This window comes from Idiotropiscis lumnitzeri, chromosome 5 (genome assembly GCF_059441095.1).
Source record: "Idiotropiscis lumnitzeri isolate Australia: NSW breed Sydney's pygmy pipehorse chromosome 5, RoL_Ilum_1.0, whole genome shotgun sequence".
Classification (NCBI taxonomy): domain Eukaryota; kingdom Metazoa; phylum Chordata; class Actinopteri; order Syngnathiformes; family Syngnathidae; genus Idiotropiscis; species Idiotropiscis lumnitzeri.
The window spans coordinates 7,393,797-7,464,875 of NC_142395.1; the positions used below are offsets into that span (position 1 = coordinate 7,393,797).

Genomic DNA, 71,079 nt, shown 5'->3' on the forward strand with positions numbered 1-71,079 from the left:
GAGGCCAAGTAGGACAGTTATGTTTCAAATACTGGTGACGTGACTCTGCAGGTTCCTTTTTCATTTCCTTCAACCTTTTCTCAGTCAACCTGATGAGGGCACGTGTTGCTCTGCTTGCCAGCTCTTCAACAGGTGCGTTACACTTGAGAGGCACACATAGGGAAATGATTTCTGTGTTCTCCAGTGTCGACAATATTCTGCTGATTTCGCCTCTCGTTTCCTCCATGGTCTTCCTTCTTTCTTCGAGTCTTTATTGCAACAGGGCCGTGGGCTGATTCCACAATCCTCAGCTACCAAAATATGCAGTGTGGTGCAGAAAGACTATTCTTAATCAATCTGTCGCTACACATTTAATTTAAAAGGGTTTCTGAAAAACTAAATATGACATTTTTATGACGACTTGGCTGTTTCCACCTTTGTGTAGCTCTTCTTCGCTCAAGAATGTGAGACGCCCTTGCTCCCCTCTGGCCATACACTCCCAGCAGCTAACGTTGTTCTCTAGTGGTCTGATTTAGTCATTGCAAGCTTCTGATCGAATATAATAAATTTTCTCATTACTCCCTACAATTAAACATTTACATAAAATGATCACCTCTGAATGTGGGCTGCACTGGAAATCCGAACCAAATACCTGTAGAAACTATATAATTCAAAATTTTTGAATATCAATGTATGCTATATTATCAGTTCAGTAGAGGTTTATGGCATTTAAAGTTCATATGGTGACCAGTTCAAGGTGTAATCTGCCTTTTTTCCTTTTGCCTGAAGTCAGCTGCGATGGGCTCCAGCACACTCCTGCGACCCTGTATAGGATAAGCGGTTTTAAAGCCGGTCGGTCCTTCCGGGGCCGGAACAGGGTCGGAGGTCGACAATTTTTATTATATAAGGCCGGAGGGTTGAGGCCGGATGGGTACCAAGATAGCGGCCAGAGGGCAGGAGACTGACTGGCAAAAAAGGGTCAAGTGCCCAGCTCTGTATATATCTAAATGTAATCATAAATAAATATATGTAAGATTACTGGTGCAATATGAGTACTTTTCCCACCTAAATTACACTATAATTATACATTCTCATAACATTAATCATTATACTTGGATGGCACAGTCAAGAGAAAGAAGCGTGACGAGGAGAGCTGAGCTGTGATTGGAGGGGAGTGTCAAGAATGTGGCTCAGGTGGAGAGAGAGAGAGAGAGAGCGAGAGAGAGCGAGAGAGCGAGAGAGCGAGAAAGAGAGAGAGAGAGAGAGCGAGAGAGAGAGAGAGAGAGACAGAGACACTTCCAAGCGTACTCACAGACCGAGTGTCTCCTCCTGGCGAACTTGTTGCTGTCGGAGTGTGTCCGTGTACTCCTAGCAGCCTGTTTTTGTGAATAGAGCGCATTGGACATGTTTGGACGTATGAATGAAGAAGAGAGACTCAGATAAGTAGTACAGAACATTCTAAGTACATTTAAAGTCCGCTTTGATTAGAGAGAGAGAGAGAGAGAGAGAGAGAGAGAGAGAGGCATTTACCTGGAAGCGAAAGTCCCAAATAAAAGTCCACGCTTATCGTGAGAGCTTTGTTTGTTAGTTAATTACGTATATAATAATAGCGCTTTTTCCATCACTTAAGGCTGTTTTGATGTAGTTTTGACGCCTTAAAGTGTTACTAGTAGTTCCAAGTTTGGAAAGCGTTCTGGATGAAGGCGACTCAGGGAGGAGACTGCCATGGAAGGCTTTGAAATCCGACTGTGGACGCAGTCATCTGGGATGCAAAGTGCACCTGAGCGAAGCCGTTTGACAACATGAGAAGACAACTAAAGAGCACCTCATTGCTTGCCTGAGTGTCCACCATCATGTCCTCCCCCTCTGCAAGGTAAGATACTACACACTGACTTTCAGTAACCTTCCCACGTACTGCACGAGATGATCTTTCAGGTAGTCATCGGCATTTTCACGTGCATGCTAATTGGACGCTAATTGGCCATTTCAAAAGAGGAGAGCACCCTCAAATTCAAATATTTACCGTGAGTCTTTCTTTCTTGCAAGAGGCTGCAAAGCCATCAACGTCTGATGGACGGGAGGTGATACATTCCTGGGGCACTTGAGTGTTCTCCCACTATTATGGAAACTGTTGTTTTGAGCTGACATTCTGACATAGTATCGTAGGAGAAGTCTTGAAGCATCTATCTCTAATGGAGGAAAATTATACTCTGAAAAAGACTATATTTGGTCCCAATGTAAACAGAGTACAATTTACACTTGCAAGAGAGTAAAATATGTCATGTCATGTCATTTTTGACACTGCTTATCCTGTTGAGAGTTGCCGGAGATCGGGTGAGAGGTGTTACACTGAGTAAAGACATTGATTTACTCCTGCTTTAGTGGCCAGGGGGGAGGCTATTGTACTGCAAAATTTTATGTATGTGTGTATATATATATATATATATATATATATATATATATATATATATATATATATATATATATATATATATATATATATATATATATATATATATATATATATATTAGGGGTGGGACTTTAACGCATTAATTAATTAATTTTAAATCTGTTGTTTAGCCCTAATTTCCATTATGCCCCCTCTGTATGGGTAAAAAAATAAATAGAAACAGAAAAAAAACATAATAGTATCTATCTTTTAGTCTTACAATGTTCTAAATAATACCACTTGTATAGAAAATCCATCTTTAACGTAATATTTCTTAATATCTTTTCAACGTAATAAAGTAAATACTAGAACAGTAGTCTCACAAGGATATTAATTTAACAAAAAAAAAAAAGTCACGTCAGTCTTCAGGTTTTTCCATTTCCATCCTTATTCCTGGTTCTAACAATTAAGAAATTGCACATGAACTCTCTACTCATTCAGCTTTTTTGTGTTGTTATGTGTCCACATATAAGGTTTGAGATCTCTGACCTGTACCTTTTTACGTGTATCATCACTGTCGTCAACGCCGAGCTCTAGTCAGGGTCGACTGCAAGTTGCATTTGGCTCTCTCGGTTCAATGATCGACAGCAGTGAAACACAGACACATGAATGGGATGTTGTATTGCTTGCTTATTCAACTTGGAGCTTCATTCAACAACACTTTTCTATGTCACTCATGCTTGTAACTGAGTGCATCTGCTCCACGCACTCTCTGGCATAGATAGACGTTATAATACTGTAAATCCCTTGTGGACCAAGTCAACGACATTAGAATTTCCCGTGGCACTCCTGATTATCCCTAAATGCGCAATATACACTTTTGAGAAACTTGGCAAAGAGATAAGTCTGCAAGCTTCATGGGTATTTCCTCTGAGCGCACAAGTCAGATTCAGTCTGCTGTAAAGCACTTCCTGCCATCAGTGAGGTTATGCTACTGCCACTTTTGGGATATTTCAATTCCACCTATTCTGCCACACTGCATTTCTCTCTTAAATGTCACCAGCTATAAATACTATAAATAATGATCTAAGCCTTGCAACAGTGGACACAAACACAAAGTCAAATCCTCTACCCCAACTGTGTATACAATCTCTATTTATCTTTAATCTTTTTGAATGTCATGACCTTAAATCCACCTTGGCTGTGTTGTGTCCTGTTCTGCTCTGTTAGTGGAAACGAAACAAGAATATCTCTGTACTTTAAGCCTTTAAGGTGCTACATTTGATGTGTTGTGTCAAGAGGAATTATTGGGTCTGTCTGTCCCATGGATGACAGTATGTCAAAGTGATTGGTCTGCAAGTCGATGGGGCGATAAGGTAGGATTTGGCTCAGGGCAAGTTTTCCGTCTGTGATAACTCTATGAAGGAATGTTTGTTTGGGAAACAGCCACCAGGCCCCTGAGCACATTTAATGAACCTAGTGTGGAAAAGAGAGGACTCTAATTTGGTTTACAATCAATGAAAGTCCTCCACTTATCCTAGGGGAAGTAAATTTTTAGTTTTTCAGAGTAACAAATGTAATACGTATATATATATATATATATATATATATAGATATTAACACAGCCTCTTAAATGTGTTCTTGACTGCATAATAATACTGTTACCAAATACTAAACGCCCAGGAACATTGGTGGTGAATATGAACATAATTAAAGTGAAAAACTGTTACGTGAAAAAAACTTATAAATTGGACACAACAAAGAGAATTGCGTTATGAACAAGCCTGCTGAATTTTACGATATTTAAAAAAAACAAAAAACATAATATGAGGTTCCAAAATCATGCAAAATCAAACCCTCCTCCATCTCCGAGTTGTCGGAAGCTCGGGCGTGTCTGTTGAATGTGCTGAAAACACGTTTTGGCTGACCGACTCTTATCTGTCACTCAGATACATTCTTGTACAAACACGTGCTCAGTTGACTATAGTGTGACACAGGCTGAATAAAATGTGCCGCTTTGTTCTACAAACAACGGAAGCATGGAACTGCCAATGTGGAGTAAACATTTTTGGCTTGCAAATTTGTTCGAATGTATTTGCGAGTACGGTGGAACGTATTAGCAAGCACGTTTAAATGTGCTTGTTGGCTTAGTGCTAGAAATTTACCATAATGCCCGAGCGTATTGACTTGCGCAACTAGAAAAAAAATTGCCATTTTGTTTTTTAACATTTGGTCTCCATTATACCAACGTAGTTTGAAATAAGCAAGTATAAATTGTTTATTCATAATTTTTATGATTTATTATGTCTGCACGGCATTATTTCCGTTCAGCATTTTTTCCCATAATGCCACGTGGTCGGCACATGCTCAAGTCAATATCCTGTGGCATGATGGGAAAAATTCTTAACATTTAGCCTATAAGTATGTTTGAATGTATTTGCAAGTATGTTCAAACATCTGCCTGTCAAAAGTGTTAGTTCCACACTTCCGTAATAAACAGTTAACTTTCCCCTGCAAGTTTCTCTGTTATGTGGACACGCAAATGTCACAAAATTGAGTAAGGTGGGGACTTATTGGAAGACAGTGATGCTAGTGGAAGGTATTTGGGCAAGCTAGGCCCGCGAACCTTCCACTCACTAGCTCATTAGCATGCACACTTGAGTCAGCTCTATATTTGTTTACGATGTTAAATGAAGAAAGACTCGAGCTTTTGTTGAAGTGTAAGCCATTAATTATATTTGTCTCCATTTTTGTTAAGTGCATGGCAACGACATAAGAGATTGCTATATTTGTGGATGTTTGCCCCCTGTTTATTTTTGTGTCTTATAAGTCCATGTAAAAAAAAAAAAGCAATGAGAAAGTCGTTTCAGCAACATCACATTGTCTTCGCGTTGCTCGACATGGCTCTGCAAACTCCATCTGGTTCGGTGTGGTCGGATGATAGAGTATGCACGCAGGTCCACTTGTCATTGACCCCTCTTTAACATCCTGGAGAGGTTCCAGTCGTCTGAGGTTCTGAGTCATACATTTTCAAACAAAACATAAAATCCTCCAATTTCGCAGGCCAAAGTTGAAGAAAATGTATTCTGAACTTGTGAACACCTCCCACAGAATCATTCCATTTCGCCTTTCTGCCATGTTTGTATCCTGCTTTCTTTGAAGCAAATAGCGTACTTGGCTCACTCATGTCCACTCATCGTTGTCTGCTGTCAGATAAAATACTTATATTCCTGGCTTGTTACAAGGTTCAGTCAGATTAGTGTTTATTGCTTTGGCCTCGCGTGTTTGTGGGTTTCCTTCTTTGCAAGTTAATGTAATGCTGTTTAAGGATGGGTAGTATGTTTTTTTTTTTGTTTTTTTTTTTAAATATTTTTAAACATGTTGAACTCCAGTCCATTGCATTCGATAGACACATTGGCTTTTACTTTATTCCTTATTCAGATTCAGATGTGTATGAGTCAAGATTATTCTAATCAACGAAACCTAACAAATTAACTAAAACTAAAATTGAAAAAAAAATTAAATAGAGGAAAATACTTTTAGAAAAACATTTAATTCAACTTACATCTTAGATTTTGAAAACTAACTAATCCAAATTATAATTATAGTGAAAATGTCCTGTGGTTTTGTCTTTGTCAATTAATATCATACGTGTGCATTCAGGATTCATTTTAAATGTATTTGTTTAGGCGTTGCTGTACATGCAGTAAAAGGAACATCAAACAGTTGTGTGATAGTTGTAGTTTACTTTATTTTAATTTATTACGCAATGCTTTGTGACCTATCTTTTTTATCTTGCACTTGACAAATACTCCATGTGTTTGGAAAAAAACTCAAACTAATAGTAAAACTAAAATGAACAATTTTCTAAAAATAAAAACCAACGTATTTAAACCAACAAAATAAAAAATAAACATTCTAAAAAATGCCAAATGGTATAGTTTGATCTTTAATCAATTTCAATTTTTTTTATTTTATCTTGCTTATTTTAATCCAAATCAAAAATTATCGATATGCTGATATCAAATACGTACATTATGATTCACACCGCCCTACTAAGTACAATATGTTTAAAAAGACTTCTTGAATCTTTAAATTGACTAGTTCATTTGAGGTAAAAAATATTTGTTATACTATAGTGTATCAATAACGACTGATATGAAATTATTATATTGTGATTCACTTTTCAAGCGTGTTTCTCACTCTTACCCCTTTATAATACTTACATACACTTTGAGTAAGTTGCAAGATCTTTTTAAATGACCTTGCATTTTGATATTAATTTCTACACCTCGCATGTTCTCTCTCCATGCTTGTGTGGGTCGACCGCTTACATTTAAAAAAGCTTATTTTAGGTTATTGTGTGAATTTCTTTGGTCTATTTGTGCGCGTGATTAACTGGCAACCATTCCATGGTGCATCCCCGCTTCGTGCCTTAACTCACCTGCCACTCGAATCACGAACGTGGAAAATGGATGGACAGAAATATCATCAATGCTGATGTATTTTTCCTCCCCTCTTTGTGACTTGAATATCTACTTAAGTTAACCAGTTAACGCTAATAAGAAGTGTCATAAACACGTTTCTTCAAAGAATAATTTAATGCCTTTCTGAGTGTTCATGTTGCATCTTGAGCACTGCAGATGACTCTTGGTGCTCTGTCTCAGTCCAAGTGGCTGTAAAAAGATAATCTTATAATCCCTGAGGTATGACGGTATACCAACTTTGTTCTCTCTGTCGTGGAAGTGAAGTGAAGCAAAACAAAGTGAAGGGAAGCGAATGTCATTAACAAGAGTTTCAGACAAGACAATTAGGCAGCAGCAAAACCGAACTGTGTGATCTAGAGTTTCTTAATTCAGTCATCTATCAGGATTAAACAATTAATTAATGGTTAATCAATAAACTGTCATAAAGTAGCCAGTGTTATTGTATCAAAATGTAGGTATCATTTCATCTCATTTGTGTCTTCCGCCTTCTTCCGTCTAGTGTGCAATGTCGACAGCAAAAAAAAAAAAAGTACAATCAAGAAGAAGAGAATGCGACACACAAATAGGCAGTATATGACGATGCTACGAAACATGGCGGAAGGCAGTACAGGTGACACAATCTTTTTTCACCTGCAAAGAGGACTTGGGCTGAAATTTTGGTTTGTGGGCGTTACGATCAGGTTGTTACTTTGTTTTTTTTGCTGCTGATTACAATATGATCAATAATGATACCAATCACATGCATTACCTGAACAGATCTTAAATTTTACAGCTGCTCACTAATACTTATTTTAATGATCGATGAACTTGTCATTTTTATTTTCAATTAACTGATAAATCAGGTTTAAAATAAAACATTCTTTGCAAATTTCCATCCCTTTATTATACAAAAACAGGACATTATTTCAAAGTACCGGTGCAGAAAATACACAAATATTGGTTTGATTTGTAACACATGCAGTGTTAATGAAAGGGGGGAGGGGTCACCACACTGCACAGAATCTGGTCTCAAGTTGGCTGCAGGCTGCAAAGTAGGAGTTGCGGTTGGTTACTTTTGGTGATTGGCAATGAAAGGTACTGATCGACAAATGCCAATCGCATACTTTTCCACAGAAAGCCGATCGCGATGTGTGGCTGGTGAATCGGAGCAGCACTATTTTGTTTCCTTCACTGATAATGACACTTAGTTTGCCCGCTTTAAAATGTCCTCTGAGAGGAGCAGCTGCTGAAGCACAAAGAGCTCCCATTAGCTCTCAAAGAAGCTCGTTTCGTGAATACATGCAGAGTTGGGCCACAGAGTGTTCGATTGTTATTGCTTCATTCATAGTCGCCGCACATTCAGGGGTCAGAGTTGAGCAAGGGCCCTCAGACTGAACATCTGTTAAAGGTTGTGTCACTCCATTCAGTGGCATGCTCCTTAAAATGATCAGACCCTCCACCCGGCGATCCCAAACACTGCTTGTGTCTTTGGACCATTTCAAGTGGGGGGGATCAAAGGTTAAGATGAGCCCTCAAGTTGGAAGACATCACTTGGTGGGTGCCTCGTTTAAAGCTGCTGCCGATAGTTGGAATAACCACAGCAACTTCAGTCAGGTGTCTTCCATCTTGATGATATTCACTTCTCATAGATCGGAGGACACATTCTGACTTTCCCTTTCCCCATAATCACATCTATTGCCTGCAAACAGCATGAAACTGGTGTTTAGCGGTCCTGACGGCAATGTGAGCCGCCAGTTAAGTTTTATGTGACCCTCCACTATTGCTTAATCCTGAGGTTTTCTCGCATTTCTTAAACTTTCCTGGCAAATCTCTGTTTTAAGATAGGTGCAGTTGTTTATAACACAAAGTAGAATTGGTAAAATGGTTGGAATGCTTTTGTAAGTGAACGGAATGCTTTATGTTAGACAAAACCATAAAGCTCCAATCAATAGATCATCATCTAGTATAATGAAAATAATTGTTTCATTTTTTTTCTTAATTAATGGAAAGTACCATTGAGGAATTTGCTCTGCACTATCTAAATGTTAGGCTATTCATTCATTGCATAAGTAAAGCTGAGGATGAAAGTGATTTTCAGTGCAAGAGCAAATATTTGATGACCTACCTCATCAGTGAGCAATCATCTATTGATATAATGGACGTTAAATGAACACATTTAAGGCCTAATTTACTAAATGTTTGCACGTGCTAGACTGGGGCACACATTGATTACTGATGCAAACAGATGTGCAAGCTGTTCTACTATAAGCGTCATGATCTGACATTTCACATTGAAGGGCGTAGCCGTGACATTATTTTCATTGAGTTTCACAGATAATCTTAGTGTATATGTCGTTTGAGATCAGTGACAGATCAGTTCTTTCGTCAATTTTGATTCTTTTTTTTAAGTTTTCCCATCAATCGGACCTTAAAACTTAATTTTAACCAGAATACTTTTTGGTAAATTACAAAAACAGACTGATTGAACAATTCCGTCATTATGGCAGCCTCAAACAAATGATTGTATTACTTGAATTGCTAACTCAAGATTAGGAAAGTAACTGTTCTTAACAAGCAGTAATTCTAGTGTTTCCCGTTGCCGATGTTTAAGTATAATCGACTGTCATTTGGGTCGGGTGTTTCCCTCTCGCACTCTTGTCATGTGTGCAAGCAATGTCAGTTAAAATAAACAAGTCGTCTCGCATTGATTAAAGCCACTTCCCTCTCCCTGGCCTGAAGCTATGCACTAATGTGCTGCTATAGGCTTAATGAGAGCAGGAGGAGGCAGGCTGACCCCTCTCACCTCTTGAAGGGCCCCTGCAGTTCGGGGGGGCAATCAGTCAGTGTCTGCGACTGCTATCTTTTCATGTTCAAATCCGAGCCAGGAGAAAGTCAAACCCAGAAAAAAGAGCAGCGTCACTATTAATTCATGTCAATATATTATTGTGACCAAATCATTTTATTTTCATAATGTTTGAATTTTTGAAGGTAAGTGTGTGAACCACTTTGTGCAAAACACAATTAACGATCCTGTTGATTGTTTACCCCGTGAGGGCTTTTTTTTGGTGTCACCATAATTCTTCTAATTCCTTTGTTTTGTCACATTTTCCCAGCGACTTGATGCTCGGTTCCATTATAAACGGCCACTTTGGGAATGAGCTTCAATGACTCTCTACTATGACATTTTAATGTGGCAGCTGCAATTAGAGCATTATTTGTTTTTACTGCTGTTTCTGAACACCGAGTCAATGCAAGACCACAACTGAGCCCACGTCACAGACATCTGGCTCATGAGTTGATAAATACTCACGCATGGCCCTAGCTCCCCGAATTTGTTGAACACACATCATTGCTACCTTGCAAACAACACACAGTACTGCAAAGTAATTATATGTTTATTATTGGCTTTTATTAATAATACTGTGGAACATTTGGAATATTGTTCAAACAGACACTTAAGATAGAAGGCGTAAAGGTTTGTATTGACTTGTCAGTTGACAGATTTGTTGTTCTATATGATGGTTAAATTACACCAGCCAGTTTTGAAATTGCAGGAAATAATTAATCAAATTACGTGGCGGAAAAATACACAGCACAGTTTCCAAACCATCCAGTCTGCACTTGCTGCAACGGGACAGTCACTATATAGTGATGTGAAACAAAAAAGGTAATTTCTTCCGCCACGATGATTAGTCCCTTGCTGTTGTTTTGGTTAACGTGACCTTCTTCCTCTGATATGAATACCCATGCTAATCTAAGAGAGGAGCTGAGGGGTGGACCTGCTCAGCCAAGTGTGAGCGAGATGTGTATCGTTTAATTGGACGAACCAACTACTGACCTGGGTTGGAGCCAAAAGGCATCTCCAAACGCTTTGGGTTCCAGACAAAAGAGTCTGAGTGATGGACGACAGACTGACTTGAAAAAAAAAAAAGTTGTGTGGTAAAAAGAGAAGATCAAGTGGGCAGCTTTCCAAGCGTCTTACATCGACACTTTGTCCAGAGAGTGTGATCATGACATTGCAAAGAGGCGACAGTGTGTCTGACAGCAGAGCATTGCCAGGAAGTGTTTAAAAGGAGACAGGGGGGCTGTTCTTTCCAGGATGGCTGTATCACTTCTCAGAAAATACACTTGTCTTTTGATTAGTCACAGGGAGGCGTGTTTGCCCGCTGGTAAAGTGCATCTTAACTGCGTACACCGCTGAACAGAGCTAAAGCTTTGAGTGAAGGTCTTATCTAGAAGCTGCTCAAGTGTGTCGCTGTGCTAGTACACCAAAAACTGCATTTGCAGACAGACTGTACGTAGAGTAGATGAGCAAAAGAGATGTTAAATGCTTAGCATGGATATCTAGCTTCTTTGGAGCATCTTGGCGTAAACATTTGTATGTTCTCACCATACTCCGGCTTCCTCCCACATTCCAAAGACATTCTTCTCTGTTAAATTGAAGACTCTAATTTGTCTCTAATTGTGAATGGGAGTGTAAATGATTTTTTGTATGTATGTGCCCTGCAACTGACTGGCTACATGCCCAGGTTGTACCTCACCTCAAATCCAAATAAAAAAATGAATGTAAAAATGACTAAGACCAAAACACTGGACTATTTGGACTATTCCAAAGAGCCGTGATCAAAATCTTATTGAACAGCTGTGGAAAACATGCGGGCTGGAAAAGGCAGCCATCAAACTGGCGACAGGTGCACATGTCTCATTGAGAGAAAACATTTGGTTGGAAGGATTGCCTCCAAAAATTGTGCCTTAAAATAATTGAAAAAAATTGTTTGAGATGATGGTGTTTTCTGACCAAGTTGCTTTACTACACAAACTCACAGTAGCGCAACAGCTAATATGTGCATCAAGGTACTGATCTGAATTCTGAAGACCTCTGTGGCCAAAAGCTATTTGATTCAAGTTCCTGGCAGTACAGATCTCCGATGACCTCGCCAGGACAAACAACATGACAACAGTAATAAAGAAGGTCCACCAGCATCTGCACTTACTGAGGGTCGTCAGGAAATTCAACCTGGACAAGAAGCTGCTGCTTGCCGTCTACCACTCGTCCATCGAGAGCCTGCTGACTTTCTGTGTCTCTACCTGGTACGGCGGCTGCACTGAAGCAGACAGATTGAGGCTCCAGAGGAAAGTCAAAAGAGCGCAGAGGATTATTGGCTCCCCCCTCCCCTTCCTGTCGGACATCTACACCACCCGGTGCCTCAGCAGAGCTCACAAGATAATCAAAGATAATACTCTGCTACAGGTGCATCAAGACAAAGACTAACGGACTGAAAAACTGTTTCTTCCCACGAGCCATCTCCATGCTGAACGATCGCACGCAACTACCTTTCCCTTGTAGAACTGCAACACAATGTGGCACCCAGTGCACTTTTCCTGTTTGATTTTATTTTTATTTATTTTATTTTTAATATCTATATTTGCACTGGAGAGGAGAGCGCTCCAATATTTTTGTACACTGAGTATAATGACAATAAAAGGCATTCTGATTCTGATCCTAATCCTGATTCTGATTCTGATCCTAATCCTGATTCTGATTCTGATTCTGATTCTGATCCTAATCCTGATTCTGATTCTGATCCTGATTCTGATTCTGAACATCAATTTTCAGTTTGCCTGCCTCGCCTGCTGATGCACCTTCACCTCTGTATTTATCTAACATGAGTCCACATCCATTGTTTGTGTCTCTATGTGTCTGCAGGAAGCTGACTGTGTGCGAGGCCCTGACCTTTGTCCTGCTGCTAGTCGCTCCCGCCTGCCTGTCCTCCCTGCAGAGTGTAAGTCATCAAGACAAGTCACTGCACGGCAACATCTGAAAAGCCTCTGCTCATTTCCAGTGCCTCTCAGGGGCTGATTATATAATGACGTAAGCCTGCAAAGAGCACTGTAGCAACACAGAGCAGATTATAATTTTTTCCAAAACCCACCTTTTTTCATACTACAATGCATAAGCTTATATGGCAAAAGAGGCATTTTAGTCAGTTTGTCAAGCGTCCATCAATTGTCTAACACATTAGCTTGGATTCTGAATATATCGGAATGCCCAAACGGAATAAAAACACTCAATATAAACACCTCAGATGGAATAAAAAGGCAGAATCCCAATGAAATTTTATTCTGATTTACAGGGGTGGTATAATCCTTTTGCCAATCGAAACGAGTGTCACGTAAACATTTCAATCGCAGTAGCTAGGCTGTGTCGTAAATGTGTAGTGACATTTTTGATTTGTTTAAAATGACTTGCAACTTGTTTTTTGTTTATCAAGCTGTTGCCTTAAAAAGTGTTTGAACAATTGCAACTACTGTGCTAAATTGAAAAATGAATAGATCACAAATTAATGTGTGCCTGTTTGTTGGTGAATCATCAGCAGGTTGCAACGTGCAACAAAGAATACAGAGAGGGACTGCAAGAGTCACAGAAAGGCATTGAAGTGATGTCATAGAAATGTAGGTGTTGCCAAATGTGCTTAGGTTTTATGAGTGGCGAGTAGGATATGCTGTATCACCCACACAGAAACCACCACAATCTCTGCTACTTCTTTTTTCTTGCCTTACATCTTCTTTTCCAATGTTTGACAAACTTAAATACTACCATTTTTGCAATATGTGCTCTCGGGTTCTTTGCGGGAAATCCAGCGCATTTTGACTAATCACAGCACTTCCACCAGATCATGCTTTCGATACGCACTGCACAGCGCTGTTCCCCATTGCCCGTGGTATCTCTTTTTCATTGTTTGCCTTGCCGTCAGGAAAGCGTCAACACCATCCTCCCACTGGGTGTGGCTGCCACAAACAGACACTGAGCGAGACTATACCCTCAGCACGAAACTCTTGCAGCGACACTCGTTTTTTTTTATCATTTGATTTGTAAATTGTCTTTTACTGTATACTTTTTACATTTTTTTCTTTTTCTTTTAATGCAACCCACCCAGATTCATAATGAGACCAATAGCAACGTGCTTAACAACAAAAACGCACGTTTGACAATCTCTGGCGAGTGACGTCATTTGAAGAAAGCAGAGTGACTAGTCAGCCATTGTTTATTGTCCCGTTAACTGGTCTTTGACATTTTCTGGAATTACATTACATTAGATCTTTAAAGACCTGAAGAGTTTTCCCCTCTGTCGATCAGGAAATAGCACTCAATCTTGTTGCAGGTTGGCAAGACCGTGTAACGGTTCAGGGAACCGTGAGAAAGGAAAACTGGACCCAAGAGCAAGCGAGGATGGTTGAGGAGGATTTATTGAAGGGTTCGGGGGGAGAGGAACGGGTGCCGGTAGCAGGGCAGGAGGACAGGTGGAGGAGCGGCGAGTCAGCGCCGGGGTGCTCGCCGGGGTGGCGAGATGTGCGCTCGCGGAGGTGCAGCGGAGACGGCGCGCTGAGTGTGCACTGGCGCTGTGGCGGGAGGAACGCGGGCGCGGAGAGCGGCGTGGAGGCGAAGGCGGCGGCGAGCCGGCGGAGGCTGAGAAGGGCAGGCAGGCGGCGTACGGGCGTACGAGGTGCGATCGACGCTCCGGGGCTCGGCGGCTGGCGGCGGAGGATCGGGCTCGGGCTGGCGCTGGGCGGCTGGAGGGAGAGCGAGGAAAGACAATGGTTAACTCGGGTTGCATAACACAAAGCGCGGACGTGCACGAGGCGAACGTCGACGTGGACCGGGTACCGAGGTAGGTCACGGAATAATCCGGCGTCTGGCTCCTGGCAGCGCTGAGCTTTAAACCCCCGCGGTGATTGCTGATGATGGGCAGCAGGTGCGCAGGAGCCGACGCCCTCTCCGGTCGGAGGCGTGCCTGGCGGAAAACAGCCGGAACCTAGGGAAAAGGGGAAAAAGCTTGGCAGGCCCCCTAACCCGAACCCCCACAGTACCCCCCCCTCAACGGACGCCTCCTGGCGTCCTTCCTGGTTTGTCCGGGTGTGTGGCGTAAAACTCCCGGATCGGGGAGTCGTCAATGAAGAGCTTGCGGGAGATCCAAGAACGTTCCTCCGGACCGTACCCCTCCCAGTCCACGAGGAACTGAAACCCCCTCCCCTGACGTCTAACGTCCAACACTTTGGAGACCGTGAAGGCTGGGTGGTCATCGATCATCAGGGGGGGTGGAGGGGAGATGGTCGGAGGGCTTAGGACGCTGGAAGAGACCGGCTTGAGGAGAGAAACGTGGAAGGTGGGGTGGATCTTGAGGGAATCGGGGAGCTTTAGTCTGACAGAACAGGGGTTAATGATCTTGGTGATGGGGAAGGGACCAATGTATCGCGGGGACAGCTTACGTGACTCGGTCTGGAGGGGAAGGTCGCGGGTCGAGAGCCAGACTTGTTGACCGGGCTGGTAGTCTGGGGCCGGGGTTCGACGACGGTCCGCCAGCTGCTTGTTGCGTTGCGCCGAGCGGGTGAGGGAAGCCTTCACCTCCGCCCAGACTCCCTTGGCCCGATGGATGTGTTCCTCCACCGAGGGAACTGCCACTGCGCGCTCCTGCTCAGCAAAAAGGGGGGGCTGGTAGCCAAGACATGCCATGAACGGGGACATACCTGTCGAGGCGCAGGAGAGGGAATTGTGGGCGTACTCGATCCACGAGAGAGCCTCGCTCCACGTCTCGGGGTTCCGGGCTACCACGCACCGCAGCGCTGCCTCCAGATCCTGATTGGCCCGCTCGGTCTGCCCGTTGGTCTGAGGGTGGTAACCTGACGAGAGGCTGGCTGTGGCGCCCACTGCCTTACAGAATTCCTTCCATACCTGGGATGAAAACTGTGGACCCCGGTCTGAGACGATGTCTTGCGGGAGGCCGTGGAGCCGGAAGACGTGTTGTGTCAGGAGCGTGGCCGTCTCCAAGGCGGTGGGTAGCTTGGGAAGGGGAACGAAGTGAACGCTCTTGGAGAAGCGGTCGATGATAGTGAGGATGACTGTGTGTCCGTTGGATGGAGGAAGGCCCGTGACGAAGTCCACAGCGATGTGGGACCAGGGGCGGCTCGGGATAGGCAGGGGGTGGAGAAGACCTGCCGGGGCCGAGTGTGAGGCCTTACCGCGGGCGCAGACCGAGCAGGCCAGCACGAATTCCCGTGTGTCTTTTGCCATACTGGGCCACCAGAAGTGCGCTTGAAGAAAACGAAGGGTACGCGTGACGCCTGGGTGGCAGGTGAGCGAGGAAGAGTGCCCCCACTGGAGTACCTGGGAGCGTACGGCATCGGGGACGAAAAGGAGATCCGAGGGGTCAGGTCGGGGATCGGGTTGGGTCTTCTGCGCCTCGCGAACCGTGCGCTCGATCTCCCAGGAGGCCGCCCCCAGGAGACAGGAGGAAGGGAGAATGGTCTGTGTGATCTCCGGACTGGCAGGTGGAGCGAACATCCGGGATAGGGCGTCCGCCTTGCCGTTGTTCGACCCGGGACGGAAGGAAAGGGTGAAATTGAATCTGCTTAAGAAAAGGTGCCAACGGGCTTGACGGGGGTTCATCCGCTTGGCCGCCTGCAGGTAGGCCAGATTTTTATGGTCGGTCCAGACGAGGAAGGGGACGGCGGTACCCTCCAGCCAGTGACGCCACTCCTGGAGGGCCCAGACGACTGCCAGCAGTTCCCGATTTCCGACGTCATAATTCTTCTCCGCGGGGGACAGGCGTCGGGAGAAGAAGGCGCACGGATGAGTTTTGTGGGTGTCGGGATCCCGCTGGGAGAGAACAGCTCCCGCCCCCGTGTCGGAGGCATCCACCTCCACAATGAACTGGAGTGCGGGATCGGGGTGTCTGAGGACCGGGGCGCTGGTGAAGGCTTCCTTGAGGTGCCCAAAAGCTTGTGTCGCTGCTGGAGTCCACTGAAAGGGGGTAAGGGTGGAGGTGAGTGCCGTGAGGGGGCTGGCAACCTTGCTGTAATTACGGATGAAGCGTCGATAGAAATTGGCGAACCCCAGGAAGCGTTGTAGTTCCTTGCGAGTGGTGGGAGTAGGCCACTCCACCACCGCCTGGATCTTGGCGGGGTCCGGCTGGAGTTGACCCCGGGCGATGACGTAGCCCAAAAAGTGGATCGATGGTACGTGGAACTCACACTTTTCAGGCTTGACGAATAGACGGTTCTCCAGGAGGCGCTGGAGTACTGAACGGACGTGGCGGCGATGGTCCTCGAGGGATCGGGAGAAGATGAGGATGTCATCCAGGTAAATGAAAACGAAACGGTTGAGCATGTCCCGGAGAATGTCAGTCATGAGGGCTTGGAAGACGGCGGGAGCATTGGTGAGGCCGAAGGGCATAACAAGATATTCAAAATGTCCGAGGGGGGTGTTGAAAGCCGTCTTCCATTCGTCCCCCTCCCGGATGCGAACCAGATGGTAAGCGTTTCGTAGATCTAGTTTGGAGAAGACCTGGGCGTCGCAGAGGGGCTCGAACGAGGGGTCTATGAGGGGCAGCGAGGTCTTGTTCTTGACAGTGATGCCGTTTAGGGCCTTGAAGTCAATACAGGGGCGAAGGGAGGAGTCCTTTTTTTTAACGAAAAAGAACCCCGCTCCCAGGGGCGAGGAGGAGGGCCGAATAAGACCGGCCGCCAGGGAGTCGCGGATGTAGGTCTCGAGGGCCTCCTTCTCCGGACGGGAGATGTTGTACAGCCGGGAGCTGGGAAGCGGGGCCCCGGGAAGGAGGTCTATGGCGCAGTCATAGGGCCGATGGGGAGGAAGGGTGCGGGCGAGGTCCTTACAGAAGACCTGGGCCAGGTCATGGTAGTCCGAGGGCACGGATGCCAGGTCGGGTGGAACCGGGGAGCGAGGGGCCGATCGGGGAGCCGGGTCGGCGGATAGCAGGCACTGTGAGTGGCAAAGCTCGCTCCACCCGGTGATGGAGCATCTCCTCCAATCTATCGTGGGGTTGTGTAACTGCAGCCACGGGAAACCCAGGACCAGGGGGACTTGTGGCGAGTGAATGAGGAGGAGCTGGATAGTCTCCCGGTGGTTACCGGAGACAATAAGGGTTAGGGGTCCCGTCTGCTGAAAGACCTGGGAGATGAGGCGCCCATCAAGGGCCACCACGCGCCGAGGGGAAGGGAGAGGCTCCAGGGGAACCCCCAGCCGGCGAGCCAGAGCCAGGTCTAGGAAGTTTCCGTCCGCTCCGGAGTCCACCAGGACGGTGATCGAAAGGGACTGGGTTTGCCATAGGAGGCGGGCTGGGATGGACATGCGTGAAGAGGAGCCCGTAGCTGACACGTTATGGCTCGCCGCGGGACTCCTGATCAGCGGCGCCCCCTCTTTTGGCTTCACGTGGCAATCGGCGATGTAGTGACCGGGGTTGCCACAATAGAGGCATAGCTGGCTCGAGAGGCGCCTCTGGCGTTCCTGGGGATCCAGGCGGGTCCTCCCCAGCTGCATGGGCTCCTCCTGACCGACGGGAGGCGAGACCGGAAGCCGAGGACGGGAGTCGGCGGGAGGCGTGGCGGGGCGTGCCGTTGGTCGGGGCGACCTTCGCGTCCGATCAGACTGCCGCTCCCGCAGCCGGTTGTCCACCTTTATGGCCAGGGCGATGAGGTCTTCGAGGGAGGTGGTCTCGTCACGGACGGCCAGCTCGTCCTTGAGCTGGTCCGTCAGACCATCGAGGAACACTCCCCGGAGCGCGGGCTCATTCCACCCGCACTCGTGGGCGAGGATGCGGAATTCCACCGAGAAGTCGGCGGCGGACCGGGAACCCTGCCGGAGTGCGAGCAATCGGCGGGTGGCCTCGCGTCCCTTGACGGGATGGTCGAACACCCGCCGCAGCTCTAGACAGAAATCGGGGTAGGAGGCCATCGCCGGCGCCGATGCCTCCCACAAGGCGGTAGCCCATTTCGCTGCGCGGCCGCGGAGCAGGTTCACCATGTAGGCGATTCGAGCTCGATCGGTCGGGTAACTTTGGGGTTGGAGATCGAACACCAACGAGGTACTCAAAATGAAGTGGCTACAAGAGCCCAGATCACCGGAAAATGGCTCCGGCGTGGGAACATGGGGTTCCCTACCGCTCGGAGGGAACACGGCGGGCGGAGGAGGGGGAGAAGGGACCGGGGAGGTGCCCTCCGGGAGGCCGGAAGCAGAGGGAAGAGAGCTGACCTGCTTCGAAAGGAGCGCGAGTTGGTGGTGGAGAGCCTGGACGGAGTCCATGAACTCCTGCATCATCCTCTCGTGTCTTCCCAGCTGTCTGCCTTGGTGGGAGAGGGCCTCTTGGAGGGAATCCGAGCTCGCTGGGTCCATTGAGGCCGGATTATTCTGTAACGGTTCAGGGAACCGTGAGAAAGGAAAACTGGACCCAAGAGCAAGCGAGGATGGTTGAGGAGGATTTATTGAAGGGTTCGGGGGGAGAGGAACGGGTGCCGGTAGCAGGGCAGGAGGACAGGTGGAGGAGCGGCGAGTCAGCGCCGGGGTGCTCGCCGGGGTGGCGAGATGTGCGCTCGCGGAGGTGCAGCGGAGACGGCGCGCTGAGTGTGCACTGGCGCTGTGGCGGGAGGAACGCGGGCGCGGAGAGCGGCGTGGAGGCGAAGGCGGCGGCGAGCCGGCGGAGGCTGAGAAGGGCAGGCAGGCGGCGTACGGGCGTACGAGGTGCGATCGACGCTCCGGGGCTCGGCGGCTGGCGGCGGAGGATCGGGCTCGGGCTGGCGCTGGGCGGCTGGAGGGAGAGCGAGGAAAGACAATGGTTAACTCGGGTTGCATAACACAAAGCGCGGACGTGCACGAGGCGAACGTCGACGTGGACCGGGTACCGAGGTAGGTCACGGAATAATCCGGCGTCTGGCTCCTGGCAGCGCTGAGCTTTAAACCCCCGCGGTGATTGCTGATGATGGGCAGCAGGTGCGCAGGAGCCGACGCCCTCTCCGGTCGGAGGCGTGCCTGGCGGAAAACAGCCGGAACCTAGGGAAAAGGGGAAAAAGCTTGGCAGGCCCCCTAACCCGAACCCCCACAGACCGCAAACCATGAATGACACGATTGGGGGATTTTTGCATCATTTACACCTTAAACAACTCTATATCTTCAAATGAAGTCAACATTTGAATTAAGATTGTTTTTCCTGTGTCACTGTGGATGTATCGTTATAGGTGGCATGACTGAGTATTTACACAGTGGGGCCTTCAAGGTCAACTACACAGTAATTGATCCTGGGAATACTGCTTAACCTCCAAGAGAGGCATGCTTGCTTTATATTGCCTTCCGTGACTACTGGAACAAATAATGGCAGGCCTGATGGGGTTGCCTAAAAGATGTGTTTTTATATATATATATATATATATATATATATATATATATATATATATATATATATATATATATATATATATATATATATATATATATTTGATTATATTATTGTATTTATTGACTTATTGAATTCATACATATTAAAATGTGTACATGGTGGTGTAAACGGTTGAATGTTTCAGTATTTCTTTTTATGTGGAGCTTGCATGAGCTCCACATGCTTTTCCATGGAGATTAATACAAGACTTTATATTGTCCATGGGCATGAATGTGATTGTGATTGGTTGTTTGTTTACACATGCCCTGTAATCGGTTGGCAATCAATCTCAACTGTACCAGGGGCGGCGCTAGTCATTTTGACCCAAAGGAAACTCAGTCATAGAACGCTCCACATCTGTGGAGTGCACTGACAAATTAGCTTAAGTAATAGTTACATAAGCATTTTTATACGCCCCTTCAACTGTCCATTTGACAATATTCATCATCAAAGAATATTAATGTCTGTGGTCATGTAGAAATGTAAATTTGAGAAAATTCTTGCATTTTCTGAGCTCGGTAAAATCCTTAAAATGCTTCTTGACATTTATCAAACAAGTGAATCACCTTAACGCACGAAAAAAATCCAGCATTTAATCTAGTTTCCCATTTTGACCGCTTTAATACTCACGTCTTCAAGAAGACAAGCGTCACTCTTCACTTGTTCCCCATTTCATTCTCCTTGGCTGAAACGGCCACTGAGAGCAGTGGTAGCGTCTGATTCTTGCTTTTGTTGCTGTTGGCTATGCAGATTTCTCTCTGAGACCTTTTGGAGTTCTGTGAAAAATGTTGTTTCGCTCCACTAAGTTAACTCCAATATTTGTGAGCCGCACCAACAAGTTTAGATTTGTGCCATCTTCCCATATCAAGTCTTTAAAATTGAGGAAAACCAGGAATCAGTTTTCAACAGACGTTTGGGCTCCCTGAAAATGTCGAGTCACTCGCAACCCTTATGCCCGTATCTCATTGAGTGGTGAAGGTTTGTAAGTGTGTGCGTGTTTTTTTGTCACGGTTTGCTCAATGTTGCAAACAGTTGCAAAGATGTTTGCCAGACATTCTTAAAGGGTTTTAATGGTTGCAAACAGTTTTTTCTCGTCTCCATGAAATTTTGAACACGTTCAGACCCTAAAACCATTACAACTGTTGGCGAACATCGTTGTGACCTTCCTGATCAAACAATAATCGCTTAGTGCAACTCTTGATTTTGTGTCAGATTGTACCTGACTCATGTTTTTGTTTCACTCGTCCCACATCTTTCGTGTGCGAGGATGGGGATTGCTATACAATGTCTTTAACGACTGTTGTCCACACTAATTTGACCAGCTGTGCCACTAATAAGGGCAACCTCAGGTGACACTGGCATGGAGAATGATGAAGAGTCATTGCCCATGTCGCTCTCTTATGTTTTTTGCCCAATGTGTTGTCCCTTTGAGGAGAGTTTTTAAAGTGTGGCGGTTGGACTATAAACGTATCTTGAAATACTCTGCTCGGACTCAGGAGCAAATCGGTACGGTCCATCAGATTAATTGTGGTTTAAAAGATGTTGAAGTATGGTATGAAATGTGAAAGCATCTCTAGGAAATGAGCTCATGTCACTGCAATGTTGGGATGGAAACATGATTGTGTGTGTGTACGAGACTGTCAGAATCTATTTTGTGAGGCACAGTCAAAGAACTTCAGTGAGCTGTAGTTGACCTTTTTTCTTTTCACTGGAACTTCACAACATACATTGGCAATTCAGGTCAAACACTGTTCATATGAAACTAACAAAACTTTGAGAGTATATTAATAGATATTAATCTTAATGTAACATCAGGTATCTCATGCTTCCTCTTTTTCACAGTGGTAAACACATGTGACACACTCCTACTTGACACGTATTTTTCACACATTTTCAGCTCGCACATCATTCTGGGCCCATACACGGCAGCTGACGCTGATAGACACACAGCTGTTGAGTGTGTGTGCTAAGGAAGAGTTAAGTGGGTGTGAGTCAGCTCCTGAATGAGAAACTGGTGGGAATGTTGCCAGTTTCACTCTAGCTCAAGGGCACACATTCTGGAATGTGTTTGAGGAGCACCTCTGAGATTTCTTTAATCACTTTTGTTGTTGGGTTGTGATGATCCTTATCCTACAGGCTAATGAGGTGGTGCATTTTCTGGGTGGTTTCCTGGCAATGCCATACTTTCCGAAAGGAATCATAAGCAATTCTCTGTCCACACCTTTTGCCCTCTGTCTTGTTTTCTTCTCACACACACACACACACACACCTACACATACATGCACGCACAAAAATACTGTATCAGTAAAGGTATGATGAAAATGCCAAATGAAAGTATTTTCTACGCAGTTAATGCGAATGTATTCATTAATGTCTCGTAGAATTCTTTCCATCCATCTGGAGATAGGCAAGGGAGGCAGCGCTGTGCCCTTGTGTTGTTTCATTTGCCGTACGTATGAAGATGCTGACGTTCAACCGCCTGTCTCCCATATTCAATGAACGTGTGTGTCATATTGAGTCACTCTTACTGTCAGAAAAGCGAGTCAAAGTGAATGTACTGAGCCTCTGTCAGCATATGGCGGTGTTGGCGCAAAGTGTGGAAGAAGCCAATAGACGTGTCATGTTGGTAGAAAAAAAAAACATTTTTTCATCATTCATTCGTTCTCTTCTCCCACAGTCTCTTTGTGTCACTTTCTTGCCTAATTTCCAGTGAAAGTATGCAATGAATCAAAATTCAACACAGCACGATGGCCTCACAGTCCAACAGTGAAGGGTTCAATTGTGGCTCCGGCCTTCCTGTGTGCGGTTTGCATGTTCTCCCCGTGTCTGCGTGGGTTTTCTCTGGGTAGTCTGGTTTCCTCCCGCATTCCAAAAACATGCATCTTAGGTTGATTGAACAATCTAAATTGCCCGGATTGGCTGGCAACCTGTTCAGGGTGTCCCCCGTCTACTGCCCGAAGATGGCTGGGATAGGCTCCAGCAGGCCCCGCAGCGCTCGTGAGGAGAAGCGGCTCAGATAATGGATGGATGGTGGCAACAGTAAGTGTATTTGTTGAGGAAACTTTCTCAACGCCTCCCTCTCTCCATTTACGTCATATGGTTCAGTCCACCCGCTCCAGCCTGCAGAGACCGACAGCTTTTCACATTATAAGACAGTGAGTGAAGGCGGAGACGGCAAGATCCCTTTGAAGTCCGGTGGCCAAAAACGGAAAGCAAAGTAGCTTATATTGTTACACTAAGTCGTTACTTTAACATCTGCTGCTGATTTTATTTATTTATATTATTATTATTATTTTATTGTTTGCTTGTTTGATTTTTATAGATGTGATAATGTTCAAATGACAATAAATCATGAAAGGCAATTGGCCATTTAGTTTTTGGTGGTGTTTGTAGAGATTTTATTTGTTTCGTCACAGATTATAAATGAATTTCATTTTAATGAAAGAGCTTATTTAGTATTGAAATTTTGAATTTCTGGTAATTACTCTAGAGGATTTTATGTTCGATTATTTAAAGAAATAGTTGGTTTTGGGCTGTAGGGTTTCAGCCTTTCATCAAATAATAAAAAAAAACATGAATTTCATTGTTTTGTCAGTGCTTACGCTACCAATTGTGTTCACAAATATGGGATTTATCAAAAATATCAACAAAATGCATAGTTTATGTAAAACGGTATCAACATTTTCCACCGGCTGTGGGGGGGCCCCAGTAAGATTTCTTTTCATGGGGACCAAAATCCATGGCAGCGCCCTTGGCTACTGCTACTTTCTGTCTCTCCGCACTGACGCAGCTGAAGTTTTTTGCCCTTGATCCAGGATCCCTCAGGAAGGTCCAACGTGACTACAGCTTCCCATATTGCATGTTACTTTCCATGTTGCTATTCAAGAGTCCACCTTTATTTTCTCTCTCAGGCTCAAGCTTCCTGGCCTTCTGCATGGGATCCTTATGGTGAAAGCTCTTTGGGCCGCCTTGCACGCACCCGACGCCAGCTGCACTTTCGGAACGAATGGGCAAGCTGGAGCGGCTGGTCCGTGTGCTCACGAAGTTGTGGGGCCGGTGCTTCTGTGCGCACACGAACCTGCATCACCAGGTTAGGAACATCTTACAATATATTGGGCTGGCACCAAAAAGTGGGACAAATACATTGATTGCTTAAAGAGAATGTCAAATTGTTGTCATTTCACTCCCTATACATACAGTTGAAGTTCTTTTGTGTCCTTTCGCATCGTGTACGGAGTAACTTACTTGTCATCCAGTAGCAATTGCTTTCAACACAACAGGTGGGAGAAGTGAAAACCACATTAGGTGTTATCCTTCACACCCTGGTTATTTTGGAGTTGGTGTCCCGCCACTGTTTTCGCCCATAGTCACTGAGGAACAATATCGGTTAAGATGTGCCCCATATTAACTGTCAAGCCCTCGTAGAATGTATACGACAAAAAAAAAAAAAAAGAAAAAGATCGGAAAATCCTGCTTTTCACAAGGGTTATTCTGCTAGGGCGGGATGATATCATTTCTTTCCACATTTGAATCACATAAAAAATGAACCATTCTTACCAAAAAATATAAACTATTAGATCAAACATTTAGAATTAATTTCTGGTAAAAATAAATATTTTGGTGGTCAGCAGTTATTTCCGACTGAAGACAATCTTTATTTTGTGGCATTTTTGTCTTTGTCAGAAACCCCGTGGGTGGACCCTGTGGAGGTGATCCGAGGCAATACAAGATCTGCAATACTAAGGTCATTCAGCATACCACACACTGTACAAAATTGCCACGCAATTTTCAATGCAAATATTTTTAGACAAAGGCTGATGTTTGCTCCTGAAGTAGAGCACGTGGGCGTGTTCGGGGATAATGTTGCGGCTGAGACCTTTCAGGGTGTGAACTGGAATTTCACGGACATATTAACCTTTGTCTTCACTGCGCCACTTTGAGTTTCATGCTATCGCGTTGCAGTCGGGCGTCGGGGCTGCCACCGCGTTCGATACAGTACATGAGGAGTTGTGAGTGGGTGTGTTTGGACAAGCAATCGCCGCACAGCCCATACTTGCGTGTAGACGATCTCACAGATGAGTTCAAGCTTGTTTCAGGATGAATGTGAGTGCATATTGCACTTTGTACTTGTACACGGCAAGCCTCCGGTACAGTAAATAGCCACAATTCCCAGGCATGTTTTCTGCACTCTGATGGGAACTCACATCAGTGCAGCTACATATGAGCTGCCATTTGATTCTCGCAGGCTTCATTTGCATGTTAGTTTACTTCTAGGGTTGGGATTGCAATTTCTCTGGGTTGGAAATAAATATCATACCCAGCATTACAAATGCCTTCATGCCAATGCATTCTGTGTAGGAGTGTCCTCCTGGCTCACAAGATTTCCGAGAGATGCAGTGTGCCGCTTTCAATGACAAACAGTTGGTCACAGGAAGCTCCTTCAGATGGACTACTTTTCATGGAGGTCAGTGAGACTATGCATGACGCTTTACATCACTTTCATTAGATGTGAAATTAATGCAGATAGCAGACGACACAAATGTAGCCTGATTTTGGGTCGACAGATGTGTAGTGTCTCATAGCCGAATTTGAATTGTTTTGCTGTATCGCAGCCCGTGTAGTGTAACATACTCAACGATTGGTCGTTTGGCGTCTGGGATGAGAGAGAGAGAGAGATTTTTTTAAGTCGGAATCGAAAAACATTTGCTGTTCCACAGTAGGTGCAACCACGAAAGCCCTTATTGTCACATTCTATGGTGCAGAGGCAACAAAATTGAGCTTTTGAATCATAAAAGACAACTAATGATAAAACAGGGTAAATGTTTTCGCGAAGCTTCATGACTGAGCGATCCGACTTCATCCCCTCACTATAGAATATAAACTTTATAGTACAGGCTCACCGGTGAAAGTGTTCAAATAAAAATCTTACCACACCACAGAGCTTTTCCTGGGTCTATAAAAAGCTATTGAACATACCTATTACAAAAACCCACATTAAACCAATTTTAGACAATGAGGTTATTTTTCCTCCAGATGGCGTCCCAGTAGCTTGGAACAAATGAAAAAACCGGAAGCTCGTTCAGCTTTGCAGAGGAGCTAATGCTCCCTACCTACACACTGACAGTGACAGCATTACTGCCACCTACTGCAGTGGATATGTAATTACACTTTTTTGTAGTATGGGAAAAACTTGTTCCCTGAGGTCACATGTGCCCCATCCCTGGCATTGCATTGTGCCTCCCCAGGGGGGCCCGGCCCCTATTTGAGAAGGACTGGCCTAATGGGATATGAAAATACATTTCATTATCTTGTGAGATTTCTAAACAAACAACAGCCATTGAGAGACTTTTGCGTGATCACATGAAGATGTTTCCTATCTTTTTAAGTCATTTCAGTTAACATGTCTTTGATTTCATTCAGCTTGTTAAAAGAATTGTTAAATGTAATATTTAGATATCATATCTAAATAAAAGTAATCCCGCGACCCTTGGGGAGGAGAAGCGATACAGATAATGGATGGATGGATATAATAGTAATAATGATTTACCTTGCCAGCATTGGTACGTTTTGCTTTATTGGGCTGTTGGTGATCAGTAAAACAGCTAGCAGCATTTTACTGTGACATTGTCCAACCCCATTAAAAGAAACAAGCCAATGACTGAACATCTCCTGTAACAGGCTCCAACCCTTGTGAGCTGAGCTGTCTGGCCTTGGGTCATAACTTCTACTACAACTTTGGACGTGTGCTTGATGGCACCGCCTGCGACAAAGTACCTGGAGCTGTGTGTGTCAACGGACGCTGTCTGGTGAGAGGAAATTAAAATGATCTCTGTCTTGTGGTCTGCTTACCAAGGGCGACTTATTCAATTTTGTACAACACTTACACGGATAAAGCTGTGGAAACTGTAATTCTTGGTAATACAAATCCACGCATCCATGATTGGAACACTATACGGCAAACTAAGGACACTGACAAACGGCCCCATCCGTGTTTTGTGCAACCCCTCTGACCTGATTTAAAAAATGAGCCTGTTCTGTTACTTCACACTTTACCTGTCTTCACCTTGTTCTCCCTCTGCTGGTATACATTAAATGATGATGACCATTCTGACCAGTACTATCTTCAGGCATCCGGATTTGTGTCACGGCCAGAGTGCACGGTCGTCATTTATCTTTACAACTCTGTTTCGTGAAAAGTCTGTAGCTGCACCTACCTTCAGCCTCACCCTTGGTCACAGATAAAGATCCACTGGAAATAAACTTGTCTCCCTCCTGAAGTAGACATGCACTATACAGTAGTAGTCATGCAACTGTATCCAAGTTATATAAACTGATTATTGCATGTCTTACTAAGGGAATGTATTGTGTACACGCAAGTGCAGCAACCTGAGACACGCAGTGCAAATAATGGATTCATGCGTCGTAGACCATCGAGTACACAACATAGCATCGCCAAAACAGGAAGCAGCATGCATCTGCGGGAGGATGCTACAGTTCTTTAATAAGCTCTATGCAAACCACATGGCTGTGTGCATGTTTGTGCTGAAGATAAATGTTTTGGAAAACACTATTGAGTAAACAGTTATTCAAATGTCCAGCACAAAGCCAAATTCAAATACCATATCTGTTGTACATCTGGCATATCATTCAACAGTTTCAGTATTTTACAGGAAAAGAATTGGATTCAAAGATCAAAGAAAGTTATTAGAACAGTTTGTGACTCAAAATACACTTTGCATGTTTTCATTTCGCACAAATTTCAAGCTTTCGCTCAAATATCTCTACAAGGTTGGTGAGAATTTGTAGTTGAAAAATGCAATTAATCAGGATTGACTGAATATTTTTGCAATTACGGTGCCAATGTATTATAATAATAATAATAAGTATATATATATATATATATATATATATATATATATATGGAAGTGAAGTTCTCTTATATTCTGAAATAATAGAGAAAATGGTCAATGTAGTAAATAGATCAATTTGATGAATAAAGATATTTCTTGATTTTGTTATTTTGCATGGCCATGTTAACCCCCCCCCCCCTCCCCCCCTTTGTGTTGTGTGCACTGTACCTTCACACCAGGGATTGATTTCCTGTAATGCACATGCATGCCTGGAGTGTTTTTGTGTTTTAAAGGCGTTTCGGAGGCTAATTATAGGTCTCCTGGAAGATTACCCTCCATCACTGGAGATGAAGCCTCAAGTAAAAAGCATTCACTGTAATCTAAATGGAGCAACAAGGTTTTCAATGCAACTATTATCACCGTGTGTTTTGGAAGTTTATAGAGACATCTCGAGACGCACTATCTTCCCTCATTAAGTCCCTTGCTGCAAGTAAATGTTACAATGACAAGAAAATGACAGGGAGAAGAAGCAGAATGTGTGTGCGTGTGGGGGGGTGCGTGTGCGTGTGTGTGTGTCATCTTAAAATTAAATTTGGTTGTGCATATGCTACACGAATTTAAAAAAAAAGGTTGCCTCTCGCAAATAGTGTGCATTTAAAAAGCATTCAAGATCAGACAGACATCCCATCAGATCCTAATCTCTGTTGTATGGTAAACATTTCATTTGTATGCTTCAATATAGAAGCCTGGCTGTGATTCCATCTTGGGTTCAAAGGCGCAAGAGGACGCCTGCATGGTCTGTGGAGGGAAAAACACTACTTGCCTTCACCACAGGAGTGTTTATCAGAGCAACGGCCTGGAGGCAGGTAGGATACACACACACACACGCATATACGGATGTGCAATAATCAACATGAGGAATCACTTTCAGACTTACTTGATGTCCGGATAATACCAGGCTAGGCTTGATTTCCCGTCACTGATGTTTAGTCGTGAGGCTTTTTTGAAACTTTTATGCCAAACAAAAGTAGTTGGCTATCCTCCACATCAAAATTAAAACTAACAACCGGTGGTCCAAAATTGCAGTTGTCAACTTCTTTGAAAACACAAAAACATGTACCTGTGATGGTACATCATGTGATTCCCTCGGAATGTGGACCCACATTAAAGTCCATGTGACTTTACTATCTCCTTTCCGTGTTGTAATTAAGCACAAAGTAAATACATTGGAGCGACGACAATTTGGATTTTTAAACAGTTCTTCCATCGGATGCAATGGAAAAATAGATAAAGTATGAATAATTGTTTCATGCGTGGTCCGACTAGAACCAACATACAATCCGTATTCATTTTTATTGTGTCGATAATTTTTGGAGTACCGTTTTAACATTGTTAAGAGTCATGCAACTTTAAAAAGCAAATGTTCGCATTGGCAATCCATCGCTAAGTTTCGGCCGATATTTTAGTTCGACTCAGTTGGGCCCGGTCCATCCCTCAACGGTGACAGCCAATCAGCACCGAGAACATAATTTCGAGAACACGCAGGCGCCGCACAAGCACATTGTAATGAAAAAAAAAAATCATAGGGGACACATGTCATTGAGGTCTGTGGAACTGAAAGGTATACAAAATTTATTTATTTATTTATTTTTTTTATTTGGCTGCGTCTCATGTGTGCGGCACATGCGTGTGATGTATGACCGGCAAGTCCGTTCTTGACGCCATTTGGCTGACTGCGCAGGGCTGAAATACTGCCGAGAACTGGACTAAAGCATGGCCACCTCTGAAAAACAATCCAACACTTGACGCTTTAAGTCTAATGAGACAAAAGTGTCATGCTAAAATGCGCGGAAACGTAATAAAAAGTTCACCACTATACAAACGCAAACACTCTCAACAATTAGGTAGATGCAAAAGGGAGCTGATTAATGGACACAAAGCAGTACAGTGCTAAACACATTGACAGACAAATTCAGAATAACACAAGCAAGTGATAATTATATGCCGCATGTGTGACATCTTTGCCGAGTCTAAAAATAATTGTTCCTTGTTCCAAAACAAAGCTTGGAATGAATGTAGATATTCTTGCTTCTGAATACATCAATTGATTAATTAAGAGTCAAAGCTTTATTTTAAACTTGATTTGATGGTCTTGAACAAATAAAGATACGCCCAAATATGTAGTCTACAATAAATTGTCATTACTGTCAAATCCATCTCAATGAGATCATACTTGTTTTGACATTTCAGTTTCTGTTACCGCATAGACAGTTTCTCGATCGGATAGGATTACCTTCGCTTCACAGCCTCAGTCTAAAGGTCTCATTTGTATAAGACATACTATATATTGAACTCCAAGCAGCCACAACACCATGTCCACTTTCAATTGAGATGTATCGTAAATGCTCAAATCTTTTGCCCACAAGCTGAAGTTAAATAATATCAACTAGCAAATAGTTCATGGGGCGGTCTTATTTGTCACCAATGATGGGCATGTCAGATATCCTCTAATACAGGGTGACCCAAAAAAAAAAAACGGGCCCCAACTCTAATTAGGCCCCGTTTCAAAAAATCAGGGGGGCTTAGGTCCGGGCTATGGCGTGCCCACTCAAAATCAGTCTTGAGACTGATCACTCGGCCTCTGAAGTTTTCTTTCAGCCAATCTCGTGGCAGGTTTGAGGTGAGAGATTTTTTTCTTTGGGTCTATCTTAAGGACAGAGTCTACGCAGGGAAACCCAGAACCAGCAACTCAAGAAAACCATCAGGGAGGAGATGAGAGCCATTACCAATTCAGTCTGTAAGAACGTCATGGATAACTTCATGCTGCGCCTCAAGAAATGCACGGAGCTAAATGGAGGCCATCTAGAACATATGCTGTAGAACAAAAAAAAAAGGCCAAAGTCCCTAGTGTATTGATGTGATATTTTGAATATAATAAACTAGTTATGACCAAAGTTTCATTTCATTCGGAAAAAACACTAAGAAACGGGGCCTAATTAGAGTTGGGGCCCGTTTTTTTTTTTGGATCACCCTGTATTAAGAACAATGCTAAAATTTCATGAGCGTTGACGGAGCAAGATTCCTGGAAAGATTGAATAATAGCAAATGCAAATTGTTGCTGGTTCGCACCGTCAACGCACAGGACCACAACAGCTCTGATGTGAAACGGTTGCCTCCGCACGGTTGTGTGCGAGCACGGCCGGGATGCAGCCCATATAACGGGTCAACGTGAGCACGGCAGAAAACAAGCTGATAATGTCTCCTTTGTTTGGGTGACTCTGAGTCCTGGGAGGTTTTTGCCCTACTCGCAGCTGCGCTTCCAAACGGAGAGCAAATTGACGGAGGGTGGTGACACAAAACGCTCCCGCAAGGTCAGATGCTTTCGAGTTCATCAGGGCCTGTCTGAAAGTCTGACATTAGAGGCTTACTGAACTTTGTGCATAGTTCTCCCCCTGAAATTGGTAAGCAGGAGCAACCAAAGCAAAAGTCTCTTCTCAGTGCGCCATGAATGGGCCTCATAAGGCAATGGCTTTTCACTGCGGGACAGCGGGGGAGCCATGGAGATGGCTCAGCTTTTAAGTTGAGACTCTGGATGTAAAATATTAGCATGGAATGAATGGTTGTGATTTCAACTCATTCATAAACTGTGTGCGGAGGGATTTTGAAGCAGTCCCTTAAAAGGAAACTCATTGATACATACTGCCATTTCCATCAAATCTGATTGAGGGTGTGTATGATTATAGAGAAAGCACCAATATGAAATATTTTATATATATATTTGAGAACACCAGATAAGCAGAAGAAAATGTATGAATGGATGCAATACAGAGGAGGGCAGTTGGAAATTGTAATTTGATTATATTTCAAAATGTTCAACATCAGCCTCAAGTCACTGCTTGACTTCCATGCACGTAGCATAGGTGCGATTCCCACTCAGGGGACATTGTGTGTGTGTGTGTGATTGTCTGTACACCAATCTGGGGTGTAGTCAGCCTTTCGCCCAAAGACAGTTGCAATACTCCAGTCAATAAAATAGAAATGAAAATAATTCTATTGAACTCTATTACTTGAGTAGATTGAAGTCTGTAATGGAGTGTGCTGCCTGTTCTGTTGGCTAGGAGGTCCTTTTGGATACAACGAAGTCACCAAGATACCAGCTGGAGCCACTCACATCCGAGTCACGGATAACAGCAGGAATTATCTCGGTAAGTTCACGAACACACACACAGGCCACCTGGTCTTGTGTTTTGTATCTATTTCAGGTTAATGCTGTGTCACTAGCTCCATGGCTACACTTGTAAATCCAACATGTCAAATAAAATTCCTGGCCTTGCTATTACTTCCTCATCCCCTCAGAGACAGCCGGTGCTCAGCAGCCCAGTCTGCTCACTGGATGTGTTGTGGCTTTTCCAGGCAACATAACAACCCCGACTTCTATTCTCATCTTGTTTATGAGACCAAAATAAAAGTGGCCTATTAGTGGCACACACTGTGGTTTGAGATCGACACATATGAAAGCTCTATCTGGCTACCGAGGCAAAGCAGGTGAAGGTGCTTGTTTCCATTATATGTCATGGAAATCCAAATCCCTTTCAGCACTTAGTCGAGACTTCTGCCTTATATGGTCATCTGTCTTATTTCTTTTCGTGAATGAATCCCCTAAATTCACCCACTTCCTTACTTCATTGGAATCCGCTGAAAACAGAAAGCTCAATTATGTCATATTGAACAAGAAAGCTTTGACTGCAAAATGGCCTTCTTCCTTCTTTAAGCTCTCCAGAATGGTCGCTCCCAGTTTGTCATCAATGGTAACTGGAAGATCAGTGTCCCGGGCGAGTATACTATAGCTGGAACCAAAGTTGTATACCGCCGGTCAGCTGACACCTGGGAGAGCTTTGAAGTCCCGGGGCCAACCCAGGAAGACTTGCGTCTGATGGTGAGATAGCCAAAAGCGTTTGGACAGTTGCACCTTCTAATCACACAATATCTATGTAAAAGCTCAATTTATCTCGTCTTTATGTTTTTTATGTGTGTACAGGTTCTTGCCACAGACAGAAACCCAGGCATTGAGTATGAGTACTGGTTACCACCAGACCAGTATGACCTCCACCATGGGAGGAGAAGTTCACTGCGTCAGGCTCACCACAGTGCCAACTTCCTCCCGTGGGAACAACCCACCATTAAAACCACAACCACCACTCTGCGGCCTTCCCCAGTGAGCACCCGCCCCCACTGGGGTAAGCTTCATTTATTCTTTACCCATCACTGACTATGTTCAACCATTTGGGATTAGCAATCAACAGTTGAGTCTTACATCAATTTCTATTTTTTGTTTTCAAGCTACTAATGTGTGATAGAAGTTTTCAGAGTTGTTGAGGTCACAGGTCACCGACCTGCCTGGCCCACATATGTGAGTCTTGAGGTTCACAAGAGTCAAGAGAGTTTTGTGCTTCACAAGAGAAACAATTTGTCTGCTTCTTTCATCACTCTTACTTTTGTACCTGGTGTCTTTTCAGTCCCGGCCGTTATCTTTGCCTTTAGACCCTTTCCACATTACAGATCAATCTCTTTGTCTGCACCTGGAGTTACCTTACTTTCATAAGCATGTTTTCCAATAGAATGATGTCCTCAAAAGCGCTCGACTTTTGATAGCATTGAGGAGTAGCTGCACCAGTAATTAATTGCACCCGGAGCCTCATGGCTTACAGTCTGTACGTGCATGGCCACACATTCGTGACAATGAAAACATATGCTTGGCTGATGATGAGTGCAAATGCTCAGAGCCAGGGGGGAAAAAACTATTAAAATGCAAACTCCAAATCTTCAGGCTGTTTGCTACCGCTAAAGAATGCATCTGTTTTCTGTTTCCCAATAAGCCTGCTGTACACATGCTTGTTAAATATGAAACCCCAAAGCCTGAGGCATTGTGCCTTCTGTCACAATTTTTCCAACCGTGCAAAACAAGGTGTCAGCAGACACGATGGCAGCGTTAGGCTTATTTTAGGGGGCTGAAGCCCCCTAAATGATTTGACTGTACGCAGACAACACTTCCGCGTTCGATGTCATAAACTTTAATGGGGTTCCTTGAACACTTGACCCACCAGAATTCTAAAACTTCTAACAAGACATCCTAGAATATAATTTTGACTGCTTACACTCTAGCAATGACTTTGTCACCTAAAAAGATTATTACTCACCGTTTGAGTAACTGTTGATGATATTTTATTGTAAATTTTTCAATGTAGCTCCACCCAGTCCTTGCCGCTTTGACATTAGGTGGTAGAAACTTCAATCTGTTGAACGCCACCTCACTCGCTGGCCTGTACAACCCAAAATGTCATGCTTCTATCATATCTAATCGATGTAAACAGAGTAGCAACACAAAGCTTGACAACCGTCAAAATGACGGCTCTGGGAGTTATTGTGTTTACAGCTTGTGAGGTTGCTCACATCAGCAGAAAGAAAATCCAGAGACCAGGCTCTGTAACTACAAATTGATCCGCTTCAAACCGATTCAAAACTCCAGAGCTTGCCTTTACAGAAAAGGGAGATGCCTTATGAGATTTTACCGGAACTACGTCATAGCACTCCGTGCGTATAGTTCAATTCTTTCCTTAGCACAGACAATTAAACGCAGGAAAGAAAGATAAAAAGAATGTGATGGATGGACAAAAGAAAATTTCTCAAGAAAGCAAGTCTTGGTCACTGCTGGTAGTCAAAACTCGTTAGCTCCTGCCTAACAGCATCATATAAGACTCAAGACATCAAATTTTGTTTAAGAAAGTAATAATTATTAACTGCCGAGAGCCAAGAGATAAATTGAAGCCAATTTAGCCTATCCCAGATATTTTCAAGACTAGGATGTTAGTGTGATTATTTAATTTAAAAATCATTGAGTAATATTTTTCTTGATCCATTACTTGGCAAAATGTAATCATTGTGTCATCAAAAGTATTTTGGAGCAAACAGTGTGTTGTGAGCCACTCACACCATCAGCCTCGGCATTCTTTGATCCCTTCCACCGCCGAGCAGCTCTTAATTTGCCTTTAATGGCATTAGGGTTAACTCCTCTAAGGGGAACTTTTCCCCGGAATTTACTGTTCACTGAAAATGATAGGCTTGACTTATTTTATCATAACACAGTGACTTTTGTTTGCATGGAGTTTTGCGTGCACTGTTGCTCTACACTTCACTTCCCATGTTTGTGTAACGTATTAAAAAAAAAAACGTTGTGAAATGACACTACTCTCCCCCCCCACTCCATAAGACCTCGTGACGCCCTAGGACAGACAGGCATTGGAATTATAAGCCAATGAGATCAATGTGCCAAACAAATGAAATCTTCAAATTCATTTTTCCTCTTCAGATGATACTCACTCTTTCTGATCTACATAGATATTGAAGCCAAGCCAGTGAAGGCATGCAAGACTGAGATTGTTTATTCTTGTATGATCACTTTTGTGAATTGGTTTTCGGAATGTTTATGTGGATTTGTTTATTTATTTTGATTAACGAGAAATCACTTACATATACCGTAGCATTCCGGTTAAGACACAGCTGCTGTAATTTGGCAGCATAAGTAAATATTATTGTTTTTTTTGGTATTTTTTTGTTTAATACATGCTATGTAATATTATTCATCCATCCATTATCTGAGCCGCTTTTCCTCACAAGGCGTACTGAGCCCATCCCAGCTATCTTGGGGCAGTAGGCGGGGTACACCCTGAACTGGTTGCCAATTGCAGGGCACACAAAGATGAACGACCATCTGCGCTCACACTCATACTTCGGGATAAATTAGAGTGTTCAATCAGCCTACCATGTATGTCTCAGTCAGCCACCGTCCCGCCATGTAATATTATCGTTTTTATTATTATCATTATTTCCTGATGAGTAATATACTGTAGCTATTGTGGCCCAGATAAGAAAAGTCAATTGAGCTGGCTCAAATTTGAGTATAAATAGGTGAATTCAGTTTGAGATTCCTAAAAGAGTCTACATTAAAGCACTTGATGTTGCTGCGTAGGCGGTCTCTTCTTGTTTCTATCACTAAATGTGTTGTGCACTGCATGAACATGAAATGAAAAAAATCATTTTTAGTTTTTGAGACATTTCTACCAACTGGCTTGGACAACTGTGTGCCTTTTGTGCCAAGCAGTTGTAAGGCCGCCCAAGCCACCACGGCAACCTTCCCGCCATCCCATTTTGCCTCGCCTGGAACGAGAGGAGAACCATCGAAACCTGCTGCCTCAACCCTCGCCTGGAAGTAAGTTGATCGTGCCAACATCAAAGCCAATTTCACCTCAGACTTTTCCAACTCACGCAATGCGAGTTGTCTCAACAAGCTTTCATACTCAATAGGTGCAAAAGAATTTGGACACCCTACCTTGACATTTCCATTTAACCGTTGAGTGTGTCTGTGGGAATTTTAGTCCATTCGGGTGGAGATCGTTGCTGTGGGCCTAACTCTTGATCTCTGTTGTAATTGATTGAGTTAGTGGCAAGGATAGCAAGTTCTTCAACACCAAGATCATCATCTCAATTTATAACTTGATTAAATGTCTTTTGTTTGTATTCTGAGGGACAAAATTATTCTCCTGCTAATTTCTAGGTGTGAAGTGTTTTTTTTAACACTTTGTCCTAAAAAGTATTGCGTACAATACTATACATGTGAGTTGATTTCTGTTCTTTGTAACCTGCAGGTCATTGTGGGAAATGCCGCAGGGTTAAAGGCAGAAGAGAGCGCCAGAAGCAGTATTGCCAAAAGGATTTTAGTAAGTCAGAGCGTTTTATCTTCTTTAATTATTTTTAGAACAATGTCAATTTGAAATATTAAAAAGTACTTTTCAAACCAATCAGTTTTTCGGGCCAGAGTCTTGGGGAAGCTGTACAGAGGAGAGGAAACACGTTACGACGTCCAGATTCTCCATACTTACCGAAACAGCTTCCGCCTGGAGCACCGTGAGTTCCTTTGGGTCCCGAATGTGTGTGACTGCCCCAACTTGGAGCAGGGAAAGCAATATATACTGATGGTGCGCCGGCATATTAACTATGAGCATACACTAAACCGCATCCTGCTGGAGGAGGACAGTTACGTGGTGCCATACAGACCCAGAGAGGACGAGCTGGTGCGACAACTGGAGAGGCTGTGCAACAAAAGAGGACCTAAAAATCCTGCCATCTGAACTGGCACGGCTGCGGCTCAACTTTTGCTTTTCTGGATGTTGAAAACAATCAGCAATCCAAGGCGGCCTGATGAATTCCAGAGCGTTGTCACTGGAGAGAAATGACGACTCTCCGTCACAAGAAACCAAAGAGACGTTTATTTAAAAGCCTGCATGGTTTACTATTATACAGAGCACTTTAGGTGGACCCGTGCTTCCACCTGTAAACACATACCAAAGAGCATTGACTCAAAATAGGCCCATGTCATTGCTGAGTTTTGGATCTAGTTAACTTTGAACTCAATATTATTTTTGCCAACCAAGGAAAAATCCACCTCGTCCCATTTTACAATGGTGATATCCAATCAAAAGGTTTTCAAAGACCCCTTTGTCAGCATTTGATAAGAACGTCCAAACTATCTATGACAAACTAACTTCATCAGCTTCTTTTGGAAAGTTCAAACTACAACCATACTTTATTGTTATACACAATAGAGATGCAGGATTAATTGGGAACTAATCGATTATCATATTAATCGATTATTATAAATCACTCAGATACATTTTTTGATTAAAAATTCTCCAAATCCAAAGAATTTCAGCTTCTTAACAGTATTCTCAGATTTTTGTTGTCCTCCTTGATAGCAGATTGATTATATTTGTGTTGAAAAAAACAAACAAAAAAAAAAAACATCTGCTCTTACTTCGAAAACAATGATTAACGTTTGTCCCCATTTTCTGACATTACGGACCAAACCAGTCAGTGAAACGTAATTAATTTATTTTCTGCACCTTTACTTTTAAATACTGTTGAACTTTTTTAATAAAATGGTGGAAATTTAACCATGTTTATTCACATCATATTTATCGATTTAGCAACATATTGATAGATTATTTTTTAAAAAATCTTTAATTACAACCCTATTATAGAATATTTTATGCCCCTGTGGTTATTCTGAACATCCCCCAATATTTTAAACTGAAATAAATTTTCATTTATAATCATTAACTCACTACTCTATGATGACTTGGACAGTTTATTTTTTTTATTTTTAAACTGTCAAGGATTATTTATACACAGTGTATGCCAACCCTTAATATGGGGGCACCAATATATTTGGTGTTGGCGTCTCAAGAGCGGTGCCGCAAATATTCCATCCAGTAAAACTTAATTCCTCAGTGTTACACGTGACGTTTATATGACAACAAATGTGTGTGTGTGTGTTTCAAGGACAGCTCTTTTATTTATACGGCAACAAGTTGAAAGTTGTACCAATTCGATGCAAACGTGAATTGAAAAATTGCAGCTATGATTGGAACTTCATCAAGAAGAATAGTGTTTGTGAGGTGCATCTTTCTTCTCACCATTGCTCAAAATACTTTCTTATATTTATGTATGTAAATGAGGTTTCCTTTTTTTTTTTTTCTCTTCATTTGATGGTTCGGCACTGATTTACTTCAGAAATCCAACATATGTATCTCTTATTTTTTAAAGTCATTATCTGATGTGTTCCAAATGCCATATTGCTTCATAAACCTCATCTGTGTGCCAAAATAATATATCACATTTATTTCAAATAACCGATAATATTAATTACATAACTGTGCTATGTAAGCTTATGAGTTGAATCTTTAAAACTGCATTTATTTAGGCCACACAACGTCCATGTGACCTGTTTTATTTAATGCTGTAATTGATTCAACTTTCTGCTCTCATGTGCAGTTTAAAGGAACATACAAAAATGAAACACTGTAGTCAATCTTTTTCTTTTTGTCTGACCTGAATTTATGAAGTCCTCCGTAGGATTATTCCTCATCAGAACTCCTCTGTGCGACATGATTGCACATTTTGATCTTCTCCATCGAGCGAACGGGTGAGTTGGGACTATTATACGACAAAATGCAGAATTTTAACATCTATAGGCGTATCCCTATACAAATTATGATTTAAACAACAGCAAGCGTGAGTGAGGCCAGGAGCGATTCTTGCTTGCAGTTTCAACGTTGCAAAGTCCCCCTTTGAAGTAATCTGGAAATAAAATGGAAACGATTGACAATGAAAATGTGACTTTACGCTATGATTCACAACTTTGGCTGTAGTGTCCCGTGTGTGTGTGTGAGTGTACACGTCTCAGCATTCAGATTGTTGATTTTATAGACCAACAACTTATGACAATGCTATTTATTGCAGACTCAAAGAAGACAGCACACAAGCATGATTTTCAAGAAAACATTGTATTGAAAAAAAAGAAAAGTAGCATCAAATCTACAACAGTGGATAAACTGAACCACTGCCGTTCATCAACAGTAAGCAAGTCATCACAGGCAGGCCGGGGCACCCTTCAGTAGCAGCGTGACGACGTTCGTCACACCAATCAACCTCAACAGGAAATGTCCGTTCAGGGTAGGAAATACTTCACAACACACTTTTTTTCTTATTACTTAACAGAAATTTTGCTCTCATAATGATTCACTAGGAAAATGAAGCACACGGTTGCATTCAAATGTTTAAACAAGGGCATATAATAGGACTGGAATTGAGCATATTTCTTCCACCCAAAAAAAACCCGAGTAGAATAAGATCGTTTGATTGCTTTGATAATAAACAGACTACTTCTTTGTGAAGGCAAGAGGCAGAAAGCGTCTATCCTTTCTGGATGTATTTTCATCGAGCACTCCTGGCTTGCAATGTGTATAATCAGAGGGTAGCAAATGCACAAATAGGATGTAAACAAGAACACATTTGAATCTAGATGACGAAGATCCATCCTTTATCTGAACCGCTTCTCCTCACAAGGGTCGCGGGGGTGCTGGAGCCGATCCCAGCTATCTTCTAGACAAACAACCATCCACGCTCACACTCATACCGAGGGGCAATTTAGAGTGTCCAATCAACCTGCCATGTATGTATTTGTAATGTGGGAGGAAACCGGAGTACCCGGAGAAAACCCACGCAGGCATGGGGGAAATATGTAAACTCCACACAGGAAGGCCGGATTTGATCCCACAACCTCTGCAATGTGAGAACATTGTGATAACCAGTCTGAGGAAGATACATTTTCTAATTCCAGTTCTGAGTCACAGGGAAGTCAAAAAGGGTGAACTAATAAGCAATCATCACAGGATATGAGAACTATCTTACATCATTCACGCACGAGAACCAGTCTTCTTTATTGCATATTTAGCCATATTTTCCCACACGTATTCCCTTTTAGCTGCCTTGAATGGATGCATCGAAGTTTAGAATGCTGTTTGTAACACAAAACAAATTGTTCTTTGGCTTTTGGCCAGAACAGGTTTTTAGCTCTGATGTTACTTTGAACACTTTAATTCAAATAATACTCATAGTTGTTTTGGACTCATTTGTTATAAAAATGTGGATTATAAATAGTACTTTGGACTATAATTGCAAATATAGTCCAAAGCAGTATTTTGTTTTGTGGTAAAAAAAGACAGTTTAGTGAATGGTTAACATTTACAGCAGAGCAACAAAGAGTTAGAAAATGGGCAAGTTCTGTTTGTGTTTAGTATTTATATTAATTGACTGGGCTTCTTAAGATTCTGACCAAAGCAGAGAAATTTTGTTGATTCACAAATTCCTCCTGCTATCAATCAATTCTTAAACACAACTGTAGGGGGCGCCATACGGCATACAAGTCTCCTACTTTTGCTTGAAAGAGGAAGTCAAGTAAACAAAAACATCTTTACAACAATATATTCTAGGCGCCTTTTCTAGTCTAAACACGGCATTCTGATTAATATTGTGTTGATGGAATATGAGTTAAGCAGCAGCATCCATCTCACCAGGCGGCCATTTTGCCACTTTCTTTTCTACACAAAGTGACATCACACTTGCTCAGGGCTCAGGTATCGACCAATCACGGCTCACATGAGTTTCTGAGTTTCCGCCCCCCGAGATGGATAACAAAACGGTTGGATGTGGCTGCTTAATTTATATTCCATAAACGCAGTATTAATCAGAATACAGTGTTTAGACTAAAACATAATGTAAAGACAATTCTTGACTTGACTTGACTTTCTTTAGGTATTTTCCCAGTTAGAATGTGGCATTTGTGCCATTGTGCGAGGGAACGCAGCCATCTGATTTGCCATCCAATAGAAGCGGCTCCCCTCTTTCTCTTTAAAGTCGGCGCAGAGGGGGGTTATGGTTTACGAGCATGTACAGTAGATGCACGTGCAAAGTACATTTAAAAGGAACTGCAAGACTTCCACTTGTGGGGAATGTAAAGTTTACCGCTGTGGAGTGGACACATGGAGACCGCCTAACTGGAAAGTGTAATCCATGTGCGACAACATTCCCGCACCAGGTCCCATCGTTGTGCTCCAGTCAGGGTCGTGTTTTCAAAAGATGCTAATCGTTATAATTTGTTCAATGAATTTCTTTCTACAAAGGATTCAGAGGGTGATGCATGCTGTTGTCATATTTATAATAAAATATAACATCCAGCACATATGTGCCCAGATGTCGGCCTGCGCCTCAAGCAAATCCAGCAAAATCGCATTACACCACCTGCGCCACAACTTAGACCGGCTTTTCGCTACTCGGAATGCTTTTTTTTTTTACTTTTTTGTTTTTTTTGAGGGGGGGTCACCATATTATCAGGTGCGGCAGGGGCGTGTAAAACTCCCTGGCGCAACGAGGTCGGCCTACTTCCAAAACACGGTAAACAGACAAAAATCAAGATGCGGCAGTTTACACGCCGTGCGCACATGCCCTGTCTACAAAAATTGGGGTCCATCATGTCAAAGCACTGACCGTTTGTCATAACTGTTTTATATAAGTGTATAACTTGTTTTATGTAAAATATTATGTCCAGTTGTCTCAAAAAACAAAGAGAAAAGTTAACAGTTGAACATAGCTGATATCATGAGTGTGATACCATCTTATCATCAGCCCGGACCAAACCTAAAATGGCTAACTTCTGGCTCAAAGAAAAAATGCAATACATTTTTCTTTGTAAAAAGGACAAAAGAAATACAGGTAATATCACAGTGGCCAAGTCGTATGTCGTCATTTCACGATGTTGTAGAAATTCTGTTTAGGTCACAAAACATGTGCACCTATTCACTGTATTTTCCACCACCATACAGCGTGACAGTTGACCTCTTCAGTTCACTTTGGCAATTCATCCAGTCAAGTCTCTATTAACTTTGCGACCTCAAGCGTTACCGCTAAGTCATAATGGGCCACTGATTAGATCGTCTCACGACAATGTGAGTCTTTGACCTGTGAACCGCATGACCTCCATCCGAGACACCTCGACGGGGAATCCCTGAAGAGGAATGGACTCACGTGACCGCCCATCCTCCGTGCTGCACGTCAGACGCTGACGGTGACGTGTCGGGAGGACGGCGAGCGTCGTTTGATGCGGGATCGGCGAGGTCTGGAATCATTTTGGCAGCTGCACAAGGGAGCCAACAGCAGCCAGAGGTAGAGTATCACACAGGCCCAGCACGACGACATCTTCACCCAGAATGTCGACCAGCTCCCGTGGGTGAAGGTGGTCTCCAGCACGGCCGACTCATAGCTAGAGGAGGAGGAGGCAACACACTTGAAAGCTTAGCGACAAAACAAATAACTCAGTAATCACTTTCTGCCTTTAATATGACAAAACAGTGGGGCGCAATACGGCATCGTTTGAGGGGAAAAAACTAAATAATACAGATAATATCCCATTTAATTATGTGGAGACATGCGGCGAGTCCGAATGTGAATGAATGTTCAAATCTGTTTTTATGGCTACATTCACCTTTTGTGACCTTTAATCAGGTGTGTTTTATAGTCCGTAAAATACGGTAAGTGAATGTGAATCGTAAATAAGACAGCTATCGAGCTTCTAATAATGTTTATTAACTATGAAACTTCTGCCGTTAGCCTCTCGTCATGACAGACTGGTGAACGGCAAGGATGGAAGCGCTTTAAAAGGACGAGGACGGATGCAGTACAATAATTCTATAAATAAGGATGGAGGGGTGCCCAGGTCGCGGACTGGCAAAATAGGGTCACGTGCCCATCACTGCAAACGACGATAAACAGTGAACATTGTTATGTTTCAATGTGCACATTGTCATTGAAAATCAACAGCGTTTTAAACTCCCACAATTTTCCCAGCAATGTCTAGATGATTTTCACAACATGTAACGCGTCTTTGGTATTTGCTACAACCGACATGCCGGAGTTCGTCTTGGTGTTGTTTGAGTGTTGGATGGAGACATTTGATCAAATTGAGAATTAATGGGCAGTTGGCTACAAAAATACAACAGCGGGAACAAAGATGAATTTTAACAGCACCAATTTGGAATCAGGGCGAGAGGGCAGAACATCTGTCAAGAAAGAGACAGAGATCGTGGCTTTCATGAGTCAATAGAGCTGTTCCGATACCCAGTCCATATATATCTGAGTTTGTTGGAGCACTTGGTTGAAGGTAAGCTTCAGCACTTAGCAACGTTAATTGTATGTTACATCCCGTACGTATGCTACATATTGTCAATTGTTAGATACTTTCTGCTTAAATAACTGGAAAAGTTCTTTAGAACAATATATTAACACGGGCATATTACATTGAAGTAATATCATACATATTGATAACCTCGAACTTATCAGGCCTAAAATCTAACATAACCATCATTAGGAAAAATATTGACTTATACCTTCTGTGGATGTAAGAAATGGCAAACATTTAAAGCCCTTCTCTAATAAGCTGCTTTTTGCTTTTGAGGAGAATTTAAAATGGACTGTGATGGCTAGTTTGGACAAGTCGTTTAAATATGCAGATTTTGTGCTAAGAGCCCATTCAAGGCACAGCGAGGTGGACTAAATGCGAAGAGTCGCCACTGTAGAGTCTGGGAATGTTGACCGGCAAAGCTGTCATTGACTAACCTGAACCAGTTGGTGAGGGTCATCATGACATAAAGTGAAGCCAAGAAGAAGACAAAATGGAAGAAGAAGTAACTGTAGGCCACTCTCTGCGTCTCGTTATGGATCACCTTCTGACAGCCCTTGTTGTCATCGTCAATTGCAAAGTCTTCCTCGACTGAAAAAGGATGAAAAGAAGCCAAAGGGACGTGACAAATCCAGTCACAAACTCACAAACAACAAAATAGATACGTTGATGGATATTTTGTAAACAGACAATTTCAACAATCCATTTGCCATCAAATGCGCAATCGCCATCATCACTTTACCACAAAGCCACTTGACATGATTCTGTCGTAATAATGAGGAATGCCAGACTTAACCAGAGCAAAGCATGATTACTGCCCCACTACTAACCTTCCTCCTCCTCAGGGCAGCAGAAACAGCAGGTGGCTTTCTGGAACTCATAACGGTAAACTTTGATCATCCAGAATGGACCAAATACCTCTGCAAGGTAGGATGCTTCGTTGCTAAGGAAACATAGAAAAAACATTCATTGTAATCCACTGTACTATTTATTTTGCCATTTTGGATGATATGGTGCGTAGGATTGGCGTCTTTACCATGCAAAAAGAACGCAGCAGTACATGATTGCAGCTCCGATGATGGCCACAGCATTGCCCTCATTCTGGATCCCATCTTGCCCCACGCTGGGGTAACACACCGTCATGTTCATGCCCTGGTACACAACTAACACAGACCGTATACACTTAGTGTGGCTTCTCAGCAAGGCGGACTTGACACTTTTTAGAGTCTCTAGCATGGGAAATATCTCGTTAAAATGTACCATTATGAAATAGAGCTAAAAGAAACAAATAATAGTTTTTGAAAACTCTCAAATGGCATATGATATACCACTTGACGTGCATGGGAAAGACTCTTCTGCTGTCAATCCAATATTTTTCCATGCATTACTTACATTTCCCCCCCATCACATACTTTGACACTGGGTTGTCAGAACTGGGAGAGAATGTCTTAACTTTCTGAGTTGTCATTTCCATTGCACCTCAGATGCATTCTGCTTAGAAATGTACGTGTGTTTGTGTGGCGGTTGGTCTGCGTGAGTCCACGTGTGACTCTATATGTGTGTGTCTTTGTAGTGTGCGCATGCCTGTCAGGTAACCACATGACAATGTAAATATGTTTGCACGTTGTGGTGACTTCTTTCTTCTGGGGGATCTTTAAAAAAAAAAATCTATCTATCTAAGGGTGCGTGTGTGTGCGTGCGTGCGTGAATGTGTGTAGTAACGCACAATAAGCCTTCCGGGGACAGACAGGCAAACAAAGACCTGAGTCAGTAGCACTAATGGACCCCTTTGGTTTACGCATATATATCCACACATGGATACACACAAACACACAACTAATTGCAGATTTTATACAACATGTAATGAGTTTTGTGGCTCTGTTATTATGTTGTCAATGGATTCAAGTGGAATGCGAAACAAATATCCGTCAGTCTAGTCTCGCCACAGGCCACCAGCCCAGCATGCATGTCAGAGCACATCTCATCTCAGATTATCTTTATATGTGTGTGCGGGTGCGGGTGTGTGTGTGCGTGTGTGTGAACACCTATGTGCGTGCCACCCAGGAAAAAGCGCCTCTGACAAGAAGTCTCATGAAAGCCTAAAATTGACGGACAGACCGAGAGCCACCAGCCAAGCAAATCCATCGAAATGATTGTGTCAGCACACAATGGAAGTATGTAGAACATATTGGGAGAGAATCAATGTGGAAGAATTGCCAAGTATCATGTTAAATGTTGTTACTTTATAAACAAAAGTATCTGAATAGCCCCCCTCAATCTTAGTTGTCCCATCCGTCATACGTTTAGGCAACTCATATATGACAGCCATGACACCAATTGCTCTTTTATATACAGTATATCTTTTATATTCTTTGAATACTGCAATAAACCACTTCACCCATCCATAGCTCAGGTGTTCTTGAGCAAGGCCTTGAGAAATTGCTCCCCTTTGTGTCTGAGTGCGAGTGCGGTTGTTGTTCATAAGTGAATGCGATGGACTGAAAGCAAGACACATTTTGTGACTCTGCATGTAGTGTGAATTTTTGATGAATGGAAATGTTTGTTCTTCTCTACTTCACTTCAGTAAAACTCACCTTTTTCTGGAGGGCGGCTCGACAATGCAGAAAAAGTGAGATACATGACATAACAGCTGATGATGGAAGCCTGAAGGAGCCCCGACCGAGGTTGCTCTGTAAAAACATAGAGCATCCAGTCAGAATTATGTGCATTTCAATCACCAAGTAAAAAGAAAAACAATTTACAGTCAAATATAAAAGAAATATATAATGCGTGTCTTGACCTTACAAAAGTGATACAATAAAAATACCAATACTACTGAATAAATGAATAAAGTGAAATGTATTTAATATTTTGATTACACTGATTACAAATGTATATTTATGATTATTATTAACATATATATCTATATATATATATATGTGTTGGCAGCTATATATGTATGTATATATGTTTCTTGGCAGCGGATGTTTAAATTCAACATGTTCAGGCACAACAGGCCTGCTGTGTTTTTCAAGGGCGAAACCGATAATATTACCCAACTTCTAATTATTATTATCCGCAGCGGCAGTAGTTTCAGTGGGGGGGGGGGGGGGCATGTTTGCATAGCTGGAGATGGCCAAAGTGTTATTTAGTAACGGTGAGCCGATGACAGACGTACAAGTGTGTTTTGTGGACTCACTCTGTTTTACGCATGGTGTGACAGCAATGAAGGACATGAGGCAGCAGAGTCCCAAGTTGATCCACAGCAGGGCCTTGTTGAATTGGCAGGCGATGGGGTGTGTGTAGTATTTGTACATGAAGGTGAAGGCCATCGTGGCGATGGTGTAAAAGAAAAGTGTGGCGCACATCACCGCCAAATACCAACGTTTATTTTCTGCTGCTCCAGTAAGCCTAAAAACAGGACAGAGTACAGTTGTGGCAAAAGACGGCTTCAATTTTTTTTGTCACAAATGTAGCTAGGTGTATTTAATAAAATAGAAAAATCTAAAATCTTGTTCTCAGAACACACATTTCAAAGAAAAATATCATCTTTGACGTTGCTATGGTCATCCCAAGGTTCCCAGGATTCTTTAGAGCAGACATCATCACTCACATTACTGTCCAGATATGTGTCAGTGCCTTTTACATGGCTTAGTTTGAATGGGAAAATTGTGGGCATTTGAGGATTTGCCATGGGAAAAGTCGTCAATGAACAAATCCTCTTAGCTGTTGTAACGACAACGCCACGTCTCTGCAGATGTGACTCAGTGTGAAGGACAGAACAATAAATGGCATCTGGGACAAAGGGTGCCAACTGAATGAAGAAAAGGCACATGCCCTCCTAAAATTAGCATTGCAAGACGATTTCTTTGTGGTCAGTAAAATGGTGCCACATTTGTGAGCAACGTGCATTTGTGGGATGAGCAACAGCTGACTATCTGGGTTGCACTAATATAAAAATTGCCAGGGTGAAAAAGATACTTTTACTCTTGGCATTGATTCTGGTTTGTTGTTTTGACATATTGAATAATTGAAGTATGAATAATAAACAAGACATATTGGCCATTTAAAGCTATATTCATTTATTTTACGATCAGGTACTTTGAAGAGTCCAAACTGTTCATGTGCGTGAATGTGAATGTAACGACCTTTACACACCAATCCGACGTTGGCCTAGATATCGGCACGTCGGATTAGAAAATGACTGAAGAACACACCGCAAAAGCCGATGGAGACGCCAACTACTCTGACCTTCTGCGCATGTGTGAGAAGTAGGACACCTCCATGCCATCAACGGTGATGTCGCATAATGGCGGTCTTTTGTGAATGACAGTGATTAATTTATCTTGGTGCTCTTTTGTCCAGCCAGCCATTATATCCACAGAGGAGATGTGAAAATGATCATTTAGTTCTTGAAAAATAGCTTAAATTGTCATTTTTTTCGCTTTCGTCACTTCTGGTTCTTGTCCATTCGCTAGCTAACGACCAATCACAGTGCTCATTTAACCCGATTGATGTTGAAACGGACACGCTGCTCCAACTTTACGACGGTGCGGGCTTCTACAAACAGACAACATGTACCGACTTTCCGCCGGCCGACGTCTGATTGGTGTGTGGAGGAAGGCCTCAATTCTGTTTAGTGTAGCTTAAAACGTCATAAAATCCAAAACGTTGTTGCAGCATCAGGGGAGCGTGTTCAATAATTTGAATCGGGTCGGGCTTTCGGGACCAATGATCACGGTGATTGGCTGTCAGCTAGCAAATCAGTGCACTGGACAAGTACGGGAAGCTACAAAACTGTGAAATCTTTCGATATTCCTTAAGAACTAAATCAATTTTGGTAATTTTTCACACATCACTTCTATGGACATAATGGCTGGCTGGACAGAAGAGCGTGAAGACAAATTAATTACTCTCATTCAGAAAAGACCCCCGTTATTCGACATCACTACGCATTACGCAGTGATTATCACCGCTGATGGCATGGAGTGGTACAACTTCTCACGCAAAGGTTAGGAGTAGTTGGCGTCTCCATCAGCTTTTGCGGTGTGTCGGACAGTTGGCCACAACGGCCGGCGTCAGATTGGTGTGGAGAGGCCTTAATGCTTATTCGTCGTTGGCAAAAGTAGAACACAACAAACTGCAATCCCAGATGAATAATCTGATTTGAACTCCACTATACAGGATGCATATAATATTTGCAATGTTAATGAAGATTTCCTTTTATTCTAGAGTAGTACGTTTGTTCATTCCCGGCCCATACATTCACATTGAACACCACACTCACCAGTTTTTGTTCCAGGTGTGTGCAAAAGCTGTGATGAGGATAAGTTGGATGAGGATGAAGGCAAATCCTCCCACCACACCAACGTAATGCCAAGCTGAGTATGAGGGAAAAAAGAGAACATTCCAAATCATCCATGTGCCTTTTTTTTTTTCTTTTTCAAGATCATGGAGGCTGATGCTACAGTACACATCCACAGGCGTCAATTGACGACTGAGGCTATCCTTTGCTGCCCACTAGCTGATTTCCAACAGAGGTACACTCACCATGGAGGAATGATTCTGTTGGGATGAAGAAGGCAGCAGCACACATCCCAAGCAAGGTGATAAGTTTCAGGAACCAGAAACTGGGTGATCGAATAAGGAAAATTGTTGAGTTGCACAGTAAAATTTATAACAAAAACGTTTAATCTAGTGTGACTTACACAAGGGTGGAAATTGATTATTTTTATTTTTTTTTTTTGCTTTTCAATTACGCCATTATCCCACTGAGCCGCGAACATTTCTGTTGGTGAAAGTAGTGTTCGCGACTGAATCAACTGCTTACTGTTAAACATAAAACATTTATTAGATATCAAAGGTATATGTACAGTTGCTAAGCAACCAATGAATTGATTAATATATCATTTCTGGTACCACATTTTAAGGAGTCATATTTGAAGAACAAAAGATGAAATGATTGAATGTTCATTCGAATTATGAAAGATTTGCATATGATAACGCTTGCAGCCTTTACCTATAACCTCCACGTGACACTTTATTTTCTTCCCTGTTGAAAAGTCAACATCAGGACACTTGGTCATTACCTCCAGTCGACCACTGTGCTCGTAACCTTTGCCAAAGAACCTGAAATCTTTCATCATGGCCCAGATAAGACTACTCTGAGCAGATTAACGGCAGAGACGGCCGGCAACCCAGCATGTCAAAACCTAATCCCAAGCACGTCACAGCTCTAATCGACCAGGCGGGTGCAGAAAGTGTGACAACAAAGAGTTTAAAATAGACCAGCTGGAAGTCAGGTAAGCAGTAGGGACAAACACTTTCCCCTTATAGACTGTAGTAAAGCATCCCTTTCACGGCTAACAAGGCTACGTCGTGAGAGTGAAAGCAGAGGAAAAGGCACAGAAAACAAGACCAAATCCTGACATGAAGTGTTTTTAACATTTTAAATAAAAGGTTTGACAGCAGCAAGAATGCAAACTTTCTCAATGCTAAATTTGATAGATTAGCCAAACGATCAATGAGTTTAACTTTATTTTCTCTTTGATTGTAAAGCATAACCTGGAATATTGGTAATATTACAAAAGGTGTATTGAAAGTGTTTGGTTTTGTTGAGTGAATAAAGATTGGCACACGTTAAGACCCCTGCAAGGGTGACAAAAATAAAGCCCCGGGTGTTTAAGCCATGAAACAACCAGTGCATTTCTAGGGATTTTCACTTCAACACTTTACTGAGAATGTTCGAGTCTCTTGTATCACTCTCACAACCTGCTGATGACTTTTCTCTGCGTAAAGCCTCACAATGGCGAATCTGTGTTGATCAATTAAGTATCGTGAGGTCAAAATGTGACTGGCCTGATGAAATGGAATGCTCGCCAATTCTAATTGAACCAGGAAATGGTTTGGTTGATTCAAAGTTGTGAATTTCATTGATAGAGAAAGCAAGTTGTGCAAAGAAGATCCAATTAGGTTAACAACTTGTCTATTTCCACAACTTGTATTTCTTGTGACATTATTTAAGGTGTCAAATCGTAAGAACAAAAGATGAAATGAACAGCAGCACTGACCCATTGTGTATTAGAGCTCTGAAGTCCTGACTAGACTTGACGTCAACAAGGAAGATGGCCATCATTAGGTAGAAACAGGCCGTGCCAAAGCAGACTCTGTAGACGGCCGAGTAGCCAACAAGCATCTCACAATGACCTCCACCATGTGCCTGATCACACACCATGTTGAAGAAAGGCACCTGAAACAAACACAAACAGCACATGCCTCTCCTCGTGAGCACATTGCCTCAGTCTTGCATGTGGTGGATGCAAACACAAAAACCTTGCATAGTTGTTGGTCAAAGGCTTAAGCGCAATTAGCATTCTGCTCCATCTTCTGTTTCTTGCCCTCTTTTCTATTGAGGCTGACGTCAGTGTGAAAACAACTTGCAAATAGCGATTCCACAAAATGCTTTCTTTCCTGACCCAGTCCAATGACACGTCATTTAAAATGGACTTGTACCTCATTTGCAGGACTTGAAACGTGATTATTTAACGTGTCTGGCTTTATATGGTGATACTGTTGAATAATATGCACTGTTACTCCGTCTCTCTTGCAGCTTTATGTGGTCTTTGTTACAGATGCAGCTGTTGTGAAATGTGCTATATAAATAAATTGTATATTGTATTGTATCTCAGGCCACCATTGAAGTTCATGGAATAATGACAGTATTTTGGTACCACTGCCCAATTTTGTAAAAACAAGAACAATGCATTAGAGAGCTCGTCTTTGGCTGACAGAGGAAATCAATTTATGTGCTGTAGCAAAAATATTACAAATTGAGCAATTCTATGCAATTGCAAATGACAACAATTTAAATAAAACACTATTTATAATAATAATAATAATAATAATAATAATAATAACCCAATTACTGCATCCAGACAGTTTGAACATTATTGTTTTGAAAGAAGCATCAGAATTTTTATTGCACTTCTTGTATTAGAGTTCTATCAATTATGCTTCCCAAATACGTTGAGACTATCAAAAGTGCAAAGCTGCACTTCCTGCAGCCTGCAAATAATTTTCTGTTGATATGAAATGTGAATCATTTGCAAACCTGTCCAACAGTGGACATCATCCTAGTTGACTGAGAATGACTTGAGTGAAACAAAGGAACACATTGATGAACAACACAACAAGCGGTAGCACTCACATTTTCCCTGACGAGTTCAGAGACGGTGCGCGACAACATGAGGCAGGAGACAGCACAGCTCATGATGTGGAAGATGGTGTACATGACTCGAGTGCTGGTGGACGATTTGACTGGAGGACAGAAGGCACAGCAGAGCGAGCAGGGAGCAGGTCCACAGCAGCAGCAAATCTGGGGAGGAGAGAACACGCGAGAACACACTAAATCAATGTTCACAAACCTGAAAGGCCTTCATCTAGAGCAAGGGTGGGCAAACTTTTTGATTGGCGGGCCACAATGGGTTCTAAAATTTGACAGACGGGCCAGACCAGGAACAGATGGATGGAGTGTTTTGGTACCCTCACCTCATCGGAGAAAAAAAAAATACATTTAATTTGAAATGAAAGTGAACCAAAGCATTACAACAATATATATGTCTTTGAAAAACCACATTATTTAGAAAATAAAACATGAACAATGTTTATTCACTCCCTGAAACAAATTCTTACCGCAAGATTCTTCCCAGAAGTTGTACTCATAAACATTTCTCCATGAGATCACTGAGGAATATGGTGGCTTTGTGTATTTTTTTCCAACAAACAATTGATCACAGCAGTTTGTGTGAACCGTCTACATACATTTAACTAAATGAATGAAAACTAAGAATCAGGATGTAAAAAACACTGTTATTTAGAATATCTGCTCGATTGCAAATTTTTCTAGGTGCTGGGTGTGGAAAATGTGGCCAATGCGGATGCCACATGGATAGGCGTGGTTGCTGAAATTGTGGAGCCTGGCGCACCTCATGGACATGTGGAGCATAACTCAAGATTTTTGGTCATCTTCACAGGCGGTTCTGCGCCATGCTTGGCCTGGCCCCAAACAAAGGACCTATTTGCTGTGAGTTGCCCTGCCAGGGGAAATAAAGTCCCAGACAACTCAGATCCTTGGATTATTAGGACACACACACACACATTTTGCCAACGTGATATTGTGAAATCTCAGCGAGGGGACAAGTTCATCTTTGTTGAAATCCAATCCTACTAATTTGTCCACGTTACCAAGACACTTGCTGCTCTGCATTCTTTTTCTTCATCTGTGTGGGATTGTCTTGGTAATTCAATCGTTTAGCCTTGTCTTTGCATTGGATTATATCATACCGCTAACCATAATTGTTCTACTACAAGTTTATAATGTATATTAGTTTGTAGTAAGAAAGGTTAAAATGAAAGTATATTGCAAAAACCTGGGACTAGCGTGTAGCCCAAACTAGAGTGTATGCTCAATAAAGGCATGTTAGTGCAACGATGCGCACGTCACGTGTCGGTCATAATCTAATGGATAAGGCAGAGAAGATTATGTATTACCTTATCATGAAAAGGGGGGATGAATGAAAATAGAGTTCTGATTGAGTACTGGTATTGGATCATGGTTGATATGTGGGTAGGTAGGTCATCATTCCATGGTTTTAGATGAAAAATATTTTTGGGAATATCTTGCATATTTTATCTGTGAAAATGGACTAGAGCCTTCTCTCCCCATGTGGGCTGTTATTTTCATACATTATTAACTATTTTAAATTCAAGTTGAAAACAGCAAGAGAAGAACTCTTTTAACATTCTTTATCGCCCCACTGTCTAAGAAATGTTGTCTAACTCTGCTTCTTCGTTCACTCTGCTGGTTGTCAACTTGTCACTTCAAAAATGAGTGCCTGGCCGTCCTCTCCACCACCAGCAAAGAAGCACTGAGTGAGTGTGAGTGTCCTCACAGTCTGTGCATCTGCTCACTTCCGCATTTCCTCATTCTCATAGAAATCAACAGCGGCGAGGTGAATCCTTTTGATATGTTCAAGTGGTCATAAGTAGTTAAGTCCGCATGAATTTTTGTTGCCAATTGATCACCCTTTTTTGTCGTTTTAAGCAATGAAAGTATAATGAGTTCCAATTGAGAGGTTGTGATCGTTCCCTTTCGGGACTCCCACCGACACATGGAGAGAGTAGAGGGAGGCATGGCCATTAAAAGTAGGCATTTTTCAAGTTGTCACTATTTTCCTAATTTCTCCAAAATGAATGGACAAAAAAAAGAAAATGACTAATTTCAGTTTCCTGATTAAAAAAAATATAAACTGAGCTAGTTAGTAAAAACGGGCCTTTACGGCTGAATAAGTCCTGCAATGTTTACAAACATTGTGTAGATTTCATGGTAAGTAAAGCTGCATAAAGCCAGTGAATGCACACGATATTTTTTGCATATTCACACTCTCATAAGAGTGAAAAAAAAGCTAAAGAAAAAGTGTGCATTCAAAGACAAATGCTTTAAACACATTTTTTCTAATAAGTTCCTTGGATGTTTAAGCAGCTGATGAAGAAGATATGTACATTTAAAATATAAAGTTTTGACAACTTTAGTTCAGTGCTATATTATACACTGTTTCGTTATGATAACTCGATCTTAGCTCACTCAACAATCAACGAGGTCATTTGTTGTGTTTGCAGGACTGACTTCTGGCCTAGTTAAATGATTCATTCAGCGAGGACTACTGCATTCAAAACCAGTCATATTTGACAGACTGTACAAGTGCCAATCAACCATCGTTTTTCCTATTCAAGGTCACAGCTAAGCGGCTAGCTCTCCCAGTAGAATGGAAATGTAAAGTTCCAATCCTAGACTGTTCGTCAGAAAATCGTATAAAGGCCCAAATGTTGCTGTGAGGTTATCGGGCCATTATACTATACGGAATCAATCTTTTCAAAGTGTGGCATTGTGTAACATGGCAAAACATGTCTGTAAGAAATGTACGGATTTGTAAATAGCGCGAGCCGAAGACACTGAGGTAGATTCGCACTTGGGACGACAATTTAAAAAAACAAAAAGCTTATGTTGGTTAATATGTCAGAAAACTGAAATTACCCATGCCCAAACTGTATGTGGACATTTCTATTCCACCACTAAAAGTATTGTTCCAATATTTTGTATTTCATGGACGACACAATTCTCTCATAGTGACATAAGCTTTGCAGCGAGCGCTCCAATGAAGGAGGAACGATCTTAAATCCATAATACTTGGACAGTCATTCTAATATTTTCAGAAGTTAGTGTGACCATAACTATAGATGTCATCATATATTTTGGTAACTATTGATCATAGGGTTTGCATTTTAGGCGCCATTTAGTTTCCTACATTAACTTTCATGGTGCATCACTGTACGAGAAGTGAGGAGACATCACTGTCACCACTCAACAGCCATTTGAATGGTTTCATAAATGATTCCAAGGGGGGCACAAACTCTTTGGGCATCTAAAAAGAATATATATATTCTTTTCTGGTTTTTCTTTTTTTAATTGTGCAGGAGACACCCAGGTTGAACCGTTTGGTCCTGTCCAAGCGATATGTCAACACATTCTCCATATTGGATGTGGCGATTTTATTAGCCTTAAAATCCGCAAACAATAGTCCTATAATTAAGTTACAAGTACATCATGCAATCAAAAGCAACGCTTCAGGATTAATTCAATAAGTTCTGGTTTGATGATACATCTTCAGCCCACCATGAATTTCATGTGCACCCTTTAAGGCTAGGCTCTGGTGATGGGTCTGCAGTTAACCCCGTTAAAAAAATGGACGGATAGATGGCTGCTCAGAAATGTCTTTCAGCCTGCTTTCTGGAAAACAAATTTCTCTCTCGCACTTGAAATTCATATTCACCGTTAATTAGAACCTCATTTAATCTTTTGCTGTATTGCGTGACTAGAAAGTAGACATTGTTACTCTCTCTCTCTGATATTGTATTGTCACTTTCCGTGAGACAAAACAAAGATGTCTCTGGCTGGCTGCGTGCCAGTAGCATGAAGTATAGATGACATGACTACGCATGTGTTTTTATATGACCTCGTGACCTCGCTTAAGGGAAAATAGGCTGATGATTTTTATAAGCAGCCATCAGGTTGTACTTCTATTGCTCTTTGCTAATTATTCTCAAAGTGAATGCTCTGTCTGTTTTCTACTAAAGGGTTAACATTTTCCCTTGACAGCCTCAAACATGCGTTAAAAAGGTAAATATAACATCTCCTAAAAAAGTGAACTAAAAGACTCCATTTGTTAAATAACAGAGAATCTAGTGCATCTATATGTTTACTAGATGACATCTAATATTTGTAATAATTCTAACGAAATATTGTCACTAACCAGACTGCCTTTAGTGGCCTACATTGATGTAGATATATAGTTCCCCAACATATTAGTAAGGGTATTGATTTTGTATTGTGATGAAAAACATTCAAGATCTTCTTGGACAAGACCATATAAAACATTTAAAAATTTGATCCAAAATCTTGACTGCATCACATTGTGACCTTGATCAAACTTCAAAGAAAACTCCAGCTCTATTCACTGCCGACATTGCTGCTTGTTGCCAGCTCTTACCTGATAGGCCACCATGTTGAGGAAGTAATTGTAGACACTCCGACGATTCATTCCCTGGTTGGCGGACATTGTTCCTCCAGATTGCTTTTGGTCACCCACAACGACTCTGCATTTGGCCATGAATTTACACCCAGAAACAATTTCCCTCAGAGCGTCTCCAAAGTTTGCAGTGTCACATCCTTAAAGAAGCCAGAAGTGACAACAGGTCTGAAGCTCTTGACTGAAAAACATTTAAAAAATAAATAAATAAAAAAAAGAACGTGCAGCTCAGTCTTTCAGCAGGTTGTGCCTGCGCTCTCCTTATGATGGATTAGCAATAACTCGAGTTGGGCCGCATTGTCTGCATGTAAAAACCTCAGCATGAGTGCCACTTCAGATCACGTCAGCTCCCTCAGGACAGCCTCACTGGGGAAGAAGTCCCCTTTTTTTCCCCACATCCTGCGTGCTTTGGCTCTGAGGCTCTGTTGGGTGCTGCCAGAAAAGAGAGAGAAGTGGTGGCCAAAGCCCAGTGCCCTCCCTCATCCTCTCACCCGATTCTACCCGGTCAGATTAGACAAAATCTGCGAGGGGAGGGGGAGAGAAGAGGAGGCTGACAGGGACCATGTGTCAGTCCCATCTGTCCCTCGCTTCCCTTCCCCCAGTGTACACCTCTGACGGCCAAACGGAACAAGGGAATTGTAAATGCTTCACCTTATGTCAAAATGAAATGACCCTGCCACATTTGCCGCCTCCCATCACTGCACGTTCACCAGACGAGAACTCACTCGATGAAGAGGACGTACCCACACTCCCACAAGTTACCGGTGCATTACCACCCACAAAACACTGAAGCAGAAGCAGTCACCATGGAATGAACAATGAAGGCATGCATTAGTCAACATGTTTGTGAAATAGGCCAATGATTATATGTGACCCTATTGGTTAATGACTGGTTCATTACCACACCCCGCGACCCTCATGAGGACAAGTGGTACAGATGATGGATGGATGGATATTTTATTTTTTTTTCAAACCAATTCTGCTCTCAAGTTTCTATAATAATAATAATAATAATAATAATAATAATAATAATAATAATAATAATAATAATAATAATAATAATAATAATAATAATAGTAATAATGATGATGATGATAATAATAATAATATTTAGCTATATTTATGAATTAAGATACATTCAGCAACAGGTGGAAGTTTTTATTCTGAAATGTCATAGCTATAAATTACAACTATATTGTGCAAGCTTTTATTGGTCATACTTAAAAACAAAACATTACTGATGTGTCAAAAATACAGTCAGATTTTTACATGGGAGGTGTCAGAAATCGTGCTGACAGTAATAAAATCAGAATCAGAATCAGAAATCCCTTCATTGTCATTGTACTCAAGTGTGCAACGAGATTAGAGTTTCAGTAGAGCATTTAAATGGGTCATACAGTTTGTTTGTTTTTTTAAAGTGTGAAAATAAATCAACTATGAGTCAAGCTGCTTTCTGTGCTGATGAAATTTGAATTAAAACATTGTGTCTGCTAGCCATTAAAAAGCGCTGAGTATAAAAGGAGAGAGTCAGATTAGATTTGGGTTAGTGTGCAGGGCAGAGCGTCTGGATAATCCCGTCGTTGTTCAGTCCTCCTGTCAGTGAGGATAACCTTCACCATCGCAAACAGCACTCTTGTTATGCTGTTACACTCATTGAAGGCTCAAAGAAGCAGACTGTTCTGTCAGACAACTGTGAGCTACATCAATATGTATAATAGACACCCGTTGAAATGCATTGAGATTTAAATTTTATTTATTTATTTTACAAACCCCAAAAATTCTTCAAAAGACGCTGCTAAACATTCAATAAATACTATCCATGCAAAAACAGAGGAGAGGGGAATGGGGAAAATATCACAGAAACCCCTTGAAAAAGAACAATTTTTCAAAGCATATAAATTAATTCAAAGAAAAATGCTAATATGTGAATCCACATTTGTTGAATGACGAGAATGTGGAGTTCAAGTGTAAGGCATCCATCTATTCATTTTCTAAAGCGCTTCTCCTCAAAAGGGCCGTGGGGGTGCTGAAGCCTATCCCAGCTGTCTTCGGGCAGTAGACGGGGTACACCTGACTTGGTATCCAGCCAATGGCCGGTCACACATAGACAAACAACCTGTTATAAGGCATCTTCTAAAAAAAAAATTATAATAATAATAATCTTGGTGGGGCAAAAGGGCACTTTGGGCATCAAGTGAAACCCGTAGCCTACCACCATGCATGTCCCCGGTCATAGGTAAGCAGCAGCCTACCTGACATGTTTTCGTCAGTCTCACAAGCAATTAAATTCATCATTATAGCAAACTGTACACACCTCTAGCTGAAATCAGCCTGTTTTTAGGGGGCCAGCCCTGTCTCAGGCGAGTGGTCCAGCCCTTACCTAAGTCAACACCCGATGTGTGTTGCATGCATGTTGCTGCGTCATTGATGAGTCTGGCTTTTGTTACCATGACGACCGCCTGAGCTTTGAAAATATAAGGTAAATGGGCTGTGACTTGTATAGCGCTTCACACTGTTACATCATCTACGTACAAATGATGCAGCATCAGGGAGCAACTGGTGGTTCAGTATCTTGCTCAAGGACACTTGGATATGGTCACACTGACCGGGTATTGAACCCCCAACCTCTGAGTTGGGAGACGACCACCTGCCACCGAGCCGGCTTTGCGGTTTGTCATTTGTCATCTTACCAGTGGGTGTATGATTGACAGTAGGATCTTGCAGGTGAATGCATTGCTGGTTGGCTCTTGGTGGCAAGTGTTAGCTGTGACTGCCTGCTTGCTTCTACTTGCGGAAGCAGAGCCCAGAGAGTGGTAGAAAAAAATAGTCAGTGTCCATAAAGATATTAACAGCATTTTAACTCATGTAGGCCGAGGTTCAATTTATGTATGTGGCACAAAGCCTAACGGGTCATGTCCTGGGCAATATTGGGTGGTTATTATGTAAGTTAGCCCCACTGTTACATAACAGTCTGACAAAAGTGCAGAATGGCTCGCACAAAGAGAGATTTTCAAAAATTGAATGATCAGCACCCAGAGATGGTTTATCTGACAGTTGAGTAGGAGCACCTGTGGCAAAAACTAAACTGTGGCAAGGTTTTTACTTTCTGGACTTTCATAATCAGACATGGAACTCTTACAGTACAGTAATAAATTTCTACGACACTTACAGTGTTGCAAAGGACAGGAACAGGATTTCCAAGATAACTGAATTACTCGAGCTCGATATCGCTGTTGAATAACCAATCGCATTTCGTGTAGTATTAAGCATGTCAAAAAAGGGCACAGAATCAGTGCCAACATTCGCTTTCTAGGAACTGTGGAACAAGGGAGAGGCTACACTCAGCTAAGAAGATTAGACTGGCAAACACAAAAGATGAAAACACCCACATCCTTCCACCAAACTGGCTGCTGACAAGGAAATGATACCTCTGGTTAGACATCAAGAAAATCCATTCATTTGTCTTGAGGCATTGCTTAGTTGTTAATGGATTATGAGTGGGTTCGCTTAATATGTGTAATTAAAGAAATGCTTTCAGAGGCAACTCATTCCGAGATTTTTAACATTTCTTCAAACTTCCCTCGATGACACCTGAACTACAGAAGTGCATTCTGACAAACAAAACAACCCCTTTTTGTACATGCACTGTGTTAAAAACATACATGGTCAGAAAAATTTGGGGTCTGATTATAACTATTGATGCAGAATCCAAAGTGGGCTACAGATCAATTGGTGGAGACGCGTATGCGGGACCAATGGGCTTCTGCAATTTTCTGCTCAGAAGTGAGCTGGCCAGGTTTTTTTTTCCTGATGCAACTCAGTTTACAAAATTTCTGGAATTAACAAACTACTTAAGACTACAGAAGTCACACTCCTGCATGTGTTGTAAAATATAAATAACTGGTTACATTTTTTTTTGGGGGGGCGGGGTTACTTTTACAGCTGAAGCAAATATTTCTACATATGCCTTTTTTTTCTTTTTTCTTTTTTTAGGCTATGAAACGGTTTAGCAATACTAATCATAACAATCTCTTAAGAATTGTAATAAATTTCATTGAAACAAATTATCAGCGCTGTGCATAATCAGGAAGGACCCAATACAATACGTCCCCTAATGTCTAACAGGATAGGTCATAACACCATGAGCGGTAGTAAACTATTTTGTCCCAGTGACAAATACATGTTGCTCAGAAAGATCCAATCACCCGCTCATGGTCCAGCATTCCTGGGGGCCCCTTTCACTGTCAGATAATTACTCGCCTTGTGGGAGAGGGGGAGGTGCCAGTGAGGACAAACAAAAGCAAATTAGAGGCAGCAAATCATTGTTCAATCTATGGTTTCAATAGAATTGGGCAATAATTATTGGCTTAAATCCAAGCTTTGGCCTGAGAAACAATCCATTCATCTACCATCGGTCATCAGAGTAAAACTGCTACTTTACTGAGTAGTACTCGTCCCTTGGCACTGTTTCTGCTCACTCTTTCATTGGAGCTGCGAGCAGTAAACTGGTGGTTTGACATAGACACATAATGTATCCATTTACTGTATGAGTGACATGACACAGTGCAAAGGAATTTACATTGATGAGAGATTGATTATTCATCAAAGATTGAGCAATGTTTAATCTTTGTGACATTCTACCAGTTGAATGGGGTCTGTATTCGAGGTAAGTTTGTATAATGATGATATTGAACAACAAAATGACACACGACTGGACTGCCCCCCAATTTAGTTTACCGTAGTTTAGATTTTGTAACGGTTAGTCAAGAGTGTCTTTCTTGTAACACAGCAAATTCTGGTTTATTAAAATAGAGCATTCCACTATATAAGTGTACGTATACAGGTAACTGTGACGTGTTTGATGTAGGCCTTTGCATTCTTAAATGTGCTGGATCAAAAATAACTCAAATTGGGTGAACTAGCTAACCCAGCGCTGGGTCTAAGAAGGACAGAACCAGTGCCAGATTATTTATACCCAGCGCATTGAGTTGAGGTTTGACCAAGTACAGACGATTTTGTCCACCCTGAACTGGTTGCCAGCCAATCGCTGGGCACACAGAGTCGAACAACCGTCCGCTCTCACACCTCGGGACTGGAGTGTTCGATCAACCTACCATGCATGTTTTTGGAATGTGGGAGGAAACTGTAATGTGCTGGATCAACCCACACAGGCATGGGGAGAATATGCAAACTCCATAAAGGAAGGCCGGAGCCGGAATCGATTTGACGACCTCTGCACTGTGAGTTCCACCCTGCGGCCCTCTGCTAATACATTTCATTTTTTATTTAAACTTTACATTCAAGCTCATCTTCGCTACAGAGCTAAAACTGTTCAAAAAGGAACAATTTATATTACACGATCCCAGTGGGAGGGTGTGATGTGGACAGACAAACTCCTGAGGGCAGGAGTGACTTCAGCAATAAGCGATCACTCTTCTGATCACAGAAGATCTCAGGGGACAAAAGTACAGGGACGACACCATAAGATTCAAAGACATCATGAACAAGCTGCAAACCATCAGGGCCAGCAAGAACTTCTCTGTCGGACAAAACAATACAAAATAAATAGCAAAATAAATGTTGGAATAAATTAGTACAATTAAATATCAATTGATATTTTTTCCCATTATATTTTTGTTCAGATTTATTTTTGATTTTGGCAGTTTTGGTCCTGCATATTACATAGTATCTTGACATAAAGTGAATAAAACCTGGCAACAAAAACAGAGGAATCGAGGAGTAGGAAATACATAGAAATTGGGTCAGCCTCAGGTTAAAATGGAATATTGGAAGTTTTACATTCCAGTGCTTCTTTCGCTTGATTTGGAGTAAACGTGAAGATATTTTTTTTTAATTAAAATGTATTGTTATATTACTTGAAATAATATATAATGTGGTTAAAAGAGCCACGTTGGTATTAAGGAAGTCATTCGGATACAATTGTAGTAGCTATGAGGAAAAAATGATTTCTTTACAAAAAGGGAGGATGTGTCCGGCGGGTGGCGGCAAAGTAACGAAATGAATCGCAACTGCCGTTAAACCCCAACGAAGAAGAAAAAGAACCCAACCACACTCCTTGCAAACATGGCGACCGAGGGAGATGTGGATTTGGATCTGGAAGCCGACGAAAACTGCACTGGGAAGCCGGCAGAAAAGCCTCGTAAACATGACAGCGGTGCCGCCGATTTGGAGAGGGTCACCGATTATGCGGAGGAGAAAGAAATATCCAGTTCCGATTTACAAACGGTAAGAGAACTTGCTGCTGTTGACGGTTGCTAGCAAACATGCGGTCACTGCTGACTGCAGTATTGTCGCGGAGTTCTAACCAAAATTCACATTTTACGTTGATGCTGTTCTAGTGGCAAAAGCACTGCTAACGTTGTGGAATAAACGCATAATATACATTGAACATGATAACATTGTACCAGCCTTTCGAGACACCATTGAACAAGTATAGAAGATGTGTCTGGATTTCTTGCCTATTAACAAAATTGTACATGCATTATAAAACGTGCTGGATTTGTGGCGATATAGACACATTTTTCATAGCACTCCCTCCAAATCCCTACAGTGGTCCTTGTTTGTCAGTCGAAATGTTGTCTCTATTTATTTAGTGCCCATATTTATAATCATATTTGCTTTTTTTTCCCAGGCCATGTCAGTAATCGGAGACAGAAGGTCGCGAGAACAGAAAGCTAAACAAGAGAGGTAACGTCTGGATGTATATGTTTTCAAAACTTCCGTTGTATCATTCTGGCAATTATAAAAATACATAAACTTTGGTGTGTCAATTCATTTCAAGCACACGGTCCATATTACACATTGCACGTGCACTAAAACGTTGGTGCTTAGTACCAAATGGCACTGTTGCATCATATTCATTACATTGTGTACACTGGTAATCAGTCCTCTCCTATATTTTTTTTTAACTGAGTAGCGTTGAAGATTGCAGTGAAAACCTAAGGTGATTTTGTCTTGTTTATTCTTTCAGAGAAAAAGAGTTGGCCAAAGTCACTATCAAGAAGGAGGATGTGGAGTTAATTGTAAGTTTGGTAGTATTTCAGGAATCCCAACTATCTAATCATGTTTTAAGTTTAGAAGTATCTGTACCTTATCCAATGCACATGAATGAAAGTGTTATGAATTAGAACATATAAACTGGGTGAATAATGGGAGTCTATGTGATACCAGCAGTTCTGTTTTGGGTTTGAAAGAGTTTGGTGACTTGTTCCCTGTACAAGTAGAGGTCTTCCAAACTACTTCAAACGTAAAGCAATGTCACAAACAACAGCAGTAACGATTGTATGGTTGTCAACTTCTAAATATAACCCCCAATGGGTATAAACATGTCATATAGCACTTGGGTAGTATACATCATCTAAAACGTAGAGAGCACAATAAATAGAATTTGAGCGGTGAGGTTCTAAGTAGTCACGGGTGTTTTGAGTTTTTTTCCATGCCATTAATGCAGCGTGTTTGGTGATGTTCATGTTGTGATACAGATGTCAGAGATGGAGATTTCGAGGTTTGCAGCAGAGCGCAGTCTGAGGGAACACATGGGCAACGTGGTGGAAGCTCTTGTGGCTCTAACCAGCTGAACATGCACATGCATACACAGGACTCTTTCATCGCTTTTGTTCAGAGCAAGTTCATTCAAATTGAACTCTTCAAATTAAGTGTGTGGTGGTGTAATCTTTTGGGGAAGCTTTTCACAATAAAATATTTTGAAGACTTTTTGTCTACATGTGCTTGTTTAAATTCATGCTGTACCTTTGTTTCTTTAAAATTGTGAAAATACAAGTTTTATTTATACAAAGACAATCTTTCACAAACGTGGAAGGGAAATGAAAGCAAATCTGTCAACTCAGTCTTACCAGTGAGGAATATGTACAAAATTACTATACATCTTGAGAAATTCTCAAAGAAGCAATTGAGTAATGAACATGCTTTGTTGTTAATGCCCCAACAGGATAGACAATCGTCTATTTCATCTGGGACAATAAACATGGTTATTGGTCAAAATACAGGGAAACCAAAAGTCACATCAGTTTTCAAATGCACCTGAATGTCTTTTAAGATGGATTGAAACAATCCAAACAAAATCAGTTCTGTTTTACAAAGTAAAGTCCAGGCAAGAGCCAAGTGCTCTGAAGCGCACACACATTATGTCTTCTTCCTCTTCACTGTGGGTCTGTCGAAGACGTCTCTAACTCCCGCTGCCTTCTGCTTAAAGAACTTGTTGTTCTGAGCACTTTCCTGAGCCCATGCAGAGTCAAACGATGTGGTGTCCTGATCCACCAGGTGAGTATACTTAGTACGTCCGGACCGCCCAAAGTTTTTAACCTAATTGGGATTTAAGATGAGAAATGTGTCAAAGATGGGAAACATTTGACTACACATGTTCCAAGATTGTAACAACATTATACAGTTGTAACCTTCACAGGCGGCCAAGTCCGTATTTGCCAAACTGACTTAATCGTATTCCCTTCTCAACTACTTTTTAACAACCACCTACCTGCATGACTTTGGGCAGGATGGTTTTGTTGAAGTGATCCTCCAGCGTGGGTGCACTGAAGTCTCGCTTGTACACTTCATCCTCCGCATCCTGCCACACAAATCACATTTACTCGTACCATTTACTTCAAGCAAAGGGCAAATAGTGGCTGGGTGATAATGGTACAAACAAGAAGCACAATTATTACTAACTCTATGCCACATAGCAGATCGCAGAGATTATCAACAGCATGTCCCAAAATAGACCCATGTAGCAACTCACCAAGAAAAAGGCTCCTCTATGGTAGTACTTCTGAAGGAACTTGTATTTGCCTTTGGATGCTTTGTTGGTGATGATTTTGCCATTGTTGCGGAGCTCAGTCCTGCGCTCCTCATCTTTCATATTGCGGAATCTCTCAATTTCTGACTTTTCCTTCTCCATCCTGCCAACACAATTTACATTGCAAGATTGGTCAAGGCCATATTACTGCTAATCAAGCAGTGTTTCACAATGAAATAATTTGGAATTTTGTTGCAATATGCTTCACTGACGAGCCAAATGCTTTTCAACATGTTGATAAATAAAATGTCAGCTTCTACTCACGCTTCTCGAGCTTCTCTGTCCTTCTTAATTCGTTTCAGTTCACGAACTTTCCAGCCTTCGTACTCCTCCTCCTCATTCTCGCCGTCTGTGTCGAGGGCATCTAGAGCGGCCAGAGTGCGCCGATTCTCCTCAAACTCCTTCTTGGCCTCCTCTTCAACTATCTTAAGTGTGTAGCGTCGCCGCTCCTCCTGCTGCCTCTTGACTTCAGCCTCAAGTTCTCTTTGCTTTTGCTGTTCTGCTTCGCGCTCTGCCACTGTCACTCTGTCTTTTCTGGGATGCAAACAGTCAGGGCGCACCAAATTAATTTTGGGAAGCAAATAAACCTGATAGAATTGGTAAGATGAAATACAACCACACCAATACCTTAAATCATAATTGCACATTTCTGGCTTGAAAGTCAGCTGGGCTTGACTTAAATTTGCAAAAAAGTTCTCCCAGAAGAAAATGTGGCACAAAGTTGTCACATTTGATAGAAGCAGCTCTTACTTGCGGATGAAGACTGGTTTGAGTCTGGGCTCAGCTTCATCTTCACTATCTGTATATTCTTCATACTCAGACTCTGACTCAGATTCCTCCCCAGATTTGCCTTCCTCCTCCACCTCCAGGATTTCCATCTCTTCAGTCTTGCGATCCAAAGCCCGTTGCCGCATCATTGCTCGACGCCTCTCAATTTCCTGCACAAAGAATTGGTAGAGAGGGGGTTAACCCTCCCATTTAAGCAAGGGGTTTCAGTTTCCAACAGAGCCGTTCCAACAATGGCACCAAATGTTCATGGAAGTCGGCCTGCTCTGTACTTTATCACTAACCTAAAAGAAAGCAGAAGTAAAGTCACACTTATTCTTGTGGGACGAATGCTGTTGATATAGGTGTGATTGTGCGGGCTTGCTAATGTTGGGTCCATTTGGTTTTCTTTTTCTGTTGTTTTCTTGTGACCTGTTCAATGTGTCAAGTGCCTTGAGACAACTCCGATTGTGAACTGGTGTGATAGAAATGTAATTCCCTTGACTTGAATTATGTCAAAGAATCGAGTAAAAAAAAATGTAAAGTATGTACTGAAATTAAAAAAAAATTTGTAATTTTTTTTTTTAATATTAAAATTGTACAAAAAAAAATTTCGACTTGAACCTCATCGTCAACTTCTTCCTCTTCCTCTTCTTCATCCTCGCTGCTCTCCTCACGTTGTGGATGCCACGTACCCTCATCAGAGTCTTCGCTGCTCTCAGCAACAACTTCAGGCTCTACAATCTGTCGATGTCTGGCGAGCCTGAGCAAAGAAGGAAACAAAGAGTTCAAATTTTCATGCACAAGTTGTCATTCTGAAGAGCTCAAAATGTCAAAAGCCAGCAGACAGGTGATACCTGTCCTCAACATCCTCAGGGACACGGTTAAGCAAACGCTTCAGACGTGGGTCAGACACATCCTCTTCCTCCTGTTCCATCTCAGGCTCAATTTCCTTTCCCTTTTTAACAAACTGGAAATCCTCCTCTTCCTCATCTGATGACTCCATTGGTGCATAGTCTGGACGCTTTCCTGACACATATCTCTTCACCTTTACCTTTTCCATTGAGATCTCACCTGGGAAACATTACACAAATTGATTATAAACTGTACAAAGTCAAAGCTTTCCCAAATGCATCTTTACAGACGCATCAGTTGAAATTAAAAAAAAAAAGTACCAACACAATGATGAAATGTAGAAAGGGTTTATAAACCAGTACAAACGTATAACTTAAATCATCTTTTCACTTTAGTTTCATTCGAATAACTGCCAAATGAAAAACAGTAAGCTGCTATTCAAAAATATAATTACACTGGTCAACAACTAATTTTAATCAGAGCTGACTTTATGTCCCTCACAATATATTTGATAGTGATTTTTTTTTTTAAAGAAAAGATAACTTTTGCTTTCGTCTTATTTTAATTTTTTGTTTTGTTTTAAGCTTGTACAATACGGATTTTACTGTGTTGTAATGTATACCCATGACATTTCAGAAGCAAATCCACCTAATTCTTATTTATAAATAATAGTGGAATACAACTTTACTCATAACTATATTACACATTCTATCTTTATTGTTATTACTATGACCACCTGATAGGCGAGAGAGGAAAAAAACAGGGAATATTCGGAATCAGCGCAAAAAAGGTTTTGGTTCACTTATATCTCTGAATAAAAAATGTACTTAAATATTTGTTAACGAGTTATCCTTAAACTTATTTATGACATCTTGGCTGTGAGTCTGTATCCAAGAATTGCATTGGTTGTGTGACGATAGGTTGCAAATCATTAACGGCGATATATTATTTTTTTATTTTTGTAAATTGACCAGAATAAGGAAATTCGTTATCAGGTTGAACAATACAGTGCTTCGCCTTGGCGTTAGCGTTAGCATTAGTTTGCTTTGCTAGTACGCGTTTAGCTAGCCATTGACGACTAACCTTTCTCATTCCGGACCGGTACGGCTCCAGCCGTGGACTGTATAGGTGGAAGCTTCATGTTGGCTGAATCGTGGTTAGACATGGCTGCCTGGTGGACAAACCAAACTCAGATGAATGTTGTATAGTATTTAGATGAGAGAAAAAAAGAATGTGCCAGGGCTTCAAATATTGAAAATCCCAAAAGACATAGTAGTGCGGTGCACAAAGTGGGCGGAGCTAAAGTCTTCTTCGTCTGCTGTTTCTTCTTCTGTTGATGTTTCTTCTTCGTCTGCTACTTCTTCTTCGTGTTTTGTTTCGACTGGGCTAACATGAAACGTTCATTCTATTGATTGACTACTAATGTCTACAATTCTTTCGTACTTTTTGTTGATTTGGCGCATTCAAACTCATCCCAAGAAATTTAAATGACTACACCTCTAATGATTTCCTAGTCTGCATTTTTTACTCGTGTAGGCCAAGCTGCCAGGTCAAGACAGCACAAGATTTAAAATGTCTAATTATGTCAAGTAAAACGGAGCCCTGGAATTTCAGCACAGTGTGCCACTCTTGATAAATAAATAAGCAACCCCAAATATTAGAAACACACCTTGTCAAAATTCAGTGTGATTCTCAATGCCTCTCTGGCAGGAATGACTTCAAGTCTTGTCAGCAGTGCATGCACGTTATGCTCTGCATTTACATTCAAAGTATTTATTACCGTCTGGTAAAACAACCATTCTGCTGAAACTAGGGGGGAAAATGAGCTCCAAAAGGGGGCTGGCCAATTTGTCGTGAATCTAATCACAAAAAGGCCCGTAAATCACAAAACTGGCCCCTCTCCTTTCCTTACAGACTGTCAATCATTATTTTTATTTATTCATCATTTTTTTCATGCATACTTGTCACCTTCCCCACTATAGTCAGTGTAATTTATTTGAGTTCATAATGCATGATAGATGGATGATACAGTTTATAGAAGTAGGTTAAGACCTTTAGAAATAAAAAAAAAAGTGAAGGCGATTCATACTGTATGTTAGGTAATAAATTTATTCATTTCAAAATGTACAAACGGAAGGTATGTAACACTGAATTTCTGTCATATCTCTGCCATGTTAGAGTTGCACTTCTCTCTGTCTGAACAACTCCTCCAGCTTCTTCTCCAGAGCTGAGTTGGTACCTTTCAGGCCTTTTACAACATCAGAGGCCCACACAAAATACTGCTGGACCCGCTCAGCTGTCCAGCCTAAAAAACACACGAACAAGAGAGTCACCATACTTGGATCTTTGGCTTTGTGTGTTAATCTTCTGCTATCTTTTATTATATGCAAAATTGCGTTCAGTAATAACTATGCATAACTGATAAATTACATTCAGAGTAAAGAAATTGGAAAAGTGTGTGTGTGGGGGGGACACTGTTATAGTTTTTTTTCTTTTTGGTGTGTTGCTCACAGTATGCAGCAAAACAATCTGCTAAAGATATACTGGTGAGAAAAAAACTGAAGGAATTAAGTGCCTCAGCTAGTATTAAAATTATATTAATTTCAACTTTGTCCTAAATTAAAAAAAAAGACAAAAGCTTAGACAAAAGGTGATTACCAACAGGTGTGCAACGGTTCAAATCCCTGAGGTTGTAGAGTTTGTCTGCCAGTTTGACCAGTTTGGCCTGGTGGCTACAATGGGGCGCATGTTCCACCTGTAGACGCTTCCTCTCCTGTTTGGGCAGACTCTTATCATCTGTCACCTCCTGAACAATGTGAGTTACAATCTGTCCAAACTTTGTTTCCAGCTCATCGGGCTTTGTGTCTGTGTCCTCCAAAGTGTCATGAAGAAGAGCAGCCTTGCATAAAAGAAGGACACAAACAAACACACATACAAAATAAATTGGTCAATGGATGCAATTTAAGAGATTTACATACATAGTGCATCTTCAAGTATATACATACTTGTAATACCACAATGTCAGTGATGCCAGCTTCATGGCTGAGAATTCTTGCTACTCCTAAACAGTAAAAACACAGAGCAGAGTTTAAAAGAGAGTAATTGATAGAAAATGTTATTTGTCTATGCAATTCCTTCACTGAAATTATTTCAAAACAAATTGGATAATGGAGACTAGTTTTAGTGTCAGTGTTTTATTGGTATTTGTTGTTATTCTCACACATTATAATAGTATAAAACCAAATATATAACGGGTAAAAGCAAAGCAGTCTAATGTACACCTAAGGCTTAGGCTCACAATCGCAAAGTAAACTGGGGTTTGGGCACTTACTATAAAGTTACTGAAGGTCATGCATTTTGCGTGAATTTACAGTATTTTTGCATGATGTATTTGATTGAGTAGGTATTTTTCTCAAACGCCAACAGTAATTTCCAATTACATTAATCTTTACGCACTGGAAATAACAAAATACATTAAACAAAAAAAGGCAAATGGAAAAAAAACGTTTTTCTTCCACGTACAGTTCTGTAATATTTATTTTTGAAAAAGTTTTATAATTTTACTTTTGTATTTTACATTTAACATAAATACATTGCTGTTGAATATTGTATTATATAACTTCTTTTAAAACATGCAAGTGTCAGATGCACCTTTTGTTGGGGTCACACCTGATTGCGTAGCGAAGTGCAGATCAAACTTACCAATCGGGTGGTTAATATACGGAGTTTGTTCTGCGTCTTTTCGACGCTGATTTCGATGCTTTTCGGCGGCGAAATTAACCGTCTCTACCAATAGCAAGGCGTCTAAATTCATGACACACCGTTTACGCAATGAGATTCCACGACTCCTCAATGTTTTGAGTTTGCCACTTCTCCGACAGCGCAACTGGTCGTTTTTTTCTGTATCCGATGGGAAACACCCACTAGTAGGAATTGTTCCGACACGTTGGTACTTGTTTTTCCTCCATATTAACAAACTGTACGCTCAATTACGGACTGTTCCATTGAAATGCAAAATATTTTTTTCCCAATAATTGCAATACGATGCACTATAGCCTTCTAATATGATTATGATTAGGATGATGATAATGATGATGATGATGATGATGATTACTATTATTATTATTATTACTATTATTATTATTATTAATAATATTAATATTAATATTAATATTAATCGTTGTCGCCCCAGTTAAGCCCCTTCCAGCTTTTTATTTTTTTTTATATTATTATTATATGATATTTTTCCTCTCTCTCCATGTTTAGCAAGAGTCATTGAAGGGACCGATTACAAACCCTTCTTTGGAAATCATTGTACTTTCTTTGCTTATAACGTCCAAAAACTGAGCTCAATTGGCACCAAATTTCATGTGGACATCCCTACCTATAAATGGCTGACGTCATTACGACGAAGACGTTCGACGTCAAACATATTGTAAACATTAA

General features: G+C 41.9%; 5 protein-coding genes across 6 annotated transcripts; 2 read left to right on the forward strand and 3 right to left on the reverse strand.

The window, feature by feature from the left end:
• Positions 1–1,483: 1,483 nt before the first annotated feature.
• On the forward strand, positions 1,484–38,820 carry adamtsl5 (ADAMTS like 5). Its single transcript, XM_088295259.1, has 13 exons — positions 1,484–1,852; positions 12,543–12,618; positions 23,970–24,148; positions 24,742–24,802; positions 25,417–25,522; positions 26,737–26,864; positions 28,651–28,774; positions 32,027–32,113; positions 32,681–32,844; positions 32,947–33,145; positions 36,067–36,174; positions 36,611–36,682; positions 36,768–38,820. The coding sequence occupies exons 1-13, from the start codon at positions 1,833–1,835 to the stop codon at positions 37,091–37,093; spliced, it is 1,650 nt and encodes a 549-aa protein (XP_088151385.1). The 5' UTR covers positions 1,484–1,832; the 3' UTR covers positions 37,094–38,820.
• A 468-nt stretch (positions 38,821–39,288) lies between these two features.
• Positions 39,289–56,666, reverse strand: serinc4 (serine incorporator 4). The gene is made up of 11 exons (XM_088297048.1): positions 56,142–56,666; positions 51,743–51,910; positions 50,607–50,785; positions 49,087–49,166; positions 48,824–48,917; positions 46,736–46,947; positions 46,131–46,226; positions 44,573–44,699; positions 44,367–44,479; positions 43,974–44,127; positions 39,289–42,621 (listed from the first exon to the last, which is right to left on the reverse strand). The coding sequence occupies exons 1-11, from the start codon at positions 56,259–56,261 to the stop codon at positions 42,414–42,416; spliced, it is 1,551 nt and encodes a 516-aa protein (XP_088153174.1). The 5' UTR covers positions 56,262–56,666; the 3' UTR covers positions 39,289–42,413.
• A 5,557-nt stretch (positions 56,667–62,223) lies between these two features.
• On the forward strand, positions 62,224–63,912 carry hypk (huntingtin interacting protein K). The gene is made up of 4 exons (XM_088297273.1): positions 62,224–62,426; positions 62,833–62,888; positions 63,172–63,223; positions 63,683–63,912. Exons 1-4 carry the CDS (start codon positions 62,265–62,267, stop codon positions 63,776–63,778), a joined length of 366 nt encoding a protein of 121 aa, XP_088153399.1. The 5' UTR covers positions 62,224–62,264; the 3' UTR covers positions 63,779–63,912.
• Positions 63,872–67,959, reverse strand: mfap1 (microfibril associated protein 1). Its single transcript, XM_088297272.1, has 8 exons — positions 67,717–67,959; positions 66,636–66,852; positions 66,403–66,541; positions 65,764–65,951; positions 65,278–65,547; positions 64,957–65,116; positions 64,696–64,785; positions 63,872–64,523 (listed from the first exon to the last, which is right to left on the reverse strand). Exons 1-8 carry the CDS (start codon positions 67,796–67,798, stop codon positions 64,344–64,346), a joined length of 1,326 nt encoding a protein of 441 aa, XP_088153398.1. The 5' UTR covers positions 67,799–67,959; the 3' UTR covers positions 63,872–64,343.
• A 765-nt stretch (positions 67,960–68,724) lies between these two features.
• Positions 68,725–70,558, reverse strand: hddc3 (HD domain containing 3). Of its 2 annotated transcripts, none has more exons than XM_088296840.1 (4): positions 70,336–70,558; positions 69,639–69,694; positions 69,296–69,532; positions 68,725–68,938 (listed from the first exon to the last, which is right to left on the reverse strand). In XM_088296840.1, exons 1-4 carry the CDS (start codon positions 70,445–70,447, stop codon positions 68,885–68,887), a joined length of 459 nt encoding a protein of 152 aa, XP_088152966.1. In that variant the 5' UTR covers positions 70,448–70,558; the 3' UTR covers positions 68,725–68,884. The 2 variants fall into 2 exon arrangements, with proteins under 2 accessions (XP_088152966.1, XP_088152965.1); XM_088296839.1 differs by having other exon boundaries at positions 69,292–69,532.
• Between the last annotated feature and the right edge of the window lie 521 nt (positions 70,559–71,079).

Coding starts and splice junctions, on each gene's coding strand:
- hddc3 (XM_088296839.1), bottom strand. CDS start 70,447: ATGAATTTAGACGCCTTGCTATTGGTAGAGACGGTTAATTTCGCCGCC. Junction 69,695..70,335: donor GTATATTAACCACCCGATTG/GTAAGTTTGATC, acceptor TTTACTGTTTAG/GAGTAGCAAGAATTCTCAGC. Junction 68,939..69,291: donor GAACCGTTGCACACCTGTTG/GTAATCACCTTT, acceptor TGTGTTTTTTAG/GCTGGACAGCTGAGCGGGTC.
- hypk (XM_088297273.1), top strand. CDS start 62,265: ATGGCGACCGAGGGAGATGTGGATTTGGATCTGGAAGCCGACGAAAAC. Junction 62,427..62,832: donor CCAGTTCCGATTTACAAACG/GTAAGAGAACTT, acceptor TTTTTTTCCCAG/GCCATGTCAGTAATCGGAGA. Junction 63,224..63,682: donor AGGAGGATGTGGAGTTAATT/GTAAGTTTGGTA, acceptor GTTGTGATACAG/ATGTCAGAGATGGAGATTTC.
- serinc4 (XM_088297048.1), bottom strand. CDS start 56,261: ATGGCCAAATGCAGAGTCGTTGTGGGTGACCAAAAGCAATCTGGAGGA. Junction 44,700..46,130: donor GAGCCGCCCTCCAGAAAAAG/GTGAGTTTTACT, acceptor GGTCTGTGTTAG/TTGTGTACCAGGGCATGAAC. Junction 44,480..44,572: donor TGCTGCGTTCTTTTTGCATG/GTAAAGACGCCA, acceptor ATGTTTCCTTAG/CAACGAAGCATCCTACCTTG.
- mfap1 (XM_088297272.1), bottom strand. CDS start 67,798: ATGTCTAACCACGATTCAGCCAACATGAAGCTTCCACCTATACAGTCC. Junction 66,853..67,716: donor ACCGGTCCGGAATGAGAAAG/GTTAGTCGTCAA, acceptor AATGTTTCCCAG/GTGAGATCTCAATGGAAAAG. Junction 65,952..66,402: donor AGGAAGAAGTTGACGATGAG/GTTCAAGTCGAA, acceptor TTCTTTGTGCAG/GAAATTGAGAGGCGTCGAGC.
- adamtsl5 (XM_088295259.1), top strand. CDS start 1,833: ATGTCCTCCCCCTCTGCAAG. Junction 12,619..23,969: donor GCCTGTCCTCCCTGCAGAGT/GTAAGTCATCAA, acceptor TTTCTCTCTCAG/GCTCAAGCTTCCTGGCCTTC. Junction 24,149..24,741: donor ACACGAACCTGCATCACCAG/GTTAGGAACATC, acceptor TGTCTTTGTCAG/AAACCCCGTGGGTGGACCCT.